This window comes from Aythya marila (assembly GCF_965140915.1).
Source record: "Aythya marila genome assembly, chromosome: 4".
In the NCBI taxonomy this organism is placed as follows: domain Eukaryota; kingdom Metazoa; phylum Chordata; class Aves; order Anseriformes; family Anatidae; genus Aythya; species Aythya marila.
Genome location: NC_139045.1, coordinates 5,148,188 through 5,219,445, shown reverse-complemented (window position 1 = coordinate 5,219,445; position 71,258 = coordinate 5,148,188). Strand labels below are relative to the sequence as shown.

The 71,258-nt window shown below is 40.9% G+C and overlaps 2 protein-coding genes and 1 long non-coding RNA gene across 7 annotated transcripts in view; all 3 read left to right on the top strand.

The window, feature by feature from the left end:
- LOC309878052 overlaps positions 1–185 on the top strand; it is a 2,891-nt gene extending 2,706 nt beyond the window's left edge. The window contains exon 3 of the long non-coding RNA XR_014317473.1: positions 1–185. This exon is cut by the window's left edge and continues 382 nt beyond it. This is a non-coding gene — a long non-coding RNA (uncharacterized lncRNA).
- Positions 186–18,167: 17,982 nt separating this feature from the next.
- SGMS2 (sphingomyelin synthase 2) lies at positions 18,168–60,031 on the top strand. Of its 5 annotated transcripts, none has more exons than XM_082759216.1 (6): positions 18,168–18,185; positions 43,239–43,895; positions 44,665–44,782; positions 45,666–45,819; positions 48,290–48,456; positions 49,282–60,031. In XM_082759216.1, exons 2-6 carry the CDS (start codon positions 43,441–43,443, stop codon positions 49,483–49,485), a joined length of 1,098 nt encoding a protein of 365 aa, XP_082615342.1. In that variant the 5' UTR covers positions 18,168–18,185; positions 43,239–43,440; the 3' UTR covers positions 49,486–60,031. The 5 variants fall into 5 exon arrangements, with proteins under 5 accessions (XP_082615342.1, XP_082615339.1, XP_082615340.1 ...); XM_082759213.1 differs by lacking the exon at positions 18,168–18,185 and adding an exon at positions 20,695–20,859; XM_082759214.1 differs by lacking the exon at positions 18,168–18,185 and adding an exon at positions 21,040–21,173.
- Positions 60,032–60,986: 955 nt separating this feature from the next.
- CYP2U1 (cytochrome P450 family 2 subfamily U member 1) lies at positions 60,987–71,033 on the top strand. The gene is made up of 5 exons (XM_082759506.1): positions 60,987–61,555; positions 63,527–64,159; positions 66,239–66,400; positions 67,442–67,609; positions 68,036–71,033. Exons 1-5 carry the CDS (start codon positions 61,123–61,125, stop codon positions 68,212–68,214), a joined length of 1,575 nt encoding a protein of 524 aa, XP_082615632.1. The 5' UTR covers positions 60,987–61,122; the 3' UTR covers positions 68,215–71,033.
- The last annotated feature ends 225 nt before the right edge of the window (positions 71,034–71,258 follow it).

The window sequence follows — 71,258 nt, the reverse complement described above, 5'->3', positions numbered from 1 at the left end:
TGGATAATTTCCTTTGCTCCCCTCTTCGGCCTCACCCTTTCCATCTAAGACCACAATTTTCAGGCCATTAGCTTGAAAGACTCTATAGTAGACCTAACATTTACAGCAGCCCTTGTGGTACATCTCGACAAGACAGCCCTCCCTTCAGAATCTGTAATCTCTCACTTCAGACCTTATATTTGAAGCCCTTGATTCACTGTGGTTTAAAAATAAAACAACTTTGAAGCAAAATGAATTCTTTGGCAATATGGAAACCCGCAGGCTTGTGGCCCTTTTGATCGGCCTAACTGATGCCCCTGGAAAGAGAGGCCTTCTCCTGCCTTAATAGGCATGTCCCTGAAATAGCAGACATTGACCATCTCTTCACATTTCAGGAGGAATTTAACCAAAAAACATCATCCGAGAGACATTGTTTTCAAAGATGTAGAATAAGTCACTGTATCTCCTTGAATACCGCTGTTAAAAAAAGGAAGGCGTCAGACAAGAAGAGCTTTCTTTGTGGGCCTTCTGGCTTCAGGAGAAACTGCTCCAAAGTACCTGGGGCCAAGGCTTTGACAGTCATGTCAAGACAGTCATGGGAGAGTCAGAGCCTAGTGGGAACATTAAGGCCTTCCATATTTCCAGATAAATGGTTGCTTCACAGCAATTTTACCTTGAAGCGCCTCCCTTGCTAAGCAGAAATCAGATTCCCCTGAAGTCATTACGAGGAATGCTAAATGACTTCATTTACATAGCAAGGGAAAATCCAGTTCCTTTCTCAACGAGCAGGAGTTCAGATTCCTTCTTGAAATTTTTGCTGTTCTCCTTCACGATCCCTTTCTCCAGCATAGGACAAACAACGAACTTATTGTTTCACTCTGGAATGGTATTTTCAAAATTAGCTTGGATGTTGTGAAGATTGTCGTGGTTTAACCCGACCGGCAGCTAAACACCACGCAGCCGTTCGCTCACCCTCCCCCCTCCCTCTCTGGGACGGGGGAGAGAAATGGAAAGTGAAGCCCGTGAGTTGAGATAAAGACAGTTTAATAAGACAGGAAAAAAAAAAAATAACAAAAATAATAATAACAATAATAATAATGATGATACAATGGTGATAATACGAAAGTAATAATAGTATGTACAAACAAGTGATGCACAATGCAATTGCTCACCACCCGCTGACCGATGCCCAGCCTAACCCCGAGCAGTCCGGCCCCCTCCCCCCGGCTAGCCACCCCTATATATTGTTTAGCATGACGTCAGATGGTATGGAATACCCCTTTGGCTAGTTTGGGTCACCTGTCCTGGGTCTGTCCCCTCCCAGCTCTTACTGCACCCCCCAGCCTGCCCGTTGGCAGGACAGAGCAAAGGCTGAGATGTCCTTGGCTTAGTATAAGCACTGCTCTGCAACAATTAAAGCATCGGGGTGTTATCAGCACTCTTCTCATTCTAAGCCAAAACACAGCATTCCACCAGCTACTAGGAAGAAAATTAATTCTGTGCTAACTGAAACCAGGACAAGATCTAAAGCCCAAGTTTTATATTTCACATAAAATACTAGATATGCAGGAGACAGTTTAAGATGCCCTAGAGATTTCAGTTCTCCGGTGCTATGCCAACACAGAAAAATTCAAGCCCAAATATCTGCTACATGGTAGGATTTGTACCATTCCTTATGGGAATGTCCTGATCTTTTTTTTTGCTTGTGCTCTTTGCAAATTCTGACAACAGTCTCCGGAAAGTTGTTCAGTAAAACACTGTGCAGCTGATGCATCTTTCCTGTCTTGTTTTGGGGTAGATAATGGGAAAAAAAACCCTCCCGTGTTAATTAGGAAATCTATCTGAGAAGGTCAAGATAATATAAACGACTGAAAAAAGTGACATCTTTTAAGAACATAGCATATGAAAGAGACGAATGACTCAAACTAAGCTGATTAGTAATTGTTATGGTAAATCACGGTGACCTCCAACAGCAAAGAAAACAAGCATTCAGGGCATTCAGCGATTAACTTAATTGAGATACAGTTACAGCAAGCCTCCTCTTTTTATTCCCTAGTTTAGATACAGCCCCAGTGGGTTTGCTGACCATTAGGCAAGCAGCCAAATGAGTCCTATTTATGTCCTTATTACCACTCACAGAGAGTAAACTTTCTACCATAACTAATTTTAAAAGAACACTTCTTTCCTAAGTTCCTTTCGGAAAGAAACAGTGTGCTTTAAATAGGGTAGAGGAGTTTCAGTCATTTTTAAACCATTTATGTCATTACCATTAAAGGTAGAGAGCCTGCCTTTAACCAAAATGTAAATGACTGTTTTTATAACTTAAGGTACATGTCTTCTCCAGCTTTTCTAATTTAATTTTTAAATTAATTCACCTTTTAAAAAAAAAAAAAAAGGAACTAATTTAATAAAAAGAAGGTGAATCTCTTGGATCTCAGACTGCATACATGCTACTTTGAGAAGTATGGCAGAGAAGAAAGTGTTCTTGATGGATTTGTGCCATGTTAGTGATCAGTACCTGCTCACAAAGAGTCCAACGAGCACTAGGACAAGGATAAGAAAGGGACTAATAGAGCTTGGCTGTGAGCAGCTGGGTGGAAGGAGGGAAGACAGCATCAGTGGGAAGAAGGAAAAAGGTGGAAGACAAAGCAAGACCTCCCCTGTTTGTAGATAGCAAGATGTTAGAGCAATTCAGTACTTGGGTTTAGTTGAAGCTGAACCAGCTAAGCCATTACCATTCCTGTTTTCTGTGCAGTTTAATCATCTTCTGTGTTTTCATGTAGAAACAAGACAAACCAGCATGTGTTAATTAGAAAACATGTCTGAGAAAGATAAGATAATGCAAACAACAAGAAAGTGACATTTACTGAGACCCATCACTCATCGCTCTGCTCCTCCCTCTCTCCTGCCATGTACACCTATGAGTGAGGTAATCTTTCCTCATATATTAGCTGGCACAATTTGCTTGTATAGTTGTTTCTTTAGGCAGCTCAGTTCTTCTCTTAATAGCATAGTACCACTTTCAGAGCTTATTTTTGGAATAACAATTAAAAAAAAATCAGTTACAGTGTCTACTAGTGTTGCAGTGTCTTAAATAGTGAACTGAAAAGCAGAAGGCTGGTTAATAAAGCAAACAAGGCAAGTATTGTATAATATTACTAAAGATGAGCAAATATAGTATGGGAAGAGAAGAGGAAGTAACCCAGTAAACAACAAGACTATTAAACAGACTTTGATAGTATACAGAGCTTTAAAACACAGCATAGGAAGGAATAATTAACACACCAAGGAAAATGTATATTAAAAAAAAAAAAAAAAAAAAAAAAAGCGAAGACTAAGAAAAATCCTGTTATGGGAAGCAGACTGTATGAGAACTAACTAGCTGCCTTCTTTCAAACAAATACAAAACAGCTCTTTATTTTTCTAGTTAAAATAAAAAAATGTAGGCCTAACTTTGATGGATCTTTTTAAAACATTTGATATATTAGCCTATGAAAAATTAGCCTAGAATGGGAAAAAGCCTACTCTATAAGAGAAAATAAGAATTTAGAGGTGGGAAATGAAATGGAATCAGATCAAAATTGCAAAGAAAAACACAAATTCCATTGTTTTGGATAGTTTGTACTATCTTCGTTACTAGGGCAAAAATGCAAAGATTCAACCTGTTGCATTAAAAAGGGAAGTGTATGTTTGGAGGCAAGTTACCAGCAGAGTTCTCTAGGATTAATATGGGGACTAAAAATAGTGGATAGTGTCATAGCTAATTTTGGCACAGCGTAAGTGTGTGCTTATGACATTTTCTGATGACAAAGTTTGGAGGCAATGTCAAACTAGAAAAGGCTTGGAATATCATAAAGGTCATTGAACTTCAGTTACAGCAAGAGGATGAGGTTAAAATGTACAAAGTGCAAGGTTGTACACTTTGGAATTACTAACAGGAATTTTTACTAGCCGCTAATAATTCACGGTTTAGAAAAGAAACTTAGGTGGAAAAAAAAATTCCTCTGTTGAAGCTGAATTATGTACTACCATGGAGATTAAACTATGAATAAAATTAGCTTTTCCTACAGACAGACAAGTGTGCAAGATATTATGTAAGAATTTGTTATGACCTTTTCTGAAATTATATAAAATAAATGACAATCTTGATAGAAGAGATTAAAAAGATATAACTTATTTAGCTTATTACCTTGTTTTTTTATTTAAGGAAAATCTGAGAAAAGGTGTATCATTGCTCTCCAAACACACTGGGGATAAAGGAAGACACAAAAAACATCAAAAGGAAAACTACTTAAAGAAGAACTCAAAATCAGGGTACAGTCACCTGAGTATATTGCCATGAAAATTTATTGTGGAAATTAGAAAAGTTTCAAATTGTTAGGGACATTAAGTACTGTAATAGCTTCACTAGAAGAGTATGGATGGAAGGAAGGAAAAAAAAAAAAAAAAAAAAAAAAAAAACCTCTTTTAAGATGAAAGCTTGAAAAATTTATAAATGGGATTATATGACCTGCTTAAGTCTTTCAGGCAGGAGCTGGACTCCATACTCCATGATGCTGCGTGCTGTTTAGGAAAAAACAGATGAGCAGACAACAACAAGAGTTCAGTCAAAATATAAAGGAATAAAATTTAAACGAAATGCAGCTGTGATCTGATCAACAGAGCCTAGGTTAGCCAGCAATAAACTTGAAATTCTGGAAAACTTTCCTATTCTGTTTCTTTTGCAGCATACCCAGCTGCTCTTACAAGCACTTCTGGGACATTTCCAAAGCTGCTGTGGGAGGTAGATCTGTGTCCTGTCTGTGCACTTCTACTTTTGTTTCTATTACAACAAATGAGGTGATGATGGTTTTCACTATACCAAAAGACCAGAGCCGGAACCTCTTTTGGTAAGGCTCCTCTATACTACCCCAAAAACCATTTTGCTCCCCAGGGATATTCCCTCAGTAGCAACAGCTTTCAAGTCTTAGCCCAAGAGTTTTCAGCAGAGCGGAGTTCTTGTCATTGATGTACCTGTGACACCTTTCTACAGCTGCACAAACCTGAAGGTTTTGTGTGCCCTGAAGCCTAGCTACTTTTGCCAATGGGAGCAGTTGGTCTAATAAAAACCCCTTCTCTTTATAAAACTTTGCTTTGAGCATCTTGTTTCTTTGCTTTGAGCCCCAGGGGTCACAGCAGAGCCAGCGGGGGGACCAGGAGCAGGGGACAGTCAGGCATGGGGCCACCATGGCCTTGCAAGGAGGCCTGCAAGCTCTGGCTGGGAGTGGGCTGTGAGGGTGGCTTGCTCTGGTACACTGGTGAACCATGAAAGTGTCAATCCCAGCGCCTTAGGATCAACTGATTGCTCATGTTTTATCCCTAGGCCAGAAAAACTCCCCATTTCCCTCTTCTTTCTGGTTAAATCTTCCTATTCGAAACAAAGTAGCCCCACTCTCCCCATGGCCCAGTTTATCCATGACTCCTTTCTGCAGGTTCCTGAAGCTAACGCTCTTCCACAGTGATAGTTTGCCCTAGGTCATGACTTGTAAACTCTTCGGGTGGTCTCCTAAGGCAGCCAAACATGCAGGCTGTGCTTTTATTTTAAGGAGAAATGGGAAAAGCATTTGATTACAAAGGATGCGCAAGCAGGCCTCTTTAATTTTGATTTCTTCCCACTTAAAGCTATAAATATAGCTGAAGATTACAAAGGGTTGTAAAGTAAATTCCAAAAGACAACATTTACAATTTTCCACACAGTTACACCCTAAACCAATAATATAAGGAAATCTGTCCAAAACTTTGAAGTGTTATTATAGTTTGTTACATGACAAAACACTGGAGTTTCTATGTATTTATTTAGCCAGCTACCACTCCCTCACCAAGTTTTTAAATGTGTTTGTTTGCTACATAGAAGTACATAAGGTTAAGGGGAGTTGTATTTTCAAGATATTTGTACTATAAAGACATTAAATGAAAGCAAATTCTTGTTAACAATGTATCTTAGACTTACATGATGAAATCAAGACCTGCTTTTAATCTTTTTTTTTTTTTATTATTATTATTATTTTTTTGGGAAGGAGGGGGTGGGGGGGAAGGAAATCTTTGATCTCATATACCTATTTTCTCCTTAATTATTTTCCTCCCACTGAATGTTTTTCCTATGATTCTAGCAAGATTTAAAAAAATAATGATTTTGACATTGGATCCCATTAAATAAACAAAACAAAACAAAAGAAGACAGATTAATATTGTTATTTGTGCTCATTAGGGAGTGCACAGAAAGCAGCTGTTGGTACAGATGATCTAATTTAGCCAAATGATATAACAAAGCAATACTTAGGATTAGGATGATTTCCTTATTTAAGTTTTCCATCATCTAAACATCTCATGCCTTCCAAAACCAGATTCTGTAACTGCAGCTGATGGAATTATTTCTGAAGACCTAATTTTATTTTATTTATTTTATTTTATTTTATTTTATTTTATTTTATTTTATTTTATTTTATTTTATTTTATTTTATTTTATTTTGAGTTAGGAATCTGTCTGCTTCTATTGCTTGCCATGTGTTTTAATCTGTTTTTCCAAAGTATATCTCTTCTGCACTTTTCTGTGATATTCCCACCCAAATCAAAGTTGCAGATAGACATACTACACTGATTTTTACTATGTAGAGCAGCTTCTCTTCTTTGCTACACTTACAAGAAAGCCATACAGCTTATACAAGGAAGCTTGAACAGAATCCACTGAAGTCGTGTGTAGTTTGGCCGCTACGGTTTTGAGGAAAGCTAAAAGAAAACATTTGGTTTAACAACTGGATTGCAGTGGTGTGTTCTTGGAACAAGAACAAAAATATTTTGCCATTAAATGATAATATTTTAATTATGGTAGGAACCCAACTGGGTTGGCAATGCCTTCTTGAACCCTTGTAATACAGAAATGTGCTAACAGTGCATTTCAAGTGTATCTATCAGGTGGATGCTATGTGGTGGATGGGATTCTTAGTGCATATAATTCTACAGTGCTATGTAATAATTTCTCCCTAATATTAATAGAAGCTAAGTTATTTCATTTTAAACAGTTCTGGCAGTTGTTCATTAAAGTATTATGCACCTAAGAATTAGTCTTAATCCTAATGCATTATGGATAGGTGTGCAGCAGTGTTGCTAGGTGTGTGCTCCAGGCATGCTGTACGAAGTGGGATAACTGAAGCTGTAAAGTGTCCTTTGTGTGAACACGCCACAAACATTTTTTGAAAGTCAGTATTTATAGGCAAGCCAACCGGAATTCCAGGGCTTCTGCAATGGAAAGTTGCATTTAGCAAAGAATACACAATTTGTCCCTTCTGTAATTTTAGACAAGAAGGGAGAAATGCTAAACCAGTTAAAACCACAAAGCCAACTACAGTTACTTGAGCAATTTACTGAGACTACCCAAGGGCATAAGTGTGGGTATTTGGGCCTTATACGTGCTATAGGATTCATCATACTCCTCAATGTTCTCACCTCTAAGGTTCAAAAGAAGAGCATGTAATAATTTTCCAATAGCATTGCTTTCCCTACACCACATACTAGACTCAAAACTGGCTTAATGGAGTGATGGCATGTTACTAATGCAGCATATCAGTTCACTGACCAAAATTGTTGAAGAATATTTGAACTTTTATAATGGTAGCAATGAAGTTGGAAGAAATAAGATGCTCTATAAAGTAGAAAGAAAGGCTTCAGGAAAAAAAAAAAAATCCTTATGTCTATGAATGTTCCTTGTTAGATGCCCAAATAAGGTGGCTTTTTTGGAATTTCACTTAATACTCCTCCAAAAACTACTGTCTAAAAGCTTCTTGACTTGGTCATCAGAGCAACCAAAACAGTAAGTGGTGTATACATGCGGGCTTCACCACTTGAATAACACTCAAGAGAAAGGCTTTACATTGGTTCTTCAAAAAACACCATTGACAGCAATCCAGATCATAGGTCTCCTCCCAAAATGTACCAAAAATTGAGTGAGTGCTACAGATTAGGAAGGAAAAATCTCACTAAATATGAAGTGAAAATTTGTTTGTTACTGTTCACTAATTTCAGGGTCAGACTATTTTAACTTCAAGCTGTACTTCATTGCCTCTTTCAGGACACAGAAAATAAACTACCTTTAACACGTTCTTCAGAGAACTCTATACGGTCTAATAGGGTCAGATTCATCTCATTTAATTTTAGTTGTTTATACATGAGAACTAAGTGGTCTAGTCTTCTACAACTATAAGGAAGAGAAGTGATTTATCAAAACTGTTTTTTTGTTTTGTTTTGTTTTGTTTTTGGTGCGTATGTTAATTTCTGTCTTTAGATCAGCTAAAGAAAGTCTACATGATGTATATAAATTACCAACCAAGGTTTTAAAAAAGCTAAACCAATCAAAACGAATTTCGTCATCTGAAACTTGTTTGCACCTCTGTCATACAAAGATTAACAATTTTGGAACACAGCTTTAAAAATAACTTAGTCCTTTAGAGTTTATGGGAAAACAGAAAACAGTTGGGTTTCTATTGTATTCATGGAAATAGGTTTTATTAGTCTCCTCTTTACAGGTCTTTTCAGACATGCTTCACTGAAACGGAGGGTGAGTAAATATATCTGGATTTGGTACAGAGTAGCAATCTGAAATCAAACAGTCTAAACTGAACTCCATTTTCCATTATCTAATCAATGTACTGATTCAACAGCACACCTTTACTTGTAGCAGCCTGATTTGTAATGTGTTAAATGTAGGAAAGGTTATGCTAGACCTGGAGAAATTCATGACAAGAATGTGCATTAAAAACAAAAGAAAACAAAACCCGCAGGTTTTACTTGCAGACTCTAACCTCCAAAAGACTCCCACAGCTGAAAACCTTGGAATGCCTGGAGTGTTTCCTGAGAAGTTAATGGGGTTGAGGCATCTTGAGAAGCACCTTTAAATCCAGCTGGCTTTATATGCTTCAGCATGTGATCCCCCCACAGTTGTCATGGAGTAATTGTGTTTTATATGCAAAGTTTGATATGCATAGCCAAATCTTCCAATATTTTATACGCTAGGGAAGGTAAACAGAAATATCTGTATGTGTGTGTATATTGGTAGCTCAAGCCATGGGCTGTCTGTGGTGTTTTGAAGAGAAACAAGAGCTACATTCAAATGAACTAGCTCAGCTACTGGAAGCAGCGTAGCCATGGCAGCATGCAGTTCAGCGTCAGCTGTAAAATCTGCCTGTTAAGGTAAGTAAATATTTGGACAACTTGCTGGCAGCATTCTTGTGCTACAGCAGTTCTACTAGTTAGCTAGCTCATGTGCCACTCAGGAAGGCCTCAGCCTAAGACAGCAGCGCTGTGCCTGTTGGCTGCTTGGTGCCTTGCATGACAGGCTGAGAAGCACTCATGAAACAAAAAAAAATAAAGAAAAAGAAATGAAAAACTATACCAGTTATTTATAAGCATGTGTGTGGTAATCTTAGTCAAAAGTGTGAGACTGTACCAGTTGCTTACGCCCGTCCTCGAGCTCTCAGTTACTTTTCCTCCCCACTACTCTAGTCATAACCAGTGTATCCAGGGAATATTACTTGTAGGTATATGTTTTCCATAAACAAGATGTTTACATATTCATCCAATTAGTCAGATGATCACTTTACAAGCTCATTTTAGTTTCTGCACTGATACACTAAGGAGTCCAAGAAGAATTGTGGCTTTGGCAGGATTGTTTCAGGGTGTTCATCGAAGGCCTGACTCCACTCCTCTTGAAAACTGCAAACCTGGAGCATGTCAGGAAGTTGCTTTATAGCATAGACCCAGTTCAGGGGAATATCTGTGTGGTAAGATGCTATACCATGTGCTGAAGTGTGCTAGTATCAAACATCTAGGATTGGTCATTTAATACTCACATGGCTTTGTTTCCTGCCCTGGAGCAATAGGAACAGGCCAGCATTTCTGGGGCAAGCAGATATCCCACTGAAGTGCCTTCTGAGGCCTGTTACCTAAACTTACTCTTCACCTGTGCTTTTATATGCAGTGTCTGAGGGTAGTTTTTACATGGTGATTAAGGTATTATTAGTAATCGAATGATTGTTAGAAATCGCTGCAGCTAAGCCAGCTGACTTTAGAGTTCTGCTGCCCTTAAAATGGATTTCGGTAGAGCTTTTTTTCCAGCATCTAATTTGTTTTAGATATGAATAATTTACAGACTTCTTTTATGAGACACTATAAAGGATCGATACAGATATAAAACATACCCGCTACTGTATATGCCAGCTACTGCAAAATGCCATGCTGTTCTTTTCACAGAACAAATTGCAAACATAAACACTGATTCAATACAGATTATTTTCTTTAAATCATACAAGCTATCCATTAATTTGGTAGGTAAGAGTGATTCTTAGTTCTTTTACCTTTCTTCTAATTACAAAGTCAGATACCCCCAAAAAGAAAACAAAACCAAAAACAGCTGAAAAAAAACCCCACAAGTGTTGCTTTTCAGTGCTCCGCATAGGTAACAATAATAGGTATTCTTTTCTCAGGATTCATTTCTACTTTAAATGCGTACAAAATCTCTAACTGCTGAAAGTTTCTGCTGGGAAAAAATAGGATAAGCTAAAATTAGGAGCAACGTTGATAGTTAGAACCTGTGTATCCAAGATGGGGGCAGCAGGGTGTTTGATATTTTATCACATTTTAGCATATTTCTGCTTTTAGGAACTTATTATGCACAAATAAAAATCAGACATCAGGAAGTGCTGTTATTTAGTTGGCTTATGCTCATTCGGCTCTACGGTTTCTAATAGAAATGCATTTGTCTGTGAACATCTAAGTTCTGCAAAATACAAATCAGTCTTCATGCTGTTATAGGTAAGCTTCAGAAGCTAATATTGATGTAATTATGATAGTCGGCTCCATCTATAAGGATTTGGGTCAGATTTGAAAGTTTTCTGAAAGTGCATTTCAGAATTAAGTGATGTACCTGAGGCAATTTACATGAACAGAACTGAGGGGAATCTACAGTACATCAGTGCCCTGGTGTTTAACCTGAAAATTGAATTGGCATTAATATCTAACTGCAATCTAGATGCTTACCCTCAAAAAGTGGACAGAAACCAGTGAAAGTGGTTACTTGCTGTAAACAGCAACATCTTCCATACACCCAGCATTTGTGGTTTTTACTGTGGAACCTCAAAATTGCTTTCCAGAATATGTATACGCAGAGTTTGCCACCCGCCAGTACAAGACAACAGAGCAGTCAAGATTTGCCTGGTTCTAAAAATAACATAAAATGTATCCTCTTTTCCTTCTTTAATTTTGGAGAAAATAAATATTTAGAAGTTACGCCTGGTTTATAATCAAAACATAAATTTTGCCAGGCTCCCCGAGCCTGACAGGTTCTGCTAGTTCTTTGTTTGCAAACTTGTTTTCGGTGATGAATTAACACAGGATTTACCCTCGGGGTAAACACTTTGTGTAATGTCCAATATGTGGAGTATAATACAAACTTACCCTTCCTCGGTCTGGCCATTATTGTTAAAATTTAAATAACAAAATAATATGCACCTACACTTTCGTTTGACCCTGTCTGCTCTCAGGGTTTTAAACTGCATTCCTCCACTCCCTCTGCTCCTGAGAGATTCTCCAGTGCATTTTATAGTCTGGATTAAAACCAATGTTCTCCAGCTACCCTTACGGGGGACTACTCTGTGTATAATATTGGCATGACTCAGCACCCTCCTGTGCAGGGCTGTAAAACCTAGACAGCTACTGGTGGGATTTAGTGATGTGTCTAACTTGTTCTTTTTCCTTTAAAACTTAAAAATGTCCTTTAGAATCATTTTTCAATTTCAGCTCTTCCCATTATCTGCAGCAAAGGGAAAAATAAAAAAAAAGGCCAACCCCACTTCTCCTCACGCTGAATAGTTTCATTTGCAAAGTCATCGGAGAAGCGTATGGCTTTGGGAGGTATTTTTTATCTTCCTCTTCAGTGCTTGGGGTTCAGGGGTACCAGAGGCTGTGGAACCAGCAGCAGCGATGGCAGGCTCCTTCTGGCAGTGCCAGCTCTCGTCCCTGTGCTGCACTGTGCACGATTTGGGAATGGCTCACTGACCAAGAGCACTGCACATACCACAGAAATTGCCATTGGAAACTCCTGTTCTAAGGGCAAAGCAGAAAGTGCATCTTCCAATGTGCCAAAATAAAGAATCCCACTTTATTTATTTTTTTTTTTAACTGTAAATATTTTAAAATGTGTGATATCAAGAGACTAGAGAAGTCTTCAGTTTACACTGCCATAGTCTGATAGACCTTCAAGAAGTTCCTTATATCTCACTGGAGCTATTACAAAATGTGCTATCTCTAGTACCACGGTGTGCTAAACCACCTTCAACTAAGATAGTTACGTGCAATGCATAGAAGAGTGTTGAATGGCATTTCTTGAATATTAGGGAGAAATAATTTCCTACGTTGTCGAACTTTCTGTTTTCTGTGCTGTTTCTGTATCACCATAAGAAGATTTGCATCTCAGGAGCCCCCTATTTTTATTTTTACCTTTACGTTGCATCTCCTTCATAGAGATGAGAACATTTTCAGCAACTGACAAAACTTGAGAAACTTGCCAAAGCCCAGCAGACCTCCTTACTGATCACATTGATAATGCATCTAATAACTGCTAAAACTGAACAATTTTGGAAGGTAAATTGCCTTTCTCTGCCTGTACTACCTGTATGCAAACTAAAAACTAAATGCACAGAGCTTTGTGTATACTTGCTTTCATTGTCTTTTTTTTTTTCCCCATTATTAAGATTTTCTTCTTCTGTTTGATGTGTGACCACTTTAGGAAACCATGGGATCCAAACAAGTATTTTCAACTTCAGTAAGACAACGTTATAAGACAAAGTTATACAATGTCAGAAATGTCTATCAGAGGTGTTTTCTCAGCTTTGACTACCTGACAATATTCTTTATATTGTCTAACACAAGTTTATGATCAAAAGTGATAAACATTTTCACAGGGGCAGTTAGAATTTGGAGAGGGAAATGTCAAATAGATAAAAGGAGAAAAACGTCCCACTGAAGTGATTCAACACTGGTACTCCTTGACCAAAGAAGTTATGGATTCTACATCATTGGAGATGTTCAAAACTTGACTGGCCAGCCCTAAGCAACCTGATGGGGGCTTGAATTGAGCCCTACTTTGATAAAGGGTTGCCCTGCATGATCTCCAGGGGTGCCTCCTAACCTAAGCTCTGCTATGATCTTCAATTACCTGCCTGTGCCCTAAATTACCTTACATTTCAATCACAGGAAGAGGTGGAAATACTGCAGGCCAGACAATTTATAATAGGAAATGAATGCTCAGTATAAATCTATGTTTTTTTTTCCACATGTACTATTTTAAAACTTAGTTCCTAAACTGACTAGTTTGAAATATATTTTTTCGTGTGTTTATGGGCTCAGCTGCTCTGTATTAACTCTAAAATAAGCATTTATCATGGAAAGCTTGACCCAGAGTTAATTTTAGAGGTGCTAGCAAATGCTGCTGTTATAAAGCCTCTTTTCCTGTTTACAGTGAGAACAGATCTTCTCTTTTCCTCATACTTACTATCTTGCCAAAACCAGAGGTCATTAGTAAGGTGAATCTCTGCTTTTTCAGTGCTTCTGTCAATATAATTTTAGGAAACACGTGCAACACCTGTACAACATGAGTTTTCAAATGGAAACCTATGAAATATTTAAATAGCTAAAGAAACTATGAGTTAGTCCACATTTTTCCTCTTATTACTGCTATTGTTGCTTAGTATGAGGGATGTCAAGATTATTTATTTTTTTAGAAACTGTAGGGGATCTATTGTTGAAATGTGAAGAGGTCTCTGAGGTTTTTCATACACAGTTAATTTCTGTAGATTAAGAAAAATATTTATAACAGATAAAAGAGAGCATTTTTTTTAATTTGTTTGACCTTTTTCGAGGGTTTCAAAATACGATCCCAAATCCCCCAAATATTTGACAGAGGAGGCTGATCTCAGGTCCCTTGTAACTGCATTGTCAAAAACCAGTGAAAACCCATAAAATACAGTTAGAAGCAACTTGCCCAATGTCACAATGAAGACCTAGAAATAGAGTTCATCTTCTATTTAAAAATCCCAAGATAAACGCTAAACATACAGCATTCCTAATGGTCTATTCAGTTGTTTGGTTGGCTGGTTTTTGTTGTTTGGTTTGCGTGTTTTTGGCAGGCTAATGAAATTTAGCATAACACTGTGGGTTTCTGTGATCTTCTTTCCTTTTGTAGCATTCTTGGAACAATGTTATAGTATGGTCATGTTAAAAGGATTTTTCCAGCACTTTCTGATTCTGAGGTTCCTTCTCTTGTTTTGTGTACCAGAGGTCTGATCTTGCATCTTTGCAAGTGCTCACACAGTCACTCCCTGTTCGACTACTATGTTTGCATTCAGGGCTTATTTTGAATTTTCAAGATTTATTTATTCTAAACACTCCAGACTTCCCACTGATAGCCAGTGGTGTGACCTTGGCTTGCGGTATACAGATCAGTGATCTGAAGTCAGGAATCCTCATCCCGTTACTGACGTGCAGCCGAATCTTGGAGAAGTCACCAACTCCACATTCTTGTTTTAATCTTATAACTCAGCTGATTGTACATACTTTCCTTTCTAAAAACAAGCCCGGATGTATACGGATAAAAAATACTGAACATTATATTATTAATAACCGAATGCTTAGAACAATCAACTGAACATCCATTACACATTGATCTTTCAAGTTGGATTGAAAACACTAAAAATATATAAAATTGTCATTAACACTTAAAAAAAAAAAAAAAAAAAAAAAAACCTTATGATATGTGAAACATAAGTATTTCTTTTATTCTTACTGAAAAGAGTCTTATTTTGGTTCAAGGAAATATGTTAAAAAGCTTCTTTTCATTGATTACAGTTGATCAATAACTCACTGGGCATATTGTTGTCAGGCCCGTGGATGCCAGCACTTTCTCACGGTGGTTACCTATCAGCAGTGTTGCCATAAATTATTGCTGAGTCAGAAAGGAGCAGTATCTCCAATCAAAGCATAATGTGCTTTAACTTTCTTCACACTATGAAAGGCAGCTGAGAATCCTCATATTCCTGGTTCCAGTGAGGTCCCTTCTGCAAAGCCTATCACCCTGTAGATCTTTCATACTTTCCTACTTTTTATGCCAATCTCTGAACTGGCACAATGCGAATTCAGCTCCACGCATAATTTATCAGTATTGATTATATTAATACTAGATGCAATAGGCCCATCAGCATCGGCTTGCACAACGGTCTTCCACTGCCATTGTACTTTCTACTATCTTTCCTGGTGTGTGCGGCCCTGGAGACATCTCCATTTATGCCTCCTTGTGATTTATTTATAGGAGAAGAACAAGAATCTCCCCTCTTCACAATGAAGACATCCCAAAAGTCTGCCTACATATCGACTCGCAGTACCTGAAGTCAAGATTTTGCTGTGGTGTTTTCCATTGAGAGTCTTCATGGAGCACTGTCAGCCCCCTCATCTCTTCTAAGATCTGTTTCTCTTCTCAAGCTAATTTTCTCTCAGTCTTTTTTCTCATCAGATTATAGAAGAACCCTTCTGCTTGTATTATGACCCACCCTCTCTGCATCCTCCTTCAAAATGATTTAAAAATACAAATCAAAGGAAAAGACACTTTAGAACACATTTTTATGACAGTAAAGTACATTTGTCAGGACATAACACTACCCAGATCCCTTTACTTTGGCTTCATGCCCATCATAAGCCATCTAGTTACATCACATCTGTGTGATGATACATACCAATTGGCATAGAGACTCTTCAGCAAGTGTTTTTTTTTCAGTCTAGAAGCCCATCTATCAATCAACTTTTTCTTGGCTGTGGCCTTTACGCCAAATCTCTTGGCCATGACTTTTTGTAAGTAGAATGAGGGCATTTTGCTCCTACGTAAGAATAAGCTCAAAATTACTTCTGGTATGTTTCAGATATGGTGGAACAAAGGCTTTCGTGCATCTTTTCACTAACCTCACATATCTTTTGAATCCTCAGCAGAAGAAGACATGCTAAAGGCCTGCTAATCCATAGAATAACATCAAAAGAAGCATGTCATATTTGAAATTCAGAACTGATAAATGAGTCAGCTCTGTCTTTTGCTTCTTCGTATTTCTGTGGTTCTTGACTCACTCACTTGAAGGATATCTGTCACTATGTCTTTAGCCATTACTTCACTTTCAGATTTGATTCTACAGGTCTGCCCAAACTAATAGTAAGATTTCATTGCAGAGTGTTTGTATATCTTCCAGTATTCCCCCCCACATCATTTTAAATTATTGGAGAAATGGGCATAGGACTGGGTTAACGTCTTACATTTTGAGGAGCATCACACTCTACACACACACACACAACAATAATAAAGAGCAGCAATCTTCTGCTGTTCAGTGCATAACTTCATTAAGGTGGTTGTTGGTCCTTTTATTTAAAAGGAAAAAAAATCGGGTTTGCAACCAGAAAGAAAACAAAACTTGAGTACCTGATAAAGTAAGCAGATAGGCTGCTGGAATAGATAAGCAGCTAGAATATTACTGTACAGCTTTTGAAGCTCCTTGCATTGCCTGCTATCAGAGCCAGGGCAGCACATTAGATAGGGTGCCCTAGTATGATGGTTCTCACTGTGTGTTTCATACTGGATTTACATTCAGGTGATAAGAGCAGTCACGTCTTTTTAAGTAGGCCAATTGTCCCTCATGCAATTGTGTCAGCTGCTGGGGTTTAAAAATAATTTTGACTAAAAAAAAAATAATCTTCATACTAATAGAATCCTTAGACGTAAGATAATGAGATAAAAATTACACAGCTTATATACTTCAATGGGGTGTGGTAAAGCCTAGCACATTTGGATTGCTCATTCACCTTTCAGTCTTATTTCCATTTCCCTCTTCTTTTTCTCCTTTCCTGGTTGAATAAGAACAATTTGTCCTTCATAGAAAAACCACACACACGCAGACAAAAACAGACCTTACAGCAACTTCTGTGTTCAGCTACCGCTAGTTTGTATTAAAATGTAGAGGTTTTTTGTTTTGCATTACTGTGGGGAAAAAACAAACAAACAAACCCAGTATTTTGTATTTTTTGTCAAAGAGGATGGTTGCTAGCAGTGAAAGCTTTAGCAACACTGTTCTGCTTCAGATGGGCCTGCTGAAAAAAAGTAAAACCTTAAGGCTGAGAAATGAAAAGAAACTTATATGGAAAAGATGAGATCAGAGAAGTTAGAGAGGAGAACCACTCTGGAGCATGATGAGAAGATAAAGTAGATAGGACTGAGTACCAAAGAAAATGGGCTGATGGAGCTGCCTGTTGACTAAGCGGTAGTTGTTACAGCCACACAGTCTTCTTCTAGTTTTCATGCATTTACTGTCATATCCAGAAATTCTTATGATGCTAGAGAAGAGCATTAATAAGCCTTTTCAGCTGCCTGGCATTATTCCTCTGATCTACTGTTTGTTTCCAAAAATGTTATCTCCTTTCCTAAAGAGGCTGAGAATATTTCCTACGCTTCTGCTTGACACAGTTTCCTAGAAACATCTTGATCTTCTGACTAGCAAATACAGAAGATAAACTAGAATTATTTTTCCTCAGTCTCCCTTTTCTCCTCTACACCCTTTATCAAGTCAGTACCTGCACTCGTACTATTTCTTCCAAGGTCCTCTTTCATGCACGAAAAGCATGTCTTCAAGTGGTATTTTGTACAGAAAGTGCTCTGAAGCCGGAGCCGGTGATTTTGGATGCGCGTATTTTTAGATAGACAATCAATTTTTGGCTTCAGCCATAGGGGAAACTTGTTTATAGAAAGTGAGACAATCGCTTTATTTTCTCACAAGATCCCTGCCCTCTAAACCAGTGCATTCCTCACTGTCCCATGAGCTTCGGCAGGGCAGCAAAGCTGCAGCACTTGAGCTTTCCCAGGGGGGTTGCCTAGGGGCCTCTCCCCGCCGTCTGAGGGCAGCGGGCGGACCCCACCGGCCTCGAACCGGATTCGCTCCGGATTCGCCCCGGATTCGCCCCGGGGCCGTCCCACACCTGCGGGCGGGGCGGTCCCGGTGCTGGCCGCTGTCCCGCCCCCGGCGGACACTGGCCGCCTCCTTTGAAAGCCGGGGACGGCCAGGACGGCAGTGCCAGGAGGGAGCTGGGGCTTGTCTGTAAGTTTTGGGGTTTCTCTGCTCCCTGTTGGGATGTTGGGAGTCCCTGGAGCTTGTGTGGTTAGTGAGGCATAGTTGGTTGTCCTCGTAACCTGCTCCTTGTGGGGCTTGGGGTCAGCCTCTTCTGGGTTGTTGGGGTGGGCTTGTTGTCTGAGCTTCTGGTTGTATCAGCTATGGTAATGGGTAAATCACTACGGTAGTGGATAAATAACTACTGCTTGTAGGGCAGTATGGTGTGCTTCTGAGCTCTGGTGTGAGCAGTAATGGAAAAAACTCTTCTTACGATCTTGCTGGTGGGTTATCTCTTGGTCTACTTGCTTGGTTGACAGAAATAGTGATACTATTAATGGTGAATCTAGAAGCAAAAGTTTTTTGTTGTTGTTGTTTGTTTTTGCTTGTTCTAAACCCCTTGATGATAAATGGGAACTAGTGAACTGATTTTTTAGAAGTGGTGGAGACAGGATTTGTGTCATCCCTGAAAGGTGTTCAGTTCCAGAGCCATGCAACTTACTTAGCAGTATTAAGTACTTTGTGAGTGTGTGCTATTGAAGAATCTCTTTGAGCGCTGATATTTTACATGTTCTTGGCTTTTGTGTATTTATTCCTAACTGGTTAGGAGCAACAAATCATTCAGGAATTGCTTCACCCATTTCAAGGTAGGAGTCTCAGCTTGTACTCTCTGAGGCATGAGGTTGCTGTGAGAACCAGGGCATACAGGACAACAGCAGAAGCAGCACGGGGTTACCCTGACATAGAGTACGTATGTGTTCATGCATTTCACTAGTTCCAAAACTCCTTCGATAGGGAAGAGCTGGGTATCTGCTTGGTGTATCTAACTCCTGTGTAGATGTCTGCCATGGCTTGGGTGCACAAGTAGGCTTTATCTTCTTGTGCTGGTGCTTACTCTTTCTATAAACTCCATAAAGTTGGCTTGAACTAGAAATTCCAAAGTGGTTCTTACTCCTGCCTGGCTCCGTGAACTCCCTTCTGCAGATTTAGCTCTGCACCATGGCTCTGAGCAGGGTTCTGGTGGCAGCTGCCTTTGAGAGCTGCCTCGGTGTCTCTTTAGAAAGAGAATTTTAATGCACAGGCTGGCTGTGTTTGTTTATAGAATTACTGCTTCCAATAATATCCCTGCTGATCTCATGAAAGAGGAGGGAAAAAAAATAAACAGTAATGAAAAAGATGCTGGGTTCGTTCCAGCTGAGGCAAACTAACTTTTTCCTCAAAACTCCTCTCTTCCCTCCCTCCCGTCACCCTGCTGGGGGACAGGAGGGACGTGATCTGAACACTGTTCTCCTCGTGGACTTCTAGCGTGAAAGAGGTTTCTTTTCCCTCATGAAACTGTTCCATATGAAGTTCTCTTCCTCCTTATTCCTGTCCAAAGAGAGCTCTGTGAAGGTTGCCCTGTTATGGCCAAGCAACATAGCCGAGAGGTGTGCTGCTGACTCCTCGCTGAGTTTTGTGACTTCCTGAGCGTGCCACTCACATTGTGACAATCTTTTTGGGAGCAAGACTCCTGCAAACACGAGTGATGTTGGGCAGACCCTCTCCTGCAAGCCGCTCCGCGTGAGCGAGCCTCTGGAGGCCATCGGGCGCCCTGTGCCTGAGCCATGGATGTGGAGCAGGTGGGCCCTCAGACGTGATGCCGTAGTGTTTAGAGAAATAAGAGAGGAAGGAGAGTGTTTCATGTGGCTGTTGTGTCTGGAGTAATTAGCAGAATGGCCATAATTCCCTTTTTACCTTTTTTTTTTTTTTTTTTTGAACTTAAAGGGGTTTGGGGGGCACTCTGCCTACAGCTTGCCGTGTGCCTGTAGAAGCGACTTTCCCTCACGGCTGCATCTCCTCCTCATCAACCCTTCCTCCATCCGCCCCTCATTATTACCCTTTGCATAACACCTGCAACCCAAACCCCCTTCCACAGAGCCCTCTGTGTGGCGTGAAGCGTGTGTGCGCGCATCCCCGTGACCGGTTACGGGCTCTCTATTTATCTCTTGACGGAAATAAATCTTTATGTTAGTAACTTTTAATATTTATTTTGGAGAAAAGACGCGTTCCTGCGCGTGTGTGTGTGGGGGGGAACCGAGCGGGCACCGCCAGCCGCCTCACGGCGCTGAGGGGAGCTGAGGACACCATGGCGGGGGGGGTGACGGACGGGGACGGACCCCGCTGGCCGTTGCCGCCGCGCGCGCGCAGAGGCGGCCCCGGGGGGCTGCCGTTACCGGCCGGGGGCGGCCGTTAAACGGCTGCGGGCGGCCGTTAAGCGGCTGCGGGCGGCCCCGCCGGTTCTCCCGGCCCGGCCCGGCCCCGCCTCGCCTCGGCTCGCCACAGGGGTGAGTGAGTCACGGCGCGGCGATGGCGGGGGCGGCCGGGGAGCGTGAGGCCGGCGGCGGCGGCGGCCCGCAGCCAGCGCCGCCCCCGCCGCGGAGCCGCCCTGCGGCCGGGGAGGGCCGGCGCTGAGGCGGCGCCGCTGCCGAGTGCGGGGCCGCTCCGGGAGGCTGCGGGGAAAGCTCCGGAGGAGAAGGAGGAGGAGGAGGAGGAAGGGAGCGGGGAGGGTGCAGGTGGCGACGCCGCCCGCCCGCTGGGGGGCTGTGGGCGGGCAGCCCGCGACGTTTTCCTGCTGAGGAGGCCGCGTCGTGAAGGAGAGCAGCGGCTGCCTGGGGCTGGCTGGCAGGTAGGGGGGTGTGTGGGGGTGTGGGCGGGGGGCACCTGCCTAAATGCTGCCCCCGGGATGGGGCAGGAGGCTGACAGAGCGCTCCTGAGGCTCCCGGGGGTTAGGAGATGTGCTGAGGGTCGTCGTGGGGTGAAGGTGTGCTGCCGTGGGTCCGCTCCTCGAAGCCAGCCTTCAACTCTGAAGTGCAGCTCAACTTCTTGCTGAGGGACCAGGTAGTTTTCCACTACCCCGCACATCTTCTGCCTTCAACCTAGCTCAAGATCCGTGTGAAAATGGGTCTTCAGGCAAGACTTAAATCCTAAAATGCAATATAGGTGAGCAGTTGTTCTGCTTAATCTTTCCAATCCTTTTATTTCTTTGTATTTACAAGACCTCAGCAAGTTAAATAAATATGTGTCCTGAAGCTACCTAACCACTTAGAAGCAGGTAGCTGCTCGTTACCCAGGAGAATGGCTCCAGGGTGGCACTGTCACACGTACACCTGTTTCGGTTACGCTCCTTCCTGAGTCGAGGGGCTCCCAGCAGTTCTGGCAAGCTTTACTCTGCTGCATTTATTCATCGGTTTGTCTAAAACCCAAGTTGTTTGGTGTTTGTTTTTAATGAAGTTGCTTTTGTTTATTATTTGTTGGTGCGTGTTTTTTGATGCCATATAGCCTTAGTTACTCTTGAATGAAGCCAGTAACTTTTTTTATTTTGACTTAAATGATCCGGGATTCGATTTACTAGAGGTCAGTGCAATCGCTTCCTTTTTTTTTTTTTTTTTCCTTCAGGATAGGATTTACTTTGATTTTTCAATTAAAAAGATGTTATCAAAATGTGATCACAGAGAGAAACACAACTGTCTCTGTCCTTCTGGAAAGCATTGTTCAAGGGTACAATGTATAATGTGTGCAAAAATCAAAGGGGGGGGAGCTTTGAGTAAAATTGTAAGGTGATGACAATGGGATGTGGACAGTGGTCCCTAATGAGATTGATTTCTGTACTGTCCTTGTGGTGAACATACCCACAACGGAGAAATGAGAACTTGAAGTGGGAAAAGAGAGTTTCTTCAACTCTGAGGCTGGCAATCTGAATCCAGAGTAACTTTGTGTACCCCTATATTTTAAATCATGAGCCATGGCTTGCACTTTGAGCATCTGTTTTCTGGATCGTGAAAGCATTTTGTGATTGTAGAACTGTGAAATACAAAAGTCATTGTCAGGGTCTAACAATCCTGTTTTCATGAACTAACTAGCTTCCCTCTGAATTAAAACTGTCTGTTCTAGGTAGACACCAGAAATACTATGTCATGTATGCAGTATTATGAAAGACTTCATATTTCCGTATAAATAATAATAATTAAAAAAACCAAATTCACCTCCATGTCTCTAGAAGAGCAGAATAAGATTTCCTGTAAAGTATTTTAAATTCTAAAAAGCAGCTAATTCTTTGAATCCTGTGTGCTCATATACCTAATCGAAGTACAAAGACTGAAAAATGTTGTATTGATTTTTGGTTTTAAGGATTAGTAAAGAAAAAGTTATTAAAACAAGTAACGGGCTTTAAAAAAGGAGTAGTTCCTCCCTTGCTAAGGACCAGGGAATGCAAGAAGGCTTTTAAAGAAATAGCTCTTCATGACTCTTTCTTCGTGACTTTCTTTCCTACTATAGAAACTCAGTTTGAAGATGCAGATATTTGTAATAATGTTGCGTACTTCTTTAATTTGGATTTGCTTTCTAATTTTGATAGGCTGTCAGCCTACAGTACTATTTGATACTGTTTGCAGGGAGTGGACAATACGGATGCTGTGACACTTTTATTTAGTATGGGTATGGTACTGCAGTGGTCTGGGCAGATGCTGGGAAGACCAGTGCAACACTAGGTCCACTGTCCTCAGAGCTCTCTGTCTGCTGGGAGAATTGTTTGTACCATGGGCACCACTGTCCCAGAGGATGCTGCGGGACACTCAGTGTGTCGGGCACGCAGGCACCGCGGTCCCAGCAGATGCTGAGGACCTTATGAGCTGCTGGAGGGAAGGGTTTGTGTAACACAGATCCCTCTGTCCATCTCAGCTGCACCTGTTCCGATGCCATCTCCTAACTGCGGGCTGGACCCTGCTGTTTTAGTAAGGCTCTGCAAGCCTCTCCTGCACCAGGACACTTGCTGATGTTATCACTACTTCCCCGAGATAGCTGCTGTGTGGGGATGCGTAATGCAGGGAGACAAGTACTTCCAGCTGATATAGTTGAGCTTGGAAGTCTGTCATGTATTTATTGAATTCCAGCAGGACTAAACCTCTTTATAAAACCAAATCAGCCTCAGGAAAACCTGCTGCCCTCTAGGAAATGTATTGACATGCCTGAAACAAGGAGATTGCTGTGCCTTGAGGCTGTGCTTGTAGCTGGGTTAATCTTCCTGCCTTACCTTGTGCTAAGTCCCTTTCAAAATATGCGGTGTCAGTTGTGGGTCCTCTTGTTTGCAGCCTGATGGTGTGAAAAAATTGAAGTTTAGTGTGCTGTATGGATGAGGGAGTTAAGTAGTTCGTTGGAGGTTTTGAAGCTGTTGAGTTAATCGTTGCAAATAGAAAGGTTCATAATAAAACACTGTTTGGATGTAAATCCTCCAAGGAGGAAATTCTTCAGGATGACTACTTGAAGGAGAACCTGCTTGCAATAATGAAGCTTAGGCAAGACAGCATTATAGTTTAAAAAAAAAAAGTAATATTGAGCAGCGTAATTGTCCGTTCCCCAGATGTGTAACTCCCAAGAACATCCTGTTCATTTGAAGGCATCCGAACAAAACTGCAGATCTCTTGCTTTTCCTCAGTTTATGTAGGTTAACTTGCCACAGCAGTGTCTGCTTCAAGGACATCCCACTAATTCTTTATAGACTTTGTAAACAGAAACTCACTTGCTGCTATCAGTGGAACTGTGAAACTTCCAGAGGGTGAGTTTCATTGGCACACAAAACAATGCCTTAATATTGCTGACTTCTGATTTCTGGCTGCTCTCTCCTGTAGTATTGTTTTCTTTCTATATTGAGACTTTCCTAGGCTCAGTCTTACCGTAATTCTGGGCGATGCAGTAAGCTTCAAGCAAGGCTTTGCAGTGTTTTTGTGTCTATGGTTACTGATACAAAGTGGCCTGGTGTGGCCTTGAGAAAAGGTGCCAAGCCTCTTGGGTACAGCACTGAATGTTTTGGAAAGTTGCATCAGCTTAAATGATTTAAACTGAACTGGCGCAGAGCATTTATGGATGCTTGCTTAAGAATGGGTCAACTTAAAATAAATTCATTCAGAATTATTTTTAATTTAGCAATAGTAAATCTGCAATACTGAAATAAAATGTGTAGGGTTGAATTCAGTTTCCTAGATACAACCCAAGCATGTTATGGCTGAATGGAGAGTTGGGAGTACAAGTAGTGGTTCAACGTACGCCTTCAATTACAGTAACGTTAATGGCAAAAGAGGCAGAGATCGTGAAAGAAATCAAAGAAAAGTGAGCAAAACAAAAGCAGGAAACTAACAAATCTCTTAAATCATTCTAATCCGCCATCTGAGAATTTACAAGCTGCCTACAGCAGTTTGTAATCACTACTTTCCAGAAACTCCCCTGGCGATTAGTAATGTTCTTGGTGAAAATGAAATTGCAGAGGCTGGCTTACCTGTTCCTTCTGTGTAAAGCATTTTGTCCCAGATAAAGCAATGCAACTTTCAGTGTTTTGGGAGAGGAGATCTTTTTGCTTAGTGTCTCTGCTGATACCTTAGGCCCAGGTCAGTCTTGCTACAGTCACGAACAAATGTTCCAAAATTGAAGCTTTAAATACTAGAATGCATTAGGTGTGCTTCGGGCGCACTTACTCAGTCTTCTCTCTGCAACACTGCCATCAGGACTTGCAAACCTTGCGAAACTTGGCGCGGTTTGCATTTGTGACTCAAACTCCTCTGAGTTCAGTCACAAATCTGTGGCACTCTTACCTCTAAGTGGAATTTGAATTTGGTTGCTTTTTTTCAAGTCTTGGCTACCTATGAAATTAAATGGCTTTTGTGACTATCAGTATGAGATTCCCTCCAGCCTCCAAGAACAAGCCTCTGGCAGAGATTGCCTGCAACACAGATCCTGTAAGCTCTACCTTAAAGCCACAGCAAAAGGTAATATCTTATTGAAGTGCTGTTAGAAGTCTCTTGCCACATTACCTCCCCAATATATCTTTGGTAAAACACCTGTCTGTAGAAGTCATCTGCTTTTTTACTGTTTCTGAGTTCAAACATTAGTTTGAGTTACTTTTACAACTACCTGCAGCACAGTGTGACTACACTAAGTCTCTTAAGACCTTAAGCTGCTGTGTGGTGAGTGACTCACTTCTCACAGAACGCGACGTGAACCGTACCTAACGGTGACAAAATGTTTGCTTATGCACACACCCCAGTTCCTGCTTATGCTTACTCGAGTGCTGAGCAGTTGCCTAGTGCAGCAGTTGTACTGATTCTCCTTGTTTAAGGTAACAAACTTTGAAGAGAAACAGCAGTAGTGAAGGTCATACCTCATAGCTGTTAATTGTTTAATTACAGAGGGCATGATACATTGTATATCTGGTCGATAGTTCTAATACATTTCTACAGCAATTACAGCTCATCTGATTCTCGTCCTTCCCCCACATCAACCTTGTAAATGGGAAACAGCACTTGCTGTTTGTAGATGCTTTATAAAAGTGCCAAATACCACTGCCCATGTTTCAGTTTGAGACTGAACACAGACTGTATTGAGGCAAACTGTTCCCATCACTGCTGCTGCCTCTAAAGGACGCTTTAAAAGCTGGAATGCTGTGTTACTGTCTTAGCAGTGTTGAAAACATACTTGATGTAGTATTGTAGGATTCTGTCATCTGATCCTCTGCCAGTTATTCTGGTTTGAATTTATATTGAAATTATAATGCACAAAAATAAGCCCTTAAACTGAAAATTTGAAGACAGCTTTTGTTGCTCAACGTTGAGAGAAATTCACTGCCATAGATCTATTCTGGATTAGTTTGTACTTAGTATTTTTGGTAACTTATCTGCTTCAGGTGTATATAGAAGCTCTCAGTATCTTACGCTGGTACTTGCACTTAGCTTAAAAAGTTAATGTGTTCTTTTAGTTGCTGTGTATTAGGAGCCTGACGAAATCCCTATCCAAGTTTATTTCCTGTTTTCATAATACTGCACTAATCTGTGAGGATACTGTGTAAGTGTGTTGTAACTTACCCTTCTTTTGCAGTGCCTTTCTTGGACACACAACCTTCTCTTCATTTGATTTCAGTCTGATTCTGTACATTGTTTTGAGTGCATCACTTGACAAGAATTAATTTATGTCTTCTGGAGTACCACCTTGGCCTTGTAGAGGCTCACAAAATTTGGCCTTACTTGTTAAGTAACAAGGCTGGCTTAAGATGCTTCTTCAGTGGCAGTTACTGCAGAAGTGCAGATGCTCAGTCTGCTCTGTCTTCACAGAATGGTGGTGTTACAGTCCTGATGTGTACTGTGCACACAGCTATAAGTGATTTGGAAAGTGTTTGAAAAAACAACTCTGCGTGATGTAGGAAACATGCCAGCATGCTAAAGCTGGTCCTCCGAAGTAGAGCTGTGTGTCTTCCCGTCCTGTGAGAAAGAACAGTGACTGAAGCAGTCAGAATCCTATATTTACTAGTAAAAGCAATCAGGTACTAAAATGGAGGGGGAACTTCTCAGTGTCTTGTTTTTCCCAGAAATATGTGAACATCCATGAAGAACTTCTTCCTTGAGAGGAAGGGCCGTGCCGTCCCCTTTGGGTATGAAGCAAGGGGTATTAAAGACACTGCTCCTCCTAAGGTGCCATAGCAGACTTAGATGTCAGTATGAAGACAATTTCCTGAAGAGCTGAGTCTTACAGATGTATGCTGCTGTACCCTGCAGTGACCGGATCCTGAATTTGCAGACCCTTCTAAAATTCATTGTTTTCAGTGGTGTTTACCAAACAACTGAAACTGAATACTACACCACCTGCATAGCTGCACAGAAAGCCCTTCTAACTGAGGGTAGCTTTTTTGTGGTAACCATGCTGGTTAGTTTCACCTATGCAGTTCCTAAAAATTGAATAAGCTGTTCTTATATGCACGAGAAGACATAACTATGACCAAGCTGCTTCCTCAATGTAGTACTGGTCAGTGTAAAGTAAGATGGAGTAATGTATTCACGTATGGTAAAAGTTAAAGTAACTTATAGTGACTTCTGAAAGTTGAAGATGAATAAAATTACACCTCAGCTGATAGTCACAGGGCAAGGCATGATGCTTGTCAAATGCCAAAGCTAAAGTAGCTAGACTAAAGAAGCTCTATTGATAAAGATAAATAATTACAGTTCTTGCTCTAAAAATATTTTTCACTTATATATAGGGCTTCTTTTTCAAAAAGAGTAATTATTCTACTGACTACAGGCAGCTTATGCTTTCCAGTGTACATCACACTAGTCATTGGACAGTCTCAACAAGATAAGTAGCTGTCTGGCTTAGTTTTACTCTGCAGTATGAATGCTTCCACAAGTGGTTTCTGATTTTTATTTCTTTAACTTGGACTTAGAGAAAGCTTAAAGTGAAGTCTTTGACATCTTTGGTTTCAGACTGACCACTTTAACTCTCTTCCATCTGAGTGGCGTTAGTTAAACTGAGACATCAGCAGGAGATTCTGGAGAGGGAGTGGAGGAATGTAGTGGGGAGAGGTGCTGTAGGAAAGCATGAGGGCCCTGTTCCATCTTGGTGCATTAAGGACAAACTCCTGAGCCTTGTGTTTTTTCCTTATTTATGACTTGAAGTACGTGTATTTATTCCTGTTCTCCCCCTACACCAGTGAAATCAAGCACAAATCCTTTAGCACTGCAAGCCTTTTTAGAACATGTGTTTAAGGCAACACAGTTTGTTCAAAACATGATTGAGGTGTATAATGCACAGGAAAGAGCTGTTAATTATGGAAGTAATTGTACATTGAGTCGTAGATGACTATTGCAACTACTAGGGCAGATTCAGGAGGAATGTTGTAATTGGGGCTGAAGTAAGTGCTACCTCAATTAATCTTCCATAACACTTATAAAAAATACCTAATCCAGTTTTAATAGGTTGCATTACTCAGCAGGTGTTACGCTGATATTATGTAGCTTATGCTTTCATTACTTGTTGCTAAAAGTGAAACATGAAAAAAATCTGCTTACCTGTGCATTTATAGTGATAATCTACAGTGTTTTCAGTTAAAATCACATTATAATCATTTCTCCTTTCATCAAAAGGCCTGTAAACTAGAGGACAGCATTTTTATTGGATATTTGCAGTAGTGTGATGCAGCAGATGAAAGCCAGTCGTAGTGCGTAAAAAAATGTGTTGTTAAATGGCTTGTGTTTGTCCTGTTGCTGTTATGACTAGGGCTTTAACACGCACTGTTTTCACATTAGTATATGTGAAACAACTAGCCTCTTACCAAGCAGTTCAGGATGGATTCATGCCTTAGGGAAAGTATGTAAGTGTGTGAATGCCTTGTCTTGTGCTGTGCTGCCTCCTGAACGTGTGCTGATGCCCTGTAGTTAAACAGACTAGTAACCTGCTTCCTAGACCAAGTTGTCACTGAAGTCCACGTTTCAGCTCAAATGTTGAGGCTTAGTAGAAACTGGAGTTCTTGCTGGGGAATATCTCTTTGTGTGTAGGGCATTCAATGCTCTGGTGTCTGAATGTGCGCAAGAAACCTTACTGTGAGTTGTGACCCAGGCCCTTGGGATGACTGCCTCGACTTCTTGCAGAGTAAGAGAGCAGCCTGTGTGATCTTGGTGCTTATGCTTTTACCCCATAGAAGCAGAGGTGAACAGGCCTCTATTCTGCCCAGCTCGGTTTCACAAGTCTTACTGACAGACATGAGAGCTTTCAGCTTCCTAAAGCTTTCTCTGAACAGTCCCTTTTTAGACAGCTAATTACGCTGTTGGAATGGGACTGCTTCAATGTTGAAGATGCTACTACTCTTGAGTCATGTTTTAGCATAACTGTACTAGGAATGTAGGAAGGACTCCTGGCTTTGGAAGATGTCTTTCATCAAAAAATGGGATGCTTCTTTTCTGTGTATGACCAGCACAGCTGAGTCTACTCTAATAATTAAGGCAGCTCAAAATGTGCATTATTCCAAATAAAAGGAAATCAGTCTCGCTCAGGGGATGGAGATGATTTTCAGGCCTGACTTGCTTGCCAGTATTTGCTGGAATACTGACATTGCTGTTTCTTGTGTATTTTTCCCTCTTGAGTGGGACACTGAAAGATGGGAAGTCATCTGGGAAGCTTTAAGAATGGATTATCTAGCTGCTGTAGAGCATAGAGCCTGCTTTCTAGAGGACCTAAGCTACTGAACTCTAACTCAATTTGTATCTTGTGCCTGTGCAGCATTTTGCATTCCTTGTGGTATGAAGACTTTTTTTAGATGGCTTCTTTAAACTTTTTTTCATATGTGCTTGCTATTAAAAAATCTTCTGGTTATTTTTATGTATATAAAAACACAGATTCTTTGATTTATTAAAAGTCAAAGTATTAGGAAGGGGAAAAATAGATTGGGTCTGTGCCTTTTAGATGATCTAATTCTATTAAAAAAATCACCCAATCACCCTACACATGAGTAGTTTGTGTTCAACTATCTTTGTACAGGCTTAGGGCAGAGATAACTGTACTTCATGCAGTTGAATGAAATTAACACTGACCTGCAGTGAGTTCAATTTACATAACCTAGACTTCTTGCAGGAACTAACTCTATTACTACTGCTTTGGAAGGAGTGGAGCAGCATAACACAGGGTGGAACTTGCTATTATCCCAGCCTGACTTCTGCTTCCAGCTAAATAAAAGATGGTCTTGTGGGTGGCAGCTTGTATGACAAGTCCTGAACCAGTCCATGTTTGTATCTTGTCTTGATGAAACAGTTTTAAGAGAGCATGAGCAGGGATTAGTGCAGAATGCTTTAGGCTGTCATTTTAGGCTGCCCAGCAGTTGTTAACATCTTGGTACAACTCTGAAATGCTAGCATTGCAGTCCAATGTGCATGGGTCTTGTTTTCTTCCCGATTTGTTTCTGCTAGTCTAGAGAGCTTCTGCCTCTAGACATTGTGGTACTGTAACTGCTACTGTGGAGGTGCTTCTTATTTTTAATGCCTGTCCTGGAAAGGCAGTTGGTGTTAACGCATTTGTTGTTATCCTTGCCAGGTTGTGTTATAGCTACGCAACTGGAACACAAAATTTGACAAGCTATCAACTTCTTGAAATGGTGACTGTCAGGTGAAGTCATCCCAATTCACCTTTTAGATCAAGTCTGTGTGAGACTTCCTTCATACCGTTTGCTACCTCTCCAGAACAGGTGTGTGTGCCTGACGTAGCTTTGGCTTCACTGCTATTTGGATGCACTGGCCTACCTGTAGCAAGATATCCTGCCTGAGGAGATTAAGTAAGAGCAGAGGTATGTGCAGTGGCTGTATGTAGCTACAAAACGGCTGTGGAACAGCTGATCTTTTAGCAGGCCAGCACAAGGGTGTGTAGCATCAAGCCTCCGTGTTAGGTGTAGGTAGGTACCTTAGCAAGTGGGCTGGGTTGCTGTAGTGCTATGTTGACAACAGATCCTGAAATGGAAACCATTACAAGGTCTAGCTTTCAGGTTCTTCTCCAGACAGTAACTTACTATTTTGACTTGCCCTAAAGTTATAAGGCCAGTTGCAAGGCAGCATGTGGACTGCCCTTGCTGATGCATGGAAATATTTTGCCATAATTGAGATTTTTGAGGAAGATGTGCAGGAGCACGACAGAAATGCTAGTATGTGGTCAGATGTCCTTCCTCATGAGAAGACACCAGCTGGGAGACCAGAATAATTGTTTGTTTTTTTTTTTTTTACTGTGTCCTAATCTTGCTGAAGTACTTTCTCTTCTTTTAGAAGAAGTGATTCAATAATTTCCAGTTGAACACTGAGCAGATTGTTGCACAGCTGAGATTCACCACTTATTTACTATCCGCTGTGGTTACTTGGCTCACATGCACAACATCACTTGTCTTGGTGAGTCTGGAGATGACATACAGTTTTTGTCAGCTGGAGCTCTGGCTGCTGCAGTGCCTCTTCTGAGGGATAACTTTTTCCAGAACCATGTTTGTCACCTTGTTTATAGTTACTGTCTTTCCATGTTTCAGCTAGTCTACATAAATCCTTCAAGTTTTCTCTTCTTCCCAACTCAATGCACGTTTAGATGGCTGGTGGGTCATGGGATAGGATGCTTTTTGAATCACTTTCATAAAATGCTTTCTGTTCAGAATGAAGTTTGAGAGCTCCAGGACCACACATGAGAATGTGGCTGAACTGTGAGATGTAGCTGTAAATATACTTCTCCAAGTCTGTTTTCTCAAATTTTTGTTTGCTCAGTCACAGACTTCTTTATCTTGACCTTGCTATTTTTCTTTGGCCAGAACTGGGAGTATTCTTCATAGTTAGTAAGATGAATGTCAGAACTAGATTTGGGTTCCAGCTTGGTTTTGTTTCCTACTGTGGAAATACTATCTTGATTCAAGTTAGTGACAGTCATGTTACTGGCCAGGTCTTTAAACAAAGAAACAGAAAATGAACAATATACATGTTTAGTAAATAGGGATTCAGAGTGAGCATCACGAATGTGGTTCTTTCAATCCTTTCTAAGAGCTTTAGGCAGTAAACTTCTCAAACTATTAGGTGAGAAGGGGAAGGAAAATAAATGAAAGGATGAAATGAAAGTCTCACGAGGGGCTTGACATAGAAAGATTTCATTACTGCAGTGATGTTCAATGTGGGGTTGTTAAATGCTAGAAGACAGAAAATACTTCTTATCAAAGGCTGCAGTATAGCAAGGAATAATGGAGAGAGGTTTGTATTATTTTGGAGATGTTTAATTCCTTAGGCAAACAGCTCTGAGAGGCAGTAAAAACACATTAATAGTACTCTCAGCCTTCTCACTCAACACCTGCCCACCTCTAGGGTGGTGCCTCAAAAGGAGATGGCGAAATGTCTGGGAAAGGTATTGCAGAAAGATTTCAGTGGTACTTGTGATTGCTGCCCCACTCCTACCATCCATTAGAAACCTTATTTCTCGCTGCTACCCCGTGCTGTGGGGAGATGTGTGACAGCCAGAAGAACAGATAGCCCAAAGGAAGCATGTTGTGCTCATCAATCTGTAGAGGAAACAAAAATGAAGAAGGAAGTGTTGAAGTACATAGCGCTTCTAAGTGTATAAAGCTAAACAGTGTCATTTTCCATGACTAAATATTAAAAGGAATTATTTTTTCTTGTCAGCATAATGTGGAAAGTATGTTCTTCTATTAATAGAAAACCTTGAGCTAGTGGAACAGTTGAACAAGTTTAAGGAAGACCATGGGATTGGGTTAAAAATTTAAATCATGATGACTTTAAGCTTTAACTCTATAGTACTTAAACATGATGGGTAGCATTTTGGTAGGGGGAAAAAACAATTATGGCAGTTACAACTTCAGTTATGACAAGCTGGCAGCTAGAAAAACAAATCAGCACAACATCACAGATTCCTGTGAATTTCCCACATAACCATTTGTGTATATTAATCATTGTATTTGTTGTTCAGTAGTCTTAATGTCTGTGTTAGAAATAAAACCAGATAACTGCTGAAATACTGGGGCAAGGGAAGCTGCGAACATGGGAGAAGAAAATGGTGGTGGGGAAGCCAAGAGAAGCGCGGCCATGTTGTGTAATGGCGGCCGCGTGAGGGAGGAGGCGTCGTGTAATGGCGGCTGCGCCCCTGAGGCGGGCTGGGAAGCGAGACCTGTGTGCAAGGGAGGCGAGGGCTGCTGTGAGGGCAAAGCCCTCTTGTCCAAAGTTAATTGGGTGACGTTGGTGGTAGGGCGATGGTTGGACCAGATGATCTTGAAGGTCTCTGATCTTAATGGGTCTGATTCTCTCTGGTGTTTGTGACCCGGCTTGACAAAGAGGGCTGAGAATTCCCGGCTCTCACTGGAGCTTTGGTTGTGCTGCCGAGCCTCAAGCTGCTGATGGCAGGTGGGGTTGGGAGCCCCTGGTGGTAAGGGCAAGGTGAGGAGACAGAAGGGGGGACTGCAGCAGGGAGCAGGTCGTGGCTCATCATCTGTGCCATCTGATCTCCATGTTTACTGTTAGTGACAGAGGATGTGCTGCGGGTGTCATCCCTCCCAGATACTACTCATGAGGCTTTCTAGGCAGCTGGACCAGAGCTGATCACATTGAAAGCTATTTAGGATATGGGTGTGGGAGAGGGGAAAGAGAAGGTGTTCAGGGTATTCCATGACACACACACACACCCTTCCAGATTTGTTTCACACTGGTGTGACATATCACATAGGGTACAATGTGTCAGGATGCATGTGTGGGATACCCTCAAATAGGGAAGGAAAAAGAGGTGGGATGTTACTGTTTCTGAAAAAGGATGTTTTCATTGCTTGGGACTTCACAAGTGTTGTTCCTATGGAGGCGTCTCTAATTTGTAATGTGGGGTGTGACGAGAACTGAGGAATATGTGAAACTAACTTAAGGTCTGAAGCTAACCACTTCTAAATGTGTCCTGTCCTCAGATGTGGAATCTTTCTGCTGTCTCTGGATGAGGACTGTAGTTACTGGATATCTTTTAAGTCATATGCCTTGCAAGGACTAATGTCTGTACTGCATCTTTGTTAAACGTGACCTGTGAGGGATGAGGCTCTGTATACTGAGGTGCTAAAATAGCTTTTGTCTGGGCTGTACAAATTGTGCATGTACTTCTGGCTTATTACCTGCTAACATTGTAAAGTGCTCTGTGGATTTAAGCAACTGCTATCCTCTTTATACTCTTAGGAAGAGGGTTTTTTATTGCCTCAGGGAATATTTGGGAATGTTCTCATAAATGTGACCTCTTACTTTGCAGCTGGTGCTATGCTTCTATTTGGGAGTAGCACAAGGGAAAAACTTGCCAGGCGTTATCTCTTCAGTAGTTGCCGAAATATTTTTAGGATGTATCACTGATAAGTTTCCCCTAAGTGTGTGGCTTTCTAACTGCCTCTCGCCTGATAAGCCATAGCAGAGTCTCTTTAAAGCACACATTAGTCAGTGCGATTGCTCACCACCCTGTGATGAAAGTGGTGACTAACCTCTCTCTCTGACTTTCCATGGTGAAGCACAACCTTTACCCTCGGTAACTGGGTGGAGGATTTTATAAAACATTATGAAACATTGCTGCCTCCTGTGCCGCTCCCGGTGGCTGGTAACTGCAAATTTCCTGTGATCTAGAGAAGATGTGGGACGGCAGATGCTCTGCTAGGCTGCCAACAAGTCTTTATTGTGTCCTTTGGGGAAGGATCTTTCTTTGGGTAGTGGTTCCTTGACAGCATCAGGAGGCTAGAGCAAAATAAGTGATCAGCGCAGAGAAGGCTGAAACACTCAGACAGTGAACTACATGGACATAACAGCATGATGATCCTGAGCCTTATTTTGTTATTTTTTCCTATGTTATCTTTTGCCTGGTAAGACAGAGGTAGTACAGTGACTTCTACTCTTTATGGAGTGTTTATAATTTTTCCTTTAACGAGTGGAAAAAAAGATGCAAGCCCAGTGCCGCTTTGCAATGTTACAAAATAGGCAGTCATTCAGTACCTTTTTGTATTTATTCAAAAGCAGCTGATTAGGATCTTAAATATCAACTCAGCTTAGCATGCTGTTCTGTCCAGAAGCCTCCATTAAAGGGCAACAAGCTCTTGGTCAGCAAATAGGATCCTTTGGAGTCTGGGGACCAAACAGCTGAAGATCTTGAAGATGCCTTCAAATGATTAAGGCAAACTTACTCAGTGATGTTCAGAACAATAGAGCTCAGATGTTTTTCCTTTGTTCGCGTTGCCACTGGGGTCCTGGTAAGTGCTTCTAAGGAAAAACCGATATAGACTTGCAAGTGACAATATGATAATCTGTTCTGAGAGTGTTTGAATGAGCAGTACTTCTGTAGTACAGCTTTATCTCCTGCTTCTTCAGAATCACGAGTGACAAGTGTGTTGGCAGCCTATCAGAGAATGTAGATAAGCTTCCGACTTCCAGACAGTCAAACTGCAATCCACTTCTTGCATGTGTTTACGTAGTGCAAGCATAAACATTGCACATCTGAAAGATGAGCTTGGCTCTGGGAATATTTTTACTGTAGCAAAATAGGTATAATAAGCTAATCTATTAAGCTCAGTCCTATTTTTCATACCTAAGTGTACTTTGCTCAGATCTGTTTTAGCAGTGTTTTCTGTGACCTATGTGCAGTTTGAGGCATACATAAAGGATGGAGAAAGTGCTACTGTAAAACTGGAGACCTGGAATGCTTAAAACTAACTAAATCTTAAGTTCCTGCTATCAAGGTAGCAGAGAATACCCAGCTTCTCATCTTGTTCTGATCCCCAAAGGTAATACTAAAACTTTAGTTGACCAAAGACAATATCAACTGCTGACACTTGTTTCCTGCGAACTGCGATATAGGTAATAATATGACATAATAACTTCCCCGTGTGTTATCTCCAGATGCTTAATTTGCTTCCGGAGTAATTTACTTCCCGATCCTCTTATAGTGACTACCAAAGACAAGAACATATTACAGCTGGATCAAATGTTTGAGCCAAACCTAAAAGAAGTGAATGAAGCTTAAAACTACTGCTACCTAGAAACTGGCATCTTGTATGTGAGTGTATGTATCTTTAGAGTATATCAATCTTATTATTTTGAACACTCTTGTTCAGTATGAGCATTCAGTTTTGGAACAGCATGTTAAGAACTACTTATTTGGAGAGGCTGCTGAAATTGTGACAAATCAGTCCTTGATAAATCCCAGAAGCTAAAATATTTTGATGGATGTTATAAAAATTTCAAATATTGGGTGAGAGACAGTAATTGTGAGCTAACTTTATGTGAAAATGATATTTATGTGAAAACCATGTGACTAACAACCTAAATAAAACTACCTGGTAGAGCTCTGCCAGGAAGAGCCAAATGTAGACAAGCCTTCTTACACTTGTCTTAAAGCTGTACACTCAGTCAAATAATTTCTTTAAATAATAATCGAACATTGGGGGGGGAGGAGTGGTGCAGAAAATTAAAGGAGATGTTGGTATGGGAGCAATTAGAAGCCCAGGAAGAAAACTCATTAAGATTCCCTGCTCTGTGTTTTTCCCATTTACATTTTTCCTCAGCGTATTACAGAATCATCCAGGTCGGAAGAGACCTCTGAGATCAGAGTCCAACCTTTGACCTAACGCTAGCAGTCCCCACTAAACCATATCCCTAAGCTCTACATCTAAACGTCTTTTGAAGACTTCCAGGGATGGTGACTCCACCACTTCCCTGGGCAGCCTGTTCCAATGCCTCACAACCCTTTCAGTAAAGAAGTTCTTCCTAACATCTAACCTAAAACTCCCCTGGCACAACTTAAGCCCATTCCCCCTCGTCCTGTCACCAGGCACGTGGGAGAACAGACCAACCCCCACCTCGCTACAGCCTCCCTTGAGGTACCCATAGAGAGCGATAAGGTCGCCCCTGAGCCTCCTCTTCTCCAGGCTGAACAAGCCCAGCTCCCTCAGCCGCTCCTCGTAGGACTTGTTCTCCAGGCCCCTCACCAGCTTCGTCGCCCTTCTCTGCACCCGCTCAAGCACCTCGATGTCCTTCTTGCAGCGAGGGGCCCAAAACTGAACACAGTACTCGAGGTGCGGCCTCACCAGAGCTGAGTACAGGGGGACGATCACCTCCCTAGCCCTGCTGGTCACACTGTTCCTGATACAAGCCAGGATGCCGTTGGCCTTCTTGGCCACCTGAGCACACTGCTGGCTCATATTCAGCCGACTATCCACCATCACTCCAGGTCCTTCTCTGCCTGGCAGCTCTCCAGCCATTCCTCTCCCAGCCTGTAGCTCTGCTTGGGGTTATTGTGCCCCAGGTGCAGGACCCGGCACTTGGCCTTCTTAAGCTTCATGCAGTTGACCTCAGCCCATTGGTGCAGCCTATCCAGATCCTCCTGCAGAGCTTTCCTACCCTCAAGCAGATCGACACACGCACCTAACTTGGTGTCATCTGCAAACTTACTGGGGGTGCACTCAATATTTTATTCACTCTAGCAATTGCTACTTCTGTTCTAACACGCTGGTTGAAAAGCTGTGCTTCTTGATGATGGTATGTGTCTATCTTTAGAAGATATTAAACTGGTTCCAAAAAGAAACCTTGTTCTTAGGACCTGGGTGTGTGCCTCACAGGAATTCCAGTTATCCGTTCGGGTTACTCGGCTGTCTTCGAGTCTGAGTCATGTCCCCTCCGCTCCCAGTGAATGTTCGGTAGCTTTGAGTAACTGTTTAATTTTTTTTTTAATTGATTTCTCCAAACCCTGAATATTTTCAGGATGACCCTGTAGCTAAGCAGGTGTTTGCTGCTTAGCTACTGAAGTCGTCTCAAGTCTACCCCTAGGTGGTTTATGGGCACCTCCTATTTCTTGATATGGCGGAGTCCCAGGTTCCACAATAGAAGGAATAGGGTATTAAATTAGTATAAGGACAATGCAGAAGCCAAAAGGAATACCCCCTTTTGGGGGAGTTGGATATTTGAGTTGTGGGAAGTGGTCTAATGGTGTTTTTTTTTCTTTTGGGCTGGAAAAAGTATGTAGCTCTGGGGAGTTCCTTTCACTGACAGTATCAGAGGATGATTACGCTTAGTCCTTGCTGTCAGCTTGGCAGTAAGGGAGCAAAAGCATCCAGCAAGGGTGGGTTTTGGTTTTGTTTCTTGTTTCCCTCATCGATAAGGCTTCTGTATTCTTTCAGAATATGAGAAAAATAGCTTGAGAAGGCACTAGGAGAGAAAGAAAGCCTTTGAAATCCTACAGACCAGATGACATAGCACCCTGAGCTTTCAGTGCAAAGTTTTGACCACAGCATGCACTCAGCTGGAAATAATCCTGATGAGACATCAGAAATGGTGGATCAATAAGCCTTGCAGTCCTGTCAGAGTACCAGGAAGGAACACCGCTCTTTCCTGCAAGCTGTAGGTATAATTGCTTTTGCTTAATAAGTTAATACAAAAACCTGGAGGCTGCTCTGCTGCTAGGTTGTTAGGTTATTATTCTCTTGTTGTTCAGATGCTGTTTGATATTTAAGGCTTATGTGGATGTCATTAAATGTTTGAAAACAGTCTTCCTTTATTTAAATTACTAGTGGTAGTAACTAGTTTCCTCCTCTTGCCTACAAATAAGTCAACTGCGTACTGTGAAGCACTTGATATTTTTCATTAAATGCATCGTTCTTCAGATGTTTCAACTGTTAAGGGTACAAAATGCATCTGGATTTGATTGCTGATCTCCCCATCAGTGACTGCTGTGACGTGTTGAGAAGGGCTGCACAAACTTAAGTGATTATGAACCAGATCTGTGAAAGTCTATAGCTACAAAAATTAAGCTGGGGCTCTTGTCCATCCAGTGGAAATCAATCCCTCTATCTGGGAGAAAATTGATCTTTTCATTTCAATGCATTCTCATTGAAGTCATTTTTTTAGGAATTGAAAAAATAATTTGGAAGTATAAAAATTGAAAGAAAAAGCTGAGGGTAGGTATGTGGTAAGAGAATGGAATTAGGTACTCTGCAAGACTGGGTATTTTACATATGATTTTTAAAAGAAACCCTTGAGCACTGCGTCTCTCTAAATCTCTTCACCCCTGGTTGGAGGGGTGAAGCTAAAATCCGAGTCGGAGGAGAAATGGAAAACAAACCCTCCTTTGTAAACTGTTCTGCAACATCAGGCACAAAGCAAAGCAAGCTTGAAACTGGCAGAAGAGATGAAAATAAACCACAAGCGTGACAGAAATAGGAACGCTTTTCTCAGTGTTTTCTGTTCTAGCATAATATTTACATCGTGTCAGCTGACAACAAGGATAAGCATTTTCAAAACCTGGAGGCCTACAAAGAATGGGGTGGTTTGTGTGGACTTCAATCTGGGAGTCATAATGTTGCCTATGTACAGATACTTCTGATGTTGAAAGATGCTTCAAGAAGTTGTGTTTGAAAGAAGATACAAATCAGAACCTTTGCTGGCATGGCAGTGGAATATTTTGCCTTTATCTTTGCTTTCAGTGACGTGGAACTGATGGTTCCTTCTTTAAAAAGAATTCTCTTCCTTGTAGAGTCCCCGGATGCGTGTAATTCACTGGCGAAAATGACTTGTGCAACAGTTTCATTTGGTCTCTGCAGGAAATGGGGGTCATGGAGTGAAACTGCAGGTGTCTGTTGGTCCGGCTGGAGCTGGACTTTGCCTGACTCAGGGACTATTTCAGCAATACTAGGTTTTTAATCCATAAAGTAAACAAACAAGGAGGACTTGGGATAGCAACCGTGCAGTCACTGCTTTGAACTTTGAGAAAGTGTGCTGCAGCTCAGGCTGTAGTTACAGGAAGCCAAGGTTTTGCAGAACTCTTTTCCCCCCTGCTTTTAAGTGAGGAGCTTCTTGAGGATCCCTGTACCCTTCCCACTGGGGGATCGATCGTATTGCGCCACGGTGCTAGTTAAGAGAAATCCCAAGACAGGTTTAACAGGAATGTCCGAACATCTGAGCGCTTCCTGCTTGTCCTAACCCCTTCTGGGGAAACAGCAAGCGTTTGGAGGTGGGCTTCAAGGCTGGCTGACCTCTGTGTGCCGGGGAGGAACGAGGAGTCCAGCCACATCGTGCTGCTTGTCGCTCTTGCTGCAAGCACTGAAGAGGTACCGTGAAATAGGTTGCTTGTGTTTCCTTAGTTGAGTCAGGGAGTGCTTTTTTCAGTTCTAAGAATTTTGTGGTATGACAGATCTACCTGTTAAACTGACTGCTTCCATCGTAGGATAGCTTCTGAAGTGAACCTGCCAAGTCAAAAGTCAAATGTTCAGTTCTGTGACCTATGACTCTTCATTTTTCTCTTCAATGTGTTGAGTTCGAGACGTTCTGTTCTTTCTAATCTTCAGTGATCAAAAGGAGCGTGACTTCTCGCAGCTCGCAGAGTAGGTTGTGTGCAGTGATTTAGTGATCCTTGAAACAGGTATATGAGATGAAGATTAAATGTTAGGAAACAAAAGGGTGACTTCACTTATGAATACTGCATTAGTGTAATGCTCCGCTAATGCCTGGTGATACCTTAAAGCTCTGAAGGGAAAAGCTGGTGCTGAATGACTGACTACACTTCTTAAAAAGCTTTATCTAATCTTGTATTTTGAGGATTAAAACTGGTGTTTTGGGGGGAACGCAGTCTTCCCACGCATGTTGTATGGTCTTAAATGAATACTGATGTGTGCTTTGTATCTTCAGGTTGGGGATATGCGTACTTTTCAGAGATGTACAGGCATCTGTTGGGAATCAGGAAGGAACCGCTTGTAAGATTTCATAAATAAGGCTTAGGCTCTAACTCTTCCGTCAATAGAATAATAAGTCTATCATGCCTTATACTTCTGCTATTGGTAAAAATTGTGTGAGCCTGGGAGATCTATGATCTCTGCTCATTAAAAGAGAAGATGTTTTTTATTGCTCTTGGTATGGAAGGCAACAGTTGGCATATGATTTCTTGTTTTTCCCCCATCCATTTCCTGGGAACATGACAGAAATCAGTGCTTGGGCTGTGATGCTTGCAATTAAATCAAGAATCACACAGGAGCAAAACGTCACCATGTCTATCCCCAAGTAATTTTCCTTAATGAAACTCGAACTGCTTTTTCTATGAAATAATACCTTTTGGAGCAGAGCATATAAAAGCTTGTTTTTCTTGCTGGTCTTCTGATGTTAGCCATTGGAAATGGACTGCTCTCTGTAACCTGTTTAGTTAGAGGGCAGATATGTAGGAGGAACCTGCTGGATGATGACCAGCCTAATTGGAGCTAGGCTTCTTTGCTTCTGGAATCAGATCTCATTAAAACCAGGAAAGCAACAATGATAAACTTGAAACAGGCATCAAGTAGGCTGGTTTTTGTCCTCTCAAGCTTGATTCTAATTTTTTTTTTTTTACTGTAGCTGGTTCCTGTAAACTTAATGATTCATAACAGGCGATATGTGTTTTGATCAGAATACACATACAGTGTAAACTTAAACAGGGGGAAGTTGTAGCATGCTCTCACAGATTCCTCCCTAGTGAGCTTGCTCTTACAATTTGAGATTTGGACTGTGTGTGAAGACCAGGTTTTGTTCCTTCCTTCCTTTCAAATGCTTACCCATGGTTCCAAAAACCTGGAAAAACTTTTTCTGCTTGGAATTTGGATTTGAATACAGAAGAGTACAAGCCTTACACAGAAATTAAATGTTAATAGTGAAATGTCTCTTTGCCTTGTTCTTGGAAACAGCTGAACTGAGGAAAGAGTTTCTTTGTGTGCTTGTGTGGCTGCGATAAGACATCAGCACGTTTCTGTACTGTTACATGCACATGCATGCAGATTTGACCAGTCTATAGAAATAGTTATGCAAGGGTACTACTTTCTAGGTATCGTTTAATTACCAATGGCATAAGACTTCTGAACACTGAAGTAGCAAAGGTTTAAGTCTAGCTGTATCTCCATTTATCTGTGTGTAGATGTGACACTACAGCAGAAGTGTTTTTTCTGTATCATCATTGAAGTCTTGGGTCTTATGCTTGTCTTTAGCAGACAGGGAAAGGAATGTGTCAAGATGAGTACGCATGGAAGTTGAAATGCTCTCCTACTCTAGTACGACTGATTTAACATCTGCTCTGATAGAATAGTCTTAGTTTTGACAAGCACCACAATGAAGTTGTTGCCTAGCTGTTGGCTTAAGCATCCCCTACTCTTAGGAAAGTGGAACTTCTCAGAATAAGAGGGAGGAAAAAAGTATCAGAAACCATCACTTGTCTTCTCCAGGTTGTCACTTTTGCAGGTGGGGGAGTTTGCTTTGTGTGTAGCTTCTCGTGCACTTGATAGGGATTTAGAAAAATCCAACCACTGAGAAGTTAATTCAGAAATACCTCTTGAATACTCTTCTGAATATTTTGGGATTAATTGTATGAATCTTATTTGGCATCAATTAATTAGCCATTTTGTCATTTGGCTGTAAGAAGTGTAGATAGAATATCAGTAGGATTTATGTGCTGACCGTGTTAAATACCTTTCTTTAAAAAAGACACAAACATCAAACCAAAAGTTTCCAGACTGTCTTGAGTTTAGGTTCTTTGCTATAAAGAGATGAATTATTAAACAAGCTTTTCCTAAACAGCCTGTTTTCTCCTAAACAAGGTCTATGACGGAACAGGGAGATGGGCAGCTCCAGTTACCATCCTAATCACAGCACAGCATTACAGCAGCAGCCTGTTTTGGCATGCAGGTGTGAGGTGGCGGTGGTAGTGTTGGGCTGTCCTCTTAGAGAAGCAATAAAAAAAAATTAGCAGGTAGACAGCGAACACTTTGTACATTATTTCTTTTGTAATGGGAATTGAACAGAATAAAAACTGTACGCTACAACTACAAGCAATATCACAGAACTTTAAAGACAAAACTTGGCTATTGATTCAACTAGAACTACTTTGGCTCTGTAGAGGTGAACTGTGCTTTCTCTGTAAAGTGTAGTATAGAAAATGGCTTTCACTTACCTAGTGAAAACTTCAATGGGTGCCTTTAACTGACGGATTTTCCTGAATTGATAAATACAGCCTGAAATAAATCCTGCACAATGAGTCTTGCTACTCATTTCTGTTTAAAACATCTATTTAGACCCCTTTCTATGTAAACTAGTGGAAAAATACAGATCACTCATAGTTTATTCTACATATAGGTTACCATAACTAAGAATCTAATCCAGAAGTATTTCTCAGTTCTCTGAAAATCCAGATGTTGTTTAGTGGGTACTACAACAGCTGTGGTTGACATACTTCTAGTTCCAAGGATATTTAATTGAGCTATCCGTGAGTGAATTCCCTAGATAATCTGATTTTATGCCTTACAAGATGAAATCCTGTAGTGGCTTTCTCTCTTGTCTCATCACCTGAACTAACAAGATTGGCTGACCGATCTATATGGATAAACAGTGTTAATATACAGTAACTGTATTGTCAAACAGGAGTGATTATTTTGTACAAAATGCCCTGGAGTGATAAGCCTCAGAATTGCTGCACACGTGGATTAGTCTTAGTTCTGACAACTAAAGTGAGAGCTGTGATGATTAAAGGCTGTGCATCTTCTCCTTTTAAAAAGAAAAAGCCTAACCTGTAGCTTGATAAGTCTAATCTTGAATGATTTTACAGTATCACCTTTAGTTTCTTTTTGACTGTATATGTAAAATGGATATAAACATATATATAATAAGCATTTCTAAGATTTTTTCATTGTCACGTTAATAGTTCTGAAGGTCCTGATTATTTTTTTTGCAGATGATGCAGCTCTAGAGAAAAAGTTGTCTCCACAACTCGCTTTACAGTATTTTTCAGCACAATGGACTCATCTTAAGAATTTTACCCGTAATCAAAAATCATCTAGGAACGAGAACACTGGACTTTGAGGAGCAAGAGACTTTAAAGAGAGCCTGGAAAACAGTCACCCGAACTCCCAAGTTGTACGGCCCAAACCAGGTGAATGAATACCATTGAGACAGCGAAGCTTGAAGAACATATGGAGGGTCAAAACAATGATGCTTCTAATGGCTACACACGACCTACTCTCTCAGTCAGTGAGGAGAACAAAAATGGCAATAGCAAACCCAAGGGCTTGTCCAATGGCTTGCGAAAAACAGCGAAGAAATATCCCGATTACATCCAGATTGCTATGCCTGCTGAGACAAGGAACAAATTTCCTCTGGAATGGTGGAAAACAGGCATTGCCTTTGTCTATGCTCTCTTCAACTTGATTCTAACAACTGTCATGATCACTGTGGTCCATGAGAGAGTACCTCCGAAGGAGCTCAGCCCTCCCTTGCCTGATAAATTTTTTGATTATGTTGATCGTGTGAAATGGGCTTTTTCCGTATCCGAAATAAACGGAATGATACTAGTTGGATTATGGATATTCCAGTGGTTATTTCTTAGATATAAGTAAGTAACTGTTTCTTTCTCTGTTTCCAAAGTGTTGGTTTCTGTCACTTAACTTGGGTAGTAGAAGAAAGCTTACAGTACAATCTGTAGCTTTATGGTCGAATAGGTCTGGCAGAAAACAATGAAGGGACAGCTATTAAAAAATGCTCCGGTGTCCACGCTGGATACAGAGATATGGCTTTATCCTGTTTATCATGTAGTGTTTTTGAATTGGAATTTGATATGTACTTTCACTCCTCAAATTTACTACGGGGTTGGGCATTCCAGAGTTGTGATTACTGAAATGGCTACATTTAAGCAGGAAATCAGTGATACTTAAAAAAAAAAAAAAAAAAAAAAAAAATTTTATGCATCTGAGGAAGAAGCCACTGTCTTCTACAGCTGGACTAGAAGCTTGTTTTCTTGTCTCGATTTGTTTAAGATAAACATGTACTTCACTTCCAAATATGAGAAAAGTCACTGAGTCAAGGGAAAATGTACCTGACAGCATGCCCGAATTTCGTGCCTAGATCAGACTGAGGCCATGTTAAGATAGCTTTGGGACCTTTGTGGTAGTTGCTGTATCCTACTATGATCAAGGAAGACTTTTTAGTATTTGACTTAAAGTAGTGCTGTAGAGAAGTGTTGAGGCAAGGAGCAGTGGGGTGGAGCTGCTCTTTAATTCTGTGTATTTAGTTATCTAATGAAGCTGGAGCTCTAACTCTTACACGTGTATCCTGCATGTGACCTTTGTAGTTAATCCTTTTTTCCCCTCTTCCCTTCCTTTCAGATCAATAGTGGGACGCAGGTTTTTTTTTATAATAGGAACTTTGTACCTGTACCGCTGTATTACTATGTATGTTACCACTTTACCTGTGCCTGGAATGCATTTTCAGTGTGCGCCAAAGGTAAGAGCTCTTACTTCCTAATTCTTGTCTTAATCTCTGCCTGAGTCATTATGGCTCATTAAAGCAAATACTAAAATGAATTTGTCACCTTTTTGGGTAGGATCTCATCAACCTTAAACGTGTCTATTCAGTTTTATGCTTTCCAGTTGGAAGAACTTGACTTAAATAGTTCATCCACTACGTTCTTCTGTTACGGAAGAAAGCTTCATTTACATCACTGTTGTAGAGTCCCTCAACTACTTTGCTTAAATAGCTTGCAGGATTACTTTGCCTGCAGGCTTTATCAAAGGGTGGGAAGAGGCAAACAAAGGGAATCTTAAACGTCCTTTCAGCAAAGACGCTTTGCTGCCATTGAAACAAGAGGGTTTACTCAAACTCTGAGAAACTTGATGGCTCTTCAGGATCTTTTTGTCCATGTGAATATTTCTCTGATTCTGAAAAACGAAAAAATCCCTTTATCTTTATGATACTATTGGTTGGAACTAGATAATCTTTCAGGTATTTTTCAGCCTGAGACAATTTATCATTTTTTTTTTTCCCCTAGAATTAACCTTCACTTTAGGTGAAACTGAGTAAAAACAAGTATTTGCCTAACATTTGTCTGAAATAAAGACCTGATCTGAATGCATTTAAAAAAAAAAAAAAGCCTCTAAATCTGAGTAAGTTGTGACTGAGATTGTAACTCAAACAACTTTATATTTACTAAGTTTAGAGATTTTTTTTGGGGGGGGGGGGGTAGAACACAAAGAAAATAAAGATAAGTGTCCTTTTTGTTCCTGTCTCCCCTAACTCAACGTAAGTTTGCATAAGAATTTTATCAAAAAGTGTTTTCAGGTAATTTACGCTCTATCAACTTTTGTTTCACTTCTTTTTGGTGGTCTAGTTGAACGGAGATTCTCAGGCAAAGTTGCAGAGGATCCTGCGACTGATATCTGGTGGTGGTCTGTCCATAACTGGATCTCACGTCCTCTGTGGAGACTTCCTGTTTAGTGGTCACACTGTAGTGCTAACATTGATCTACCTGTTCATCAAAGAGTGTAAGTTATGGTGTATTTAATACGTTCCCGTTTGTATCTGTTGCACTGGGAAAGCATGTGATAGGAGTACATGTAACACTGCCCTCCAAAAGTTACTGAACAACTCCACGCAGATGGTGTGCTTAGGTGCTTGAAAATACGAGTCATGACTTTGCAGAATGAAAATGGAACATAGGTATAGTAAAAGTGGTGGGGATTTTTAGGGCTTGATGTGACTAGACGGTTCACTTCTAGCTTTATATGAAGTGATTGGTTGAAGCAAGCCAGCATTTAATTATTCATTGATAGGTTATTCAAATTTTGGCTAAAACACACTGCAGACTAGCTCTGTGCAGGCTGACTGCTTTAGGTTTGAAGCGATTTTTGTGGCTTGAATGTACAGTCGTTGCACACTGCTTCTACGTACAGAAGCGATGTTCTTCTAAGCATGTAGTATGTTAGTTACATCAACCAGTGGAAAGTGATGTGGGTTTTGTTTTTTTTTACTCCTCGGATGTCTTCTTCTAGAGTCTCTTCCTTGGGACTTCAAATTTAATAAGAGTTTGGTAAGCACACAGGAGATAATGGGGTTACAGCTTCCCCTTCTGCTTTATAGTGTTAATGGGTGTGGGGAGGGTGAGGAATCTGTCTGTGCTGCTCACACAGCATCAGCTGAAGTTCTGCAGAACTGAGTGCCAACTTTGGAGTCTGATATGGTAAGCAGTGCTTCTGTCCTTGTAACTCCTCTGCTTATAAATGAGGAGTGAGGAGTTTCCTTTTCAGTTGGCATGTTTGGAACTGGAATCTTCCTAGTGTTACATCCCAAACTACGGAAATGCTAGCGTAGCTCATGGAAATGTATGACTCTTCACTGAAACAAATAGGACTAGCTAGCATCAGTTGAATGCCTCCCTCTGTTAAAATGCTGAGGGAGAGGTGTGTCGCAATGCTGCGTTCTGCCTTCAAAAACATCTGAAAATACCACTTTAATATTGTAAACCTAAAACTATCTTGCACTTGCAGATTTCGTAAGCTTTTATAATAGAGGTTTAGGATAACTAATTTGTCTCCTGACTCTTAGGCCTTGGTCATCTGTGTAAAGTGAGTAGTACTGAGGGAATGGCATATGTAACTCATCAAAATTACCAGTACAGTATTAGGAAAATGGCCTAAAACCAAAATTATGTCTTAGTTTGTGGCTGTAACTGCAGCTTAATGCTGTTCTCATACTCTTCAGTGTATTTAGTACAAGGACAGATGCAGGTAACACATTATTTAGTGATAGTGTAATACTTGCCCTTTTATCACAAAGGGCTGGAAGACTTGTATCATACAGATTCTTGTAATGAGTCTTTTGCTGCCTAATTATTAAGCACAAGTTTCTGTGGTGGTGTGCTTTATAACTGATGCTCTCTCATTCTTCTGATATGACAAACTTCAGTATCAGATGCATTATGAGGTTTTTATTATTTCCAGTTTAGTGGATTTGTTTGCATTTTTAATCCTTTGCTGTTACCTCATTTATTTCCCTCATACTCCAACTTTTTTGCCTAGAATAGTAATTTGCATTTCTAGCCTTGTGTGTATTGCTTGGGGTTGGTTTCAACTTATTGGAATGACTTGGCTTCCGATTCTTTTCTTAACTAGTAAGTATGAATTTGTAATGTTTAGGGGAACATGAAAGCTTACTTTTCTGGCATATGCACCGAAATTGAAGTCTTACAGCCGCTGTTTTGCACAGGCCTATATCAAACTAGCTGGGTAGGTTTGAGATCAGTAACTTGTCTGCTGGTGTGTAAAATTAAAAGCTGACCATAGTTCCACAAGGGAAAGGGTGCCAAAACCTCCCACTGCAAGTGAAATGAAGCCTGTTAGCCCGTCAGAAGTTATGAATGGTCTTTGTGACACCCAAGACATTTTTCAATGGGGAGAGAAAGGGAAGGGAACTGTGCTGCTGAAGTGGCTTAAATACATTTTGAAGAATAGCTTTGCTCCCACTTAGACTTTTGTTAAGACGAGTAAATTTGCACTGTTCTTCCCCATACAGTGTAGTGTTTTGCAAAGTAGAGATCTCAGTGAAGTAGCTAAAACCTAGGAGTTTAAAGTACATGTGTCTTTTTCCTGTTTCATCTGATTTTGTGCTCAGTTTACATCAGTTCTAGACGTTGGACTTGAATGAAAGCTACCTCAAGTATAGACTAAAGAACGGGAGATTCAGGGCAGCCAAGTAAAATAACTTTTATAGGGTACGTGGAAAATAGAATTGGTGTTAACTGGAAAATTTAAATTGACTACAAAACACGTGATGGTCTGTCTGCCTCTAGTGGCAGCTTATATTTGGTTTGCTTGGGTTCATCATAAATGTTTTATGCTTTAAAATTTAGTAGTCTTACATCATATATATATATTTTTAATTTCCTACTTAACCCACTGTGGATTGCTATAGTAATATGTTTGCTTTTGTATTCCCTTTACCTCCCTGTCCTTACAGATTCACCACGTCATTTCTGGTGGTACCACTTAATCTGCTGGCTGATGAGTGCTGCTGGCATAATTTGTATACTTGTTGCTCATGAACACTACACTGTAGATGTCATCATTGCTTACTACATCACCACACGGCTCTTCTGGTGGTACCACTCGATGGCTAATGAAAAGGTGAGTCGCAAATAAGTTCAGAATCAATGTATTGCCTGCATTTGTTGATTCTGCTCACTAGCCAAAATTAGTTCTTAGTTTTGAAATAAAAATTAGAAGGTCAGTATTGAAATTTTAATTGAGTTTGTCAAGGAGCTTGACTCTACTATGGTTTAAGTAAATGTTTAATGCTTTAATAATCTCTTCTTAATCTGGGGTTTAAGTTCTAAAAAGCATTTCTGATATCTTGGCATAAAAACACTTTTTTTGAACTTCAATGTTTTGTTGCTGTTGTGGATGTGCAGAATAGCCCTTGATTATGTAAGTTTATGAATCAACGGTAGATAATTTAGGTTGCTCGAGGTAAATGGTATTTCTCACCATCTTGAAATTCCATTGGCGGTTCTGCTGTAAATGTCATTTAAAAGTATATTATTCAGAAGATATTTTCACTTACTTCAGTGTTTTCAAGTAGGAACATAGAAGGGCTTGAGAACTGACATTTTATACTCGTTTTCAACTACTAGTCATTAATGGAAACACGACATGCCTGAAAAGACTCTCCTTCAAAAAAACTTGAGTGCTTTATCTCCCTGGAGTAATTAGAGTATCCCTTTCTGTAGGGTGCTCAGGTTGTAGTATATGTTTGTATTGTAGCCTACTTGAGTACTCATCAGTCTTTTTTCCATGCTAACTGCAATGTATTTACCTGCATTTTTGCAAGACAACATGCCTTTGCAGACATGCATGTGAATATTGCCTCTTTTGGTCTTAAATGGTTATTAGTGCTTTAAACTGATTGTCTCTTTGTGTTCTTTTTCTCCTTACCTACTTTTGTCAATACAGACTCTGAAGGTCTCTTCGCAGACAAACTTTCTTTCTCGAGCATGGTGGTACCCAATATTTTATTTCTTCGAGAAGAACGTGCAAGGCTCTGTCCCTTGCAGCTTCTCCTGGCCAATATCTTGGCCTCCTAGCTGCTTCAAATCTTCATGCAAAAAGTATTCACGGGTTCAGAAGATGGGAGAAGACAATGAAAAATCTACTTGAAGAAAAGCATCTGCTCTTTTTTTTTTTTTTTTTTACCAAAACGTTAATGCTGTAACCAAAGTTCTTAAGAGGACTATGCTAACTGAAGAAGTGGACCAAACTTCTGTGCAATTGATTGGAAAGACAATTGTAGATGAATATATTGCCGTTTTGTAATGTTTTCCTATCATCATACTGTACAGACTATTCTACTCTTCAGTGCTAGTAGAATGCACCACTGATGGGACTTTTCCTGAAAGAAAATGGAGCAGGACTTTGCTTTACTAATGAGATAGAGGTGCCAAAGACCCCATTAACACTTTCGGTACTAACTATTGCTCATCCACAGAAGCACCCAAAAATGTCATCTTCAGAGATCTGGAGTGTAAGGGCAGACATGCTAAGCTGTAAAAGCACGATATCAGTGTATTGAAGTATACAAATAATAACACAGTTGTGAGAAGTGGTTTGTTGCACTATCCTTGCTAATGAAGGTAAGACCTTTACGTGACTAGTAGAGCTGGAGGCAAGTCTTGAATATTTTCTACATGCTGTGGGCATGAATATCTTATGACCCTAAAATACTACTACCCCTACTATCTTCCATATACTCTACTATATATCAATTTTTACATTTTTATTAATATTTTATATTTAAACTGTTGTGCTACCGGATAACTTTGCAAATTAGGAATAGCTGCTACCATCAGAGCTCAAGGAACCTAAAACATTATTTTTTAAAAAGGACACGATTTCAAAGTCTAAGTCTCTAACTGCAGTTCAGCCTTGTGTATAGAGCTATACAGTGACTGTTGGTGTATGTATATGCATATACACAAAAGCACACACTGTGTAGTTAAACATGTTAACCAAAACTACTCATCTGGAGAGTGATCGTACTGTTGATAATTCAGGCAAAGTCCTGTTGATCTCACCTGCTTGAGAGACCGGGTTTGAAATGGGGCTATATTTAAAGTGAACTTTTAATTTTAGTAGCTATTTTCTGCTGAAACTATGTAGCAAGTTTGCTTGGGAGCCATAGTTCTGCATCAAACTTACTTTTTTACCTGTTGGCACATATTTCTGTGACTTAATTGGAGGAAAAAAAAAACACACAAAGGAAATAAGAAAACAACAGTAGCATTTCTTCAATTACTACCTAAAAACATTTCATAATAAACTTCACTGGGGTATAACTCATGCAAATTCCGTGGTTTTCCCCCTGGGGTTTTAGTCAAACTAAAATGGGTATATGAGCCTGTTGGCTGAGAATGTAGGAAACTACCATGGTGTGAACATGTAACAACAATGCAAATTGACAGCTACCTGGTTCTTGTTGCTTTTTGTTTTGTATTGTTGGGGGGAAAAAAAAAGTAGGAAATTGGCATGCCATGCTTAACAACCCATTGTCTGTATTCATTTCTGCAGTTAACTCAGTTTCATTTCCAAGTCTTCAGTTAATCCTGATAGCAAAGCAAAAACTGCGTTAAGAGTTGAGGTGGAAATGGTGTTTATTTTAAGAATGTCTTGAACTGAGTAACAAGTGTGAACATAGTTTAAATAATGACAACTTCTTTAAAAAAGAGTCCAGTTAAAGTATTAAAATGCAATACAGAGTATTTAAATACGATTTTTTTAGTTAAGGGGATCAATAACTAAGTTGTATATGAGAATTAATGTGCATTTCAAATATTTTTGTGCGTTATTGAAGAAAAATACAATAAACAATGTTCCTTACAATATATTCTTGGCAAAACTTAGTTAAGAAAGAAATTCTGCTGTTTTGGTTTTATTTTAAATAAGCTTCTCAGAATTTTCTAACATGCCCCTGGAAGTTATGTGTGTATGGACATACCTACGCAGTCATTTGCTTGCTCCTTATAGATCTTGAGCTGCTAAAAGGCTGGAATCAAAACACTTGCATAAAAGTCCTTTTTTATTGTACCACTGACTTAGTTCAATGACAGTCTGTAAATCTCCCAAGATGCTTGTTGGATCACTATAACTTCATAGAGCATAATATCTTTCTGAAACTGAACTCTAGGCTTTGATATCTCAAATAGGTTCATGATAAGCCACTACTAGTAATACTATCTTCTAGAAAATAGTGAATGAATTTCACTAGTGTTAACCATGCCTTGAAAATAACATGATGCAAAGCGTTCCAGTAAGGAGCTTAAACAGTGGCTTTCATCTGGTGGCTGAATAATAAAATGCTTTGATAACAGGTAACTAATCATCTGCATAGCCACTACTATGTCTCTGAGTTTTCTGTAAAATATCTGCCAGGTAGAATTTCTTCATGCAGGATTAAGTTTCTTTTTTGCACAGGAAACTCCTATTGATGGAAGGAGAAAACATAATACAATGAAAACGTTTTGCTTTTATTGGTCAATGTGAGCTTTCATTCTGCTGCTCAATCTGATAGAAGCTTCTATGGGAATGCAGAAGGAAAGTAAGTGGCAGCCATTGCGCAAAATAGTTCCTGTTCTGGCTCAATCCCACCTTAAGTGCTCAACTTTTCTCCACTGTATCAAACACCTCACAAGGGTGTGTGTTTACTTTACAAAAAAAAAAAAAATCCTTTATCTCTATGGCTTTAAATTGTTCTTGCAAACTTAACACAGATGTGCTTGAAGACTTTTGGGGCCTATATATATGGTGATGAAATGGGGTAAGTAATGCTACATGGTAGCTCTTACTGCTGTAGTAGTCTATCCAATCCAAAACACAGCTGGTACGTAACTTCAAGAACATAGTGATCATTGCATATGAACTGTAAAGCTGAAAACAGTTTCTAAGAGGGAAGGGGATTGCAGTGGGTGAGAAGAACAGGAGGATCTTGGGATCCATGTAACTTACTGGTCACTTGATTCTAGGCAGATCTGGGCTACGTATGCCCTGCTGATTAGCAGTATGTTATTTATTTTTCCTGGGGTTATGATAATCTTAGATGTCATGAGCTACACCTGTACTATGGCTATAAATAAAACGCTCCTTCTCTCTACTGAAGAGCATCTACATGTTGAACTTTCTAGGCACTTTAAAAAAAAAAAAAAAGCTACACTTGAACACCTGCTTATCAGCATGCTTTGAATGCTGCTGGGTGCTCTGCATTGCCTAACTAAAGTTAACCAAAGTTTATTGGGAATTCAAATGCCAGACTGCATTTAACAGCTTAACCTCAGCATTTCAAGTGTGCTGCTACGTTGTCATGCTGCAGACGCTGAGTTCCGATGTCAGAAATGAATAACGCTTGAAAGCCCTGTAAATTGAGATGTCTGCTAGGTGCTTAGCACTCCCTTGTGGATGTGAACGGTACTAGATGCTAATCATTCTCCGCTGTTCTTGGAAAGATAGCTACAGTTGGGGTAGTAGCAAAAAGCTGTGCCAAACATTTGCTATGAACTGTAGCGCTGGATTTTTTATTTTTATTTTTTTCAAAGGAGGGAGGAAAATCAAGACTCTTATGTTAAGAAAATACAGCCTTCATATAACCGAGAAACAAAGCGCAGTAATAAAATACTCGTGAGTTCTGGAATACTTCTAAGACATGAGAGAGAATTCTGTTAATGAGATCATTGCAAATCCTCTTACCCACATCTTAAACCTCAATCTGTTCGAACTCTGACTTTCTCCCATCATTAGTATCGGGGTAGATAACTTATCCTGCCTATGTTTGGTACTGAACCAAATCACTTGTCTTTTTTCAGCAGACATGAAATATGACTTATGGCTCTGAATCTCCATTAGTTTCAGGGCAAGATGAAGTCTGCCCATTTACTATTAAAGGAACTTTCCCCACATCTGTTTCTTAACTTACCAAAATTATCTTAAAGATTCATGGGGTAACTTTAAAAACCTGCTCAATCTAACGGGTGTATTGAACAAATCTTTGGAACTAGTTTTCATTTCTGGCTGACTTCAGAGCTGTAAAGCTCCATTGGCATCTTTATCTGTACAAAATGTTTTGGACTTGCTTAGGCTTCTGTAGGTGCACAACACTAAAATGATTACTGTAAGACTGAACAATTCCAAGTCAAAGTGTTCCCCATACTGGGCACTAAAATTAATGGGACTTAAATTCTGTTACTGAAAAAAAGGATCTTAAAATAAATACTTCTGTTGGCCACTATTCAAATGTGTTGCTGGTTAAGTGCACATAAAAATGTCCCAGCATGCCACCGAAGTAATTCTGCTTGTAAGTTAAGCTTCTTATGTTACTTTATGATGCTTTCCAGTGCAAGGGAGAGTGCCAAGGCACTGAGACTGAACAGAAAGCCTTTGCGTTTTAGTATTTAAAAAGAAAAAGTAAGGAAGATGAATACATTGGAGTGACCGTATTATTGCTTTTTTACAAGAAATTGAGCTACCACTACAACTAACTTCCAAGTAAGGCAGAATTATATGCAATAGTGCTGTGAGGAATGTGTGACTGGGAAGTAACAGGCACTATAAAGTGAAGTGCTTAACAGTAGAGATGCACGTCTGCTGTCAGCTGTGCTGGTTCTCATCCATAATATCCCCTATAAGAAAAACATGTGGATAAGAGATGCTTGGAGATCTAAAAAAATAAAATATTAATTTTTGTGAGCAGTTCCTCCAAGCTGTCGCTAGTAGTTCTTGAAACGAGAACAAAGTGCTGTGATACTTACCATATACTGAACCTTGTCCTAGTTGGCTCAAGTTTCTCCGGATTTAACTATTTGTTTAAACCTTATTAACCTAGAAAGTATGTAAGCTATCTCTGCCTAGCCTGAAATAATCACAAAATGCTGCAGGAGAGCAGTTGTGCTTCTGAACTCATCTTTTATTTCACTAACCAATCTTTCAGTTATAAACCACTTAAAACATTAAGATGTAGTAAATTATGCCGCTTCTAGCATGGATCTGAAATAATTCTTGGTGTTGAGGATTCTTTCTCTCCTGATGAATATTATTGCTTAAAACCAGAAGACAACTCATTTTCAGTGGAAGTGTTTTAATTCCTAGGGACTTGGAACTTAGCAAATACTCGAAGCTCACTTTCTGTGGTTAGCTGCTGTGGGCTAGCACTTAAAGATGCAACCCATTAAAGGAGGACAGGGCAAAACAGCTGCTGCTGGAAGAACATTTTCAATTCAGGTGACTCTTTGGTTGCATGCTACAGGTAGTCTTAACTATACCATAGTAGAAAAATGCTGTATTTATACAATTATGCTTAGCTGTGTTCAAATGTGGCGTTCTCAGATGATGCTCTACTGCTTGCCACTGCCTTTCCTCTAGATGAGCAGTGAGTATTTTGTCCTTCACTTGCTGTACGGTTGTTCCTAAGGGAGTTTAGTTCTGGTAAATGTCAACGGAAAAAATGTGGCTCTATTATATCTGCAGTGCCTGAGGTGTTTTATAAAGTCTCTGTGTGAGTTTCCTCTAGCAGAAATGCTCATCCTTCAAGCCATGGCTATATAATGTTAATTTCAGGTCTTGTATTTGCCTTCTCTATAATAAGGTCTTTTAGTGTTGGTGAAACTGGGAAGACTTTACAGGGGAATCTACTTTGTGCCAACTGAGATTAATTTTCAGAAAGTATCTTTGCCAAAATATATCTGAAGATGACTTTTCTATCAAATGGGGTCAGAAAAAATTCTGAACTCAAGGCGGAAACGTCACGCAGGCACCAAGCAGGCCTGTGCAGGGTGCTCTGTTCTGCATACATGATACTGGAGGTGGAACACAGCCTCATCTTTTCACTGGGGAAAAAGTCTGGGTTTTACTTGCATAACAGGCTGAGCCATCTTTGCTTGTCCTTTGGGGATTCTTTCAGACCAAGGGCCCAGCACCAGAAGTAGCAGCAGTTAGAAAGCCTAGCAAAGATCACTTCAGTCCTTCCCATGCTTTTCTCTTCTGTAAAAGGCAGCCCACTGTAAAGCCAGTTACCGGAGAGCTGTGTTTCAAGTCTGCAGCGTATGTAAGCTGGTATTAGGTCCAGCGTGTGAGCCGCACTTGAAGCAAGTGGGTCTGTTTGCATACTACTTAAATGATTAGGGGACAGCTGGAGTGCTAATGCTAAGAATGTGGCGGGGAAATCTATCTCCCTGCTTGCTTGCATCTTCCACCCGGTGAATTATAACGGTATGGACCTTAAACAATACAGCTGAACTTCAGCCTCTCCTCTACTTTGGTTAACTTGTTATCAGGGCTTCTTTATTACTGTAAAAGCTGGTTTTACATTCCAATTTTTCATAGTTTGTGGCCATTCAAAATGCTGCCTACGTTTAGCATAAGCTGCCTTGAGCTTCTATCTTTATTCACTTGCTTCTATTAATTACCCTCTAAGCGGTGTGGTGCAGAAGAATGATTTACATTCAAGAAACCTTTTGGCTTGATTCGTAATTTTGAAGCTATCTTTGCTGGACACATCTTTGCACTACTTTCAACCTGAAATTATCTTCAAGTACGAAACCTACCATCCTGGGGCATGCTTCTTTGTCAGAGATCAATTGCTTTGAGAAATTCTTGCTCTGTGAATGTTTAGTACGTTCATTTTGGTTTACTGACTGATCCAGGAGGGCATGTCTGAGCGTGGTAAAGATGAGTTCTGGCTGTAAGGCACCCAGGAACCTGAAAGAAAGAGGAAATAATGATCTGTGGGCTGCAGGTCTTACCATTTCCATCTGACTTTGAGGAGAACTGTGGAGAAGTCCAGAGGTTTCTGTTTAAAAACAACACAGGACATCACTTCTGACTGCAATATGGTTCTGTTGTCATCAGCCAACAGCTTTTCTTGTATTGCTTCTCCTAGGTTGAATTCCTAGCTTTGTTAATTGGCGCTACGTATCCAGCCTAGGAAAACCTATGCCAGAAGTGTCGTTGGCTGCTGAGGAACCAGAGGTGGTAATACAGGAATGCTGTGGGGTATGCATGCTTAGATACCAATATATGGCCACTTTCAATTGTCTTTTTTTATGGCTTTGGGATCCAGTTCTACAAACACATGCAGCATAACCCTATTTTAAAATATGGTACTACTTTAGGCCTTCTGTGCTGCAGTTTCTACTGATGTCTGCAAACTGGGCATCCTTTTTATGCAAGTTATTTCGAACTAGCAAGAGTTAGCTCTCAAACTGTAAAATTTTCAGGATATTGTGACACTTTCTAGCATGTCAGCAATTCTGGTTGAGTGGGTGACAACTCAGTGTTATAGTTTGCTGTATGCCATGAGATACTAGAGTTGTGATTTGTAAGACGCTGCGATCTATGTTCACTGTATAAAAAACTGTTGCACTAGCTGTACTTTAAAAAAAAAAAAAATAGCAATAATGTAAGCATCTTATAGCTTATCTGAAAAGGTGCTATCTGTCATGATCACTTGCACTGTTGACCATGAATTTGGTAAAAATGTTGAAGAAATTTGTCCATTGTGGTTTTTTCACTTGGCACATAAGAGTTTAAACTTTTTATGGTCAGCCTATGTACAAAACAAATGCAATACTTTGGACTACTTACATGAACACACATCTTTTAAAATCAAAAATCTATGTCCATTTATGGTGCTAATAATCTCTTATCAAGAAAATTATCAAGAGCTGGTATTCTCTTCTCACCCATGAACATTAAGCAAAGCTGTTTTGACACCTTTTTCAATAAAGCAATTTCTCTATATTTTAAGCTTGTTCCAAATGCTTTTTATATAAATATGATCCTTTTCTATTTATTTTATATAAATAAAAAATAATTGTAAATATTTTAAAGGCAGGAAGAAGTTAGGAGTGTATATGGGTATAGACTAGAGGTCTGAGACTGAATTTTCATATGTACTTAGGATGGTTAATCTTTTGAAGCTTGGTCTAAAATGTAAAAGCTACTGGGTCGGGTTAAGGCATAGGCTAATAATTTAAGAAAAATGTTCTCTGGTTTCATCACTATTGTTGAAGCCTTGAAGACAGAAAAGGAATATGAAATGGACAAAACTGTACGAGAAGAACACTGATTACTCTCTAGCATAGGTGCATCCCTTGCTGAAGGTTTTGAAAAATATTTGTGAAGGGAGGTGACTGTAGCCATATCTGAAGAGCAGAAATGTAGCTTGACAAAATTATCAGGGCAATTTATAGTCAGACTTTATGAATAAAGGTGAGAAAGTCTTAAACTAAGACTGTTGAGACTATGGAAAAGTCCAGTCACTTTATAACTATTTTAAAACTTCACGAGCACCCTTTTAAGATTAAAATTAAAATTTTTAAGAAAATTTTCTTGTGCCTTCTGTTACAGAATATTTTTCTTTTGTTATTGTTTTGTTGCATATAACGAAGGGTAATGTGCTTCCTAATCACTTCCCATTGAATCTTCAGGCAGCAGTATCTATGTTTTCTCTCTGAGAGAAATCAAACCCTTTAGCTCTTGTCAAAAGCTCCTTACTTTCCAATTTGCAGTAGTGAAAGCACTGCCTGTAATATTTGGAAACTTTACTATAGCCAACTCTGAAATAAGTGAGATTTATGTATGAGAAAGTATGGAATAATCATTCCACTTCTGTGTGCTTGAACATACAGACTGGCTACAAATTTCATCCGCAATGCGCGTGAAGGTTGCGCCATAAGGTCTTAATGAACTGCTCTCTCTTATCTTATATACTGGCATAAGTTCTCTTGAATAATTTCCTTTTGTTACTTCAGGAAACAAACAAGCTTCTCTAAGATTTATTTTAAGGAACTCCTGTGTCTTTCGGAAGAATGTTCCAGTAATTTCACTTAAAGCAGAAACAAACAATTTAGGATAAAAGCAGGGTAAGATGGGTGACCTAGTGACAGGAATCTGCGCTGTCTCACCACTTCCCTCAGGGCTTGCTTTAGTAGTAGGAAATTTGGAAGAGCCAAAGAGAGAACAAAGTCATCTGCAACAGTTTTAAGCCGCAGTGGAATATAACTTTCTTATCTTAACTACAGGATGCCTCGGATAAAATTAGTTATATTTTTCATTTACTAAAACAAGTGCAATATTTTAAAAATATTAACAAATAAATGGCTGCATATATAAACACCCTGCAAAATGAAGCCTTTGAGCTAGTGACATGTACTTGACTAATTAGTGCAGACTTCTAGTGTTAGCACCTGCTGTGAGTTACAGGAATATTTGCCAGTGCACCAGTCTTACTCAGAGAACTTCCCAGTATCTTCAATGTGCTTTTAACAAAGGTTTTTGCAAATAAAGTGCCTATAAAAATAAACATCCAAAGGTTGCCTACAAGCTGAAATGAAGCATATGAAAACACAGCCCAGACTTAAAGAAAATAGGTGTTAAGTCAGCAGCTACATAGCTGTTGACAACGTAGGCTGTTGACTGTTATATAGTCATCTACTAAGTGTTGATAGGATTCAAAGGCTAAGATAAAGTTTGGGAAAGGAATATTATATTGGTTTTGAGGGCTTACTTTAAACTTCCAATTCTGCTTTGGCCTTAATTCTGTCATTTGGTTATCTTTAGTTCAAATCAATTCATATTTCTTTAAGTACCTAATGACTTTTTTTTTTTTTTTTTAAACTCTGGTGGGGTTGTTTGCTTGTTTCAGAGAGATTTTGCCTGTTAAAAGCAGAATCAGCAAATGCTTTGATTACTCAATCGAGGGCAAAACAGTTTGAGGAATGGATTTTTTCTTTAAGCATATAAGCACATGGGAGTTTATTTTTTTTTTTTATCCCACTCATAGTGGGACTGGGGAGGATTGATTTCCAAGGAAAGCATTATAGTGCTAAAGCTTGTACATGTAGTTTGTAGGGGTATAATAGGTTATTAAGAAAGTAATCAGTTATATTTTGCTGTTAATTTTGTTTTAAAACGAGGCTATTTGGTTCTAATCTTATTTGGAACAACTTTGACTTTATTGTTCCAACAATTGTTATTTTTAAGTATTCTACATCCATTTAATATTTCAGAGTAAAGTTTACATTTGATTAGTAAAGTCCCTTGAAATTACAAATATGCTTTATCAAAACTCATATAAAATTTAACCTCTGAGCAAGCTAGAAGTGGCCGTGTGCTACTGAAACCAATCTTTCAATTGCATATGGGGTGAAGGAGAATTTCTTTAGTCACTTCTTGAATGAGAAGGCTGAGAAGGAAGTGAGACTAGATTACTTTTATGTGAAGAAAACTAATGTAAAGTAAACAAATGTTTTTTTCAACTATGCTGAATAGCTTAGTTTATTTTCAGACTGCAGAACATAAACCTTTCCTTGAGACCGATTCAAATTTCCTTAATTCAGCTAAATTTTCGTGTTACCTCATGCTGTATCTTTCTAATAGATGACCTTTTCTTTTTGTGAATGTTGTAACTAACCACTGAATTTCTGCCAAGCACAGATGAAAAAAGTCTGCATTCTGTTCTGCTTTATGCTAATTTAAATGTGATCTTAGTTTCCACTTTGTTTCCTCAGTGGCTAGTAAAACATATGCTTGCTGTTGATATTAAAGAGATTACATCCACTTGCCTTAATTGCTGGGAGAAAACCTGACCTTGACCCTTTGAAGCTTTACGTATGTCCAAAACTCCTGTAACTTCTGTATTATTGCAATAAAACCTTTTTAATATAGTCCAGCTGTTGGCCAAGAGCTGCTTGTCATCTTTTCTCAAATGTTCAACTATTAAAAAAAAATTCGAGGGCAAGCACTACTTTTTTGTTGGTGATGGTGGTAGTCACTTGTAAAGGTGGTGTACTTGCATTTTGCCCTGTGTTTTCCTCCTTCTCATAAGGGAGAATGAAGACCACTTACTAAGCTCACTGATGCTCCTGCAAATGGTTTTGGAGAGCATGCATTAGCACCTTTCAACACCCACCTCCCTTTGTAGGTATTAAATTTTAGTTTGGGGAAGAAATTGCATTGAGGTGTAACTTCAGGGGGACAAGGGCACTGCCCCCTTTCCCTTCCCCTAAAACCCAGGTTGTTCTTGTGGGGAAGACTGAAAACTAAAGGCACCTTCCCTCTAAGAGGACTGTGTAGGACCATGGAGCCTTTCATCAAGAGCAGTTATTTGTAGTCCTTGGCTATACAAATACAGGAAAAATGTGGTGTGTTACACAGGACCTATAACCTTTAGTATCTGGTGAGGGAAAGAAGGATGATGTGTGCTTCCACATTTTCAGCTAAATCCTAATAAAAAATAGATTTAAAAAAAATGCCACTTTGGATAAATGGTAACAGCAACTCCCTTCTCACAGCTGTGGAAAGTCACTGCATGTTTGTGACAGACCTGCTGTCAAACCTGACTTAAAATAACAGCAGTGGAGGAGGAAAACAAGAGGGGAGCTACTCCGTTGCAATAGCTGCCCTGAACCTCCTGGGGGAGATTTTGGTTTTATTCTCCTGAATGCTTTTGCAGCCACCACCCTCAGCGCAGCGCGCCGCACCCCCCTTTGACTTATGAAGCGGGCCAGCTGCTGGGCTCCCCATCCGACCTCGGGGGCGCCTTTAAACACCGTTTTCCCCCAAAAAACCCATTCCAGCCACTAAATCGTAGTCCCTCGGCCCCATTCCCGTCCTCTGGGGGCTTTGCTGCCAGCGCACGGCGGCGCAGCCCGGCCCCGGGGCGGGCGCTGTGAGAGCGCCGGGGGCGGCCGCGCCGCCTCAGGCCTCGCCTCCGCCATCTTAGGGGGGAGCCGAGCGCGGGCGCCTCTCGAAGGGATGGCGGCGGGGCCGTGGCTGCTGCGGGTGCCCAGCGCCACCGAGCTGCTGCTGGCGGCCGTGTGCTGGCTGGGCTGCTGTTGGCTGCTGCGGAGGAGGAGGCGAAGGGGGGAGCCGCCGGGGCTGCCGCCGGGCCCCGCGCCCTGGCCGCTGGTGGGCAACTTCGCCTTCGCCCTGCTGCCGCCGCCCCTGCTGCGGAGGTGGGTGCTGGAGGTGTGGGGCCGCGGCCGGGGCTCCCCCGTCTTCTCCCCTCACGTCTTCCTCACCGGGCTCACCAAGATGTACGGCGGCATCTTCCGCCTCTTCGTGGGCAGCCGCCCCTTCATCGTCCTCAACACCTTCGGGGCGGTGCGGGAGGCGCTGGTGCAGCAGGCGGAGGTGTTCAGCGACCGCCCCTCCGTCCCCATCGTCCTGATGATCACCAGAAAGAAGGGTAAGGGGAGGGGATGGGGCCGGGGGAGGCCCTGTTTTGGGGAAATTAAAGCAGAAATAAGGCTCCCGAGCGGCATCGGGGGCATCTAACGGATGGGGCTGCCTTTAATTGCAGCGCCCAGCGCTTAATGAGCGCGCTGACATTTAGCGTGGATCAATTAAGATCAGAGGGACCTAGGCTGTATTGATTAAAAAGCAACCAGCTAGCATAGCTGCGTTTTTTTAAATTAATTTTAAAAAGGGATGGGCTAAGGATGCTGCTTTAGTGATATTAGATACATCTTACTGCTGTGCAATTCTTACAGGGCGTGAATATTGTCAGGTCCCGTAAATTTAGCGAGGACCAAGGTTGGAAAGGGGACGAGCAGCTAGAGACTGGAGCAGTTTGAGCTGTGCTGCTGCTGTAAGCAAACAAAACCACCCCAGCCCCGAGCCCTGGAAAGCCAGGTTGGTTATTGACCCGGCAAATTCAGCCCCAAATAAACCCCTTCCCGCACAGCCCTTCCACGTGTCTGATGACAGCAGCGCTGCCTGGAAACTGTACAGGAAAAAGGGGATTTGAAAAGTTTTTGGTTCTGTTTTTAAAGTGCCAGGTAATGGGCATTTGAGTAGGTTTCCTAAGGATTGTGTTTGTACAGAGAGGGGGAAATGCAGCGGATTCGCAGCCTGTACCGACTCATCCCAACGTCCTGCTTTAGGACTTTAGGAACTGGGTCGTGTGTTTATATTTTTCAGTCCATTGTTAATACTAGGAATAATGTAATCAGACAGCGTGGCTTTAAAGATTTCCAGCTCTGTGTTATATTGAGCTATTACACCTCAGGGACTGCAGACCCTTCAGGGTACAGCTGTCTCACGTTTCTGCAAATTTCTGTGTTTCTATCTACAGATTTCGTATTTGTTTATTCTCCTTTTTGTCTTAGGGGTTATGAACGTGAAGCCTTAACAGAAACAAAGGTGGCATTAAGTGTTGAAAAATGGTGCGTCTTCCTGTTGCCAATTTCTTGTGGCCATTTCTCTCCCATTTAAACTTAGCAGTAAGATTTGCAGTTGACAGTAGAATTGATGTTGCTTTTATAAAGTAACATTTTATTTCTGGAAAAAAACAAACAAACAAAAAAAACCTGATGATGTCACTACATTAGGAGAACAACAGCAAAACTCTCCCTTGTTTTGGTGACTTCAAGCATTATCGGGTTGACCAAGGAGTCCATCAGAAGTAGCTGGCAGTGTATTTTGGTTTTGTGGCAGTGTCTCTGGTGTGGTCTGTTAGGTTAACAGGAGATGTTTCTGTTTGTAAGTGAGCAACATTTACACGAAGGGAAGGAGCTGAGTGGTGTTTCGTAAGGATATAATTACCCAGAACGTGTGCCTAGAGGCACCAGAATTGTGGAGATGCAAGTCAGGTTGGCTCTGAATCTGGCTTCACCTTCCCTGGGTATTTGCAGCACGCGTATCCCTTACTTATATAGATTATAGCTGAAGAAATAGCATTGGTTAAGATGAATATGCGGTGCTTCCAGCCAGCTGGGCAGCTGAGCTCTGCCACAACAGCTCTCTGCCCAGCAGTCCTTCCCAAACTGAGCCTGCAGGGGCTGCCCACAGGCAGCAGCTCTTCAGGAACTGCTCCCACACGGCTCTGTCCCATGGGGTTCATCTCCCAGGAGCAAACTGCTCCAGCACGGGTCCCCCACGGGTGGGCAGCAGCTCCCCCCAGCCCTCCTGCTCCACCGGGGGCTCCTCCACGGGCTGCAGCGTGGAGATCTGCTCTGTGTGGGACCCATGGGCCTCCCAGGGCTGCTGTGAAGAAGTTTTGGGAGAGCTGTGTGCCTCCTCTAGCTCCTAGCCCAACGCTTGGGACAGAGTTGCCGTGTAACTTCCTTCTCTTCTGGTTTAGGGGTTGCAGGCCTGGGTAACTGTTTCCCCTTGCAAGCAGAGCAGAGTGGTTTCAGACTGTTTCTTTCTCTTCCAGGTGTTATTTTTGCACCTTACGGCCCTGTCTGGAAGCAACAAAGGAAATTCTCTCTGTCCACGCTGCGGCATTTTGGAGTGGGAAGGCACAGTTTGGAGCCCAAGATCATAGAGGAGCTGAAGTTCATAAAGGAGGAGATGCTGAAGCACGGGAAGGATGCATTTAATCCTTTCCCGATTATTCGCAACGCGGTGTCCAACGTTATCTGCTCCATGGCCTTCGGCAGGCGTTTCAACTACGAGGACGTCGAGTTCAAGACGATGCTGAAGAACATGGCCCGCGCACTGGAGCTAAGTGTGAACAGCTACATGATCCTGGTCAACATCTGCCCGTGGCTGTACTACCTCCCCTTCGGGCCTTTCAGGGAACTTAGGAAGACAGAGTTAGACATGACTGCTTTTCTCAAAAAAATAATTGCACAGCACAGGGATACGCTGGATGCAGCAAATCCCAGGGACTTCATTGATATGTACTTCCTCCACGCGGAAGAGCAGAAGAACAACAAGGAGAGCAGTTTTAATGAAGACTACCTGTTTTTTATCATTGGTGACCTGTTCATCGCGGGCACAGACACAACTTCCAACACGATCTTGTGGTGCCTGCTCTACATGTCCCTCTATCCAGATGTGCAAGGTAAGACCAAGTTCATTCTAGGGGTTTTATTCCAGGCTAAAAAACTCCAGATGGATTTTCAGAAGCAGAAGCAAACAGCTGCACTATAGAAGTCATTAGGAGTGCTGCTACTACACGTGCATGTGCAACAAATACAAACACAGAATCACAGAATTTCTAGGTTGGAAGAGACCTCAAGATCATCGAGTCCAACCTCTGACCTAAAACCAGGAATACTTTCCTCAAGTACCTGAGATTTTGAGGTTTTCAGGTACTTCAGCTGCTTTACAAGTTAGCAAATAGATAGTGTTTACAGCCCCTATCTGTCTGGAATAATCTGTTTAAATAGGTCAAGATCATAGTTTGTTGTACAAATAATCTGCGTCAACACAGGTTGTTGAGCAAAGGTTGCAAAGTAGGGTATCACTTCAGCAGACAAGGTTCACAAAGGACAGATTTGAAACAGTATCGCATGGGCTCATTCTTCTGTTTTTTTAATGATCCTGGGTTATCACTGCTTGACTTGATAGGCAGGTACAAGAATGAGATATGTTCTAAATTACACAAGTGATATCTGGAAGGGCTTTGTGGTGGTGTTTTTTGTTTGTTTGTTTGTTTTTTTAATCCCTGTCAATATATTTGTCTTGTTTCCTACAGGAGATGCAAGAAATGCATAACTTCCAGCAGTAGTAAATGGTGCAGACAGATACTTTCAGGACAGGCAAACGAAGGGCTGTTTGGGGTGGGGGGAAATCAGGGAGTATGTATTTGTCTGCTGAAGGCAGTTTTCCTTGTTACATGGGAAAGAGAAGAGGGATATGTGTGAGTGCGTGCTCACTCCTGCATGTGCGTGGATGGAGGCAGCAGGGAGTACTTTATTTCAGTCTGTTCCCTCACTTATTTTTGGCCCTGGACTTCTGAAGCTCTGTGAGATTTTTAAATCCATGAAGCGTAGTGGAGCAGGTACCCAAGGGCCACACCATTAACAGACCTCCTACTGTTTAGGTATTTTTTTTTGTTGTGTGTTCTTCATAGGAGAACTTGTTTTCCTAGCAAACCCAATAGGTGGCAGCAAATGTTCATTGAACGCAGCCCATATGACATTTTGGGGTGCTTCTCTGCCTCTGAAACCAGGAAACTTTTTGCACTGGGCTTTTATTTAATCTGGAATCGGCACTAGGGAGAGAGAAGAGCAAAAACTTTGAACTCTCAGAAGCCTGGATTCCACATCTTGGAAAAGGGAAGCTGGACCACCACAAAATAGTCAGGATATCAAGGGTGGAACCTGAAAACTGACTTCTTATTTTGGATGAAAGGCTGATTGTGGTGTCTTCTCCTCTTTCAAGGTTGTCTTTGAAGAAAGGGACAAACGAATACTTTGACCCTTTTTGCTTTATAGGACTGAGCGTGGAGATCAGCTCATTAATTTATGTTTTCCCTTTGCAGAAGGGCTGTGTGAGGGAAGGAACATCCTTCCTGGGGATCTGGGAAGTAGCTGAGTTTGGGTTCTGGGTTCTGTGAGCAGAAAGCAGGAAACAGCAAGAGCGAGTTGGGTGTCTGTGGTGCATGCAGTAACAGCACCAGAATGCCTGCTCCGGAGCAGAGTACCCAAAGCAGCTGCCTTGACATCTTGCCCATCTCTTCAGCACCTTTTCCAGTTGAGAGAACTGACTTTTTTTTTTTTCAGGGACCAGAGACCAGATGCAGCATGCAGTGCCTGCAGTCTGGCTTTGTTCTTTTTTAATTCTGGCCAGAAACTTGATGCTTTCAAGTTCAAGTTACCATATAGTTAAATGGCAAACTGAGGTTGGATCTGGAGCAGAGCTTTTCCTGTACTTCAGCCATGCAGCGGTGCTGTCAGTGTCTGTCCTGCCAGTGGCTTTCCCCTGGACAGTTGTCAAGATTGTGCTTGGTTGTTTTTTTCTTAAATGAGGCTGTTCTGTAGGCTTCTGCTGGCATAGCTATTCCTGCTAGGAAATCACGTCTCGCAGTCTGTTTTGACAAATCTGTGTAAACAATGAAGCATAGACAAGTGAAATTGAGGTCATGCCTTCTCACATATTGTGCATCTCTTTCATTTTTCTCACTCCCTTCGAACAGAGAAGGTTCATGCAGAAATCGAAGCAGTTCTGGGACGTGACAAAGTTCCCTCTCTCACCCACAAGGCTCAAATGCCCTTCACAGAGGCAACCATTTTGGAAGTGCAGAGGATGACGGCAGTGGTTCCCCTTTCCATTCCTCGAATGGCTTCAGAAACCACTGGTAAGCATTTGCAGAGACTTGTTCATACAGCGTTTCCTTGGCGGGTGAAAATCTGATGGGACATCTGGTGAGAATTTACAAAGGCCTCATTTATGCACTGGGACGTGTAACTTTGGTATGGGAAATGCCAGTCAGAGAGTGGGTGGGCTCAAGATACCCACCTAGGTAAGCAGCACGCCTGACCTGACATCCAGAAGTTTTCTAATGTAGAGTCTGTTTCCCAGAGGTCAGTTTGTGTTAACTCATGTGCTTTGTGGTAGTTAAAAGCTGAGAGGCCACCTTTGCATCGAACAGCAGAGCTGTTTTTTGGCTATCAGACACAAATCTCTGAAAATACTAATTTCAAGTAGCTGCTTTGCTTTGCTGAAAGGCATGTAACATACAGAACCCTACAATAAATATTCTTTTCAAGGTCTCTTTGTTGGCTGTGTTTCTGTAAACATAGCTGAGAACTGGTTGAAGTCAGCGGGAGGTAGCAGCACTTGGCTTTCAACTCCAGCACCGAACTGATTTGCTTTTCTACTGTTTTTGCTTGCAGGACGGGGAGGTGCAGCAGGCTGCAATGAGGCTGTAGTCACTTCAAAACCCTTTTGTGCTTACAGTTCAAAACCCACCCCTCTCCCTTATCTCCGCCTTCGCTGTGCTGGGGCTCTGTGGCAGCACAGGATCGGGAGGAAACTGGGTGACAACGCCTCCATGCAGCAGCGTGCCTTCCTGACTGCTGCTGCAGCTGTCCTGCTGGCACGCTGAGGGAGGCCTCGGAGAAGAGTAAAACGTGGCTGAGGCTTCTCCGCTGCCTTTTCCCTGCAGGGAGCTGTTGCCCTGGCTCGGTGTCTCTCTAGCTGCTCTGGCCTGCGTGATGCTGCCCCGGCGAGGCTAGCAGCAGTCACCTTTGCCTCAAGCTCCTGCTACGTTTGCAGCCCGCAGCTGGGGTTCTGTCTGATTGTCGTGGTGGTTTCCAGGCTTTTTTTTTTTAATAAGTCGTCTGTGTTTGCTCCTGGCAGTGTGTCAGATCCTCTGTCTTTGTGCTTTTGTCCGAAGTGCTGCAGGGATACACTATTCCTAAGGGCAGCGTCATCGTGCCCAACTTGTGGGCAGTGCACAGAGATCCTAACATTTGGGAGAACCCGGATGACTTTCAGCCAGCAAGATTTCTGGATGAAAATGGCCAGCTAATTAAGAAAGAGGCTTTCATTCCTTTTGGAATGGGTAAGATATCCACACGCACTCATGAGCTGCTTGGGGGTGGTGGCGTTTTTCAAGCAGAGGGCCTCAGAGGCGTGAGATTGACAAGGACTCACGGGACTTTCTGCAGAGCTTGTTTTATTATTTCACTTGGTGGCTTGCAAAATGGGTCGGGTTCCTCAGAGCTCCAGTTGCCAGGCAGAAATGGGAAGTGATGAATCTTACTTTGACACCACTTTTCCTACGGATGTAAATGCTGTTTATACCAGGCAGTAAACCTGAGCAAAATTCAGACTCAAATACTGGAGACCAAAGCTTTGGAAGTCTGCGATTTCCTCATGGCTTGAGCAATTCTGTGTTTGGGATATGCTAGGCTAGGAGTTGCATGTGTGTTAACAGCTGGCTCAGCAGCATCAAACGGTAACACATCTCTTTCTAACTGTTCTTCAGGTAAACGTGTGTGCATGGGAGAGCAGCTGGCGAAAATGGAGCTGTTCTTAATTTTTGCAAGTCTAATGCAAAGTTTTACCTTTGTGTACCCTGAAAATGCTACAAAACCATCTATGGAGGGAAGGTTTGGTCTAACGTTAGCTCCGTGTCCGTTCAAAATAATAGCCTTGAAGAGATGATGCAGCGTCACAAACGAGGAAACCAAGAAATACTGCACTTTTTAATTCCAGCTTTATTTTCTTTCCAGCCTTATTTTGATAATTTCTTACCAGAAAAACGGTGACTGTGTAGGCTTTCATTTCATATCAGTGAGAAAGATCCATTTACAGTTCTGGATAGAAAACATTCTTTTGGTTAGCTGTTGCATTCCACAGAGGAACTGACTGTATAGTTTGCAATTTGATACTAAAACTTGCTGGGCTTGAGCCCTCTGTCTGTTAAGCTAATGCTGTCCATTTGTCGGATGTTAATTATGGGAGAATGGTCCAAAACATCTGTTGCTACTTCAATGAATAATGATTATTATTTTGGTAAAAGCAGAATGTGAACATTTAACCCACCCAACATGTGAAGGACATTGTCTAATATCAGAAGAATTAACGATTAACAGGGTATTAGCATTTTCTGTGTAAAGAAACATTCTAGCAGAGCCTAAATAACAACAAATCTTTGTTTCAAAGGACTAAATGACACTTGCTTTAACCTTGGAGCATTCTTTCTTGTGAGGAAGTCATAGGTGTAGACTGGATCAAATCAGTCCCGATTCTCGGATCCAAACTTCCTTGACTATCAGGGCTCACTGTAAACACGATATGCATGTACCAACTCAAAAAAAAAATAATAATAATGCACATGCCAGGCTCACTTGGAGGTCAGACAAATCCTTGGACATGCCACGTTCTTAATCTGGGGGTCTGAAAGGAGTGCACAGCCTCTGGGCACAGATGTTTTATTCCTAAACATGAGAGCTGATTTCCCTAACACAAAGCAGAAGCCTGTTTTCTCTGGTGCCAAACAGATACTCAAGACTACATCTGTGCTTCGCATTCGCTGTTTTCCCCGAGTCAGAAGTGACGTTTTTTTCTCTGGCTGCAGCCTGGGTGAGACCAACAGCCTGCTCACCAGGGAGACCTCTGCGTGGATAATCCTGAAGCTGGGGCTTGCACTCAAGATTTTCCTGTACAGGCAGCGGGGATAGTACTGCCGCAACCTTTTTGGCTTTGAGAACTGGAGTCTTGCGTCAAATGCGCATCAAAGTGACACTATGGACATAGGTCTTAGGCATATAAAATGAGGAACGTGACAAACTTGAGGTCTGACTATAGAGGATGTTTCTTTGGTATCTCCCAAATGCCGTAAAAAGATCTGTTGTATGTATAAAAGTAATGTGACAGGACCTTACTCTTTTCTCATGCAGAATTTTGGTGCTGTTGACCTTTGTCAGAACGAGCGTCAGGGAAACCTGTCAGGTATTTCAGAACGGGGCACTCAGTAAAGCCATTTAAATAAAAAGATCTCTCAAATGTCTAAAGTAGTCTTTGAGGGATGTGTAACAATTAACCTTTACATAATTTTCTTAACAATCCTTAAATCCCTTTATATACCTTTTGAGCTATCAGTTTCGTATTAGATAAAATAAATATGTATGTATTCTTCTAAGGAATTTTTGTCCTTATTGGAAATATAGAAAATACTAGCAGTGCTCCTGATGTCAAGTTTACAAGACTGGAGTGTGAAATAGATTGTAAAGTGAAATTGGGAATTCTGTAGCATGAAACCTAAACTGCAAAAGAAAATTCAGTCCATAAGCTTTAAATTAGCTCTGTTTCTGTCACTTTTTAACTCAAAGTTTTAAAGCCAACTTGTGCCTAGCAAAGACTGTCAGATACTTTGGGTTTCAATTAAGCTTTTCCTTAGCTGTTACAAGTAACACAATGGCTTAGTTTCTGAATAATGAATTTGGTTGGTCTGGTACCCCTCTGTTTTTTGAGAACTTCCAGTTCTTATAAAATCTAAGTTTTTACTGTATAGGTTAGCCTGTGCTGGTGGATGTTTGTTTGTTTGTTTGTTTTTTGGTATGAAATTTTTGAAAACCAGATTGCACAATAAGAAGTTGAGTTTGCTACCATTGCTAATTAACTTGCACTAAAAGCTGACTTCATTGGAGTGATAAACATTTATTTCTTTAGCTTTATATTTTCCAATGAATAATATACAGTTGGGATTTTTGACTGGAAATCCTTAAATGCTTAATTTGAAAGCTAAAGTGAAATGCTGATAATATTTATCTTTCTGTTGAAATGCCTCTATAAACACATAATGATGTTAGTGTGCAACTAATGACATATAAAATATCTGTCCTTTTAATCATGAGGACATATTTGAAAAGCACTTTAGTATTTTATTGTTATTTTTTTAAAGATTCCAAAGAAGAGATGATTCACATAATCTCCTAGTATGTGGAATTATATATATTTGTGCGTGTCTTGCCTGCTGGATTTAGTTTAAAATGTCAGCTTTGAAAATTACTCTCCTACAAATAGCACTTTAAAGGTGTAATTTCTGGTGATACCTATAATCAAACACCGCGTATTGTGACAAGCTCAAAATAGTGATGTGGCGGTGCAGCCGTGTCAGTGTCTGCCTGAATCCAAGATGCTGTTGGAAGTGACAGTACAGACCTGCCTCTCATCGCTTCCAGATGCACTGACGTTGGTGTAGGATGCCACAAAAGTAACTAAACAATAGCAATGCAATGTTTGTGTTTTCAAAACCGTGTTGCCATCTTTGGTAAACTGTAAATAAAGTGGCAGCAGATCTGGTTTGTATTGTAAATTTATCCTTCCCTTCCCTTTTTTTTTTATTGGAGGAGGAAGCATCTCAAATGCCTTATTGAAAAATGTACATTTATATAAATGGATGGCTATTTCTGAATGATGAAAATGTCTTTATTTCTAAAAATTACTTCAGAATTTGCTTCAATGTAATTTTATTTTTAATAAAGTCATTCCTAAGTAAGTGCTTGACAGCTTTGCGCAGTTATTTTAATGAATTCCGTTTGTTGGCTAAGCTTGCAATATTTGGCATTTTACATGTTATGTAAAACAAAAAGCTTTTGAGTGAGAAGATGTTACAGAATGTTTTGGATGAGGAGTCAAGGAAGTAGTGGGAGGGTGGTGGGGGGGTGAAACTGGGAAAATATAATAGCAGGATGTTATGAGCA

Excerpts from the sequence above, each read along its gene's own strand:
- CYP2U1 (XM_082759506.1), top strand. The coding sequence starts at position 61,123 with ATGGCGGCGGGGCCGTGGCTGCTGCGGGTGCCCAGCGCCACCGAGCTG. Across the intron at positions 64,160-66,238 it reads CCTCTATCCAGATGTGCAAG|AGAAGGTTCATGCAGAAATC; the intron begins GTAAGACCAAGT and ends CCCTTCGAACAG. Across the intron at positions 67,610-68,035 it reads TTTCATTCCTTTTGGAATGG|GTAAACGTGTGTGCATGGGA; the intron begins GTAAGATATCCA and ends ACTGTTCTTCAG.
- SGMS2 (XM_082759216.1), top strand. The coding sequence starts at position 43,441 with ATGAATACCATTGAGACAGCGAAGCTTGAAGAACATATGGAGGGTCAA. Across the intron at positions 43,896-44,664 it reads TGGTTATTTCTTAGATATAA|ATCAATAGTGGGACGCAGGT; the intron begins GTAAGTAACTGT and ends CCTTCCTTTCAG. Across the intron at positions 44,783-45,665 it reads ATTTTCAGTGTGCGCCAAAG|TTGAACGGAGATTCTCAGGC; the intron begins GTAAGAGCTCTT and ends TTGGTGGTCTAG.